The 72,089-nt window shown below is 40.4% G+C and overlaps 3 protein-coding genes across 3 annotated transcripts in view; all 3 read left to right on the plus strand.

The window, feature by feature from the left end:
* Positions 1-12,160: 12,160 nt before the first annotated feature.
* On the plus strand, positions 12,161-37,005 carry MDM1 (Mdm1 nuclear protein). The gene is made up of 15 exons (XM_044449928.1): positions 12,161-12,300; positions 14,780-14,894; positions 16,153-16,514; positions 17,273-17,407; positions 18,218-18,391; positions 21,335-21,456; positions 22,672-22,771; positions 25,222-25,260; positions 25,615-25,790; positions 27,192-27,473; positions 28,844-28,980; positions 29,093-29,226; positions 30,361-30,613; positions 32,538-32,606; positions 35,419-37,005. Exons 1-15 carry the CDS (start codon positions 12,283-12,285, stop codon positions 35,532-35,534), a joined length of 2,232 nt encoding a protein of 743 aa, XP_044305863.1. The 5' UTR covers positions 12,161-12,282; the 3' UTR covers positions 35,535-37,005.
* Positions 37,006-44,670: 7,665 nt separating this feature from the next.
* Positions 44,671-47,226, plus strand: IL22 (interleukin 22). Its single transcript, XM_044449861.1, has 5 exons — positions 44,671-44,823; positions 45,466-45,531; positions 45,639-45,779; positions 46,071-46,136; positions 47,101-47,226. The coding sequence occupies exons 1-5, from the start codon at positions 44,671-44,673 to the stop codon at positions 47,224-47,226; spliced, it is 552 nt and encodes a 183-aa protein (XP_044305796.1).
* Positions 47,227-69,189: 21,963 nt separating this feature from the next.
* The window catches only part of LOC123033301 (interferon gamma-like), a 5,023-nt gene continuing 2,123 nt past the window's right edge, over positions 69,190-72,089 (plus strand). Inside the window, exons 1-3 of the mRNA XM_044449862.1 lie at positions 69,190-69,309; positions 71,072-71,146; positions 71,597-71,782. Of these exons, the coding sequence (XP_044305797.1) occupies positions 69,190-69,309; positions 71,072-71,146; positions 71,597-71,782 (381 nt within the window). The remainder of the gene's footprint in view (positions 69,310-71,071; positions 71,147-71,596; positions 71,783-72,089) is intronic.

Here is a 72,089-nt window from a genome sequence, read left to right on the forward strand (position 1 = left end):
TTTGCATGTTAAGTCCCTGGTATTTTTGGTCAGAAGGATCTTACGAGCTCTGCCTTTGATCCTGAAGAGTCACTGCCATATGGAAAAATAGTCCGACCTGATATCAGGGTAGGTTCCTTTCAGGGTCACCACCAGAAAATTGCTGTTTGACTCCTAGGTTGTGACCCATTTCACTTTTGTCAATGGTGTCACTCTTGATTTTGGCTTCTTCTTTTTAGTGGCCAAGTCTGCCTTAAATGTCCTGCACTCTCTAAAGATCTGTAAAAAATTTATCAGTGATAACATTGTAATTGATAAAGATTAGATTTCACATACAAGGTCTCTTCAGAAAAGCAACAATAGGGTTTCCTCCTCAGTTCAGACACCTTTCCAGAATTGTAGTGAAATATTCTTGGCAGAGAAGTAAGTAAGATATTTTTAAAACCTCATTCTTATAAATATGTCTGCAAACTTATTGAATTTAAAAGTAAAAATGAAACAACTAATGATGTTCTATACAACAATGTTTTACTTGTAACTGAGAACCTAATAGTCAAACTGCACCTGTGTGCTCCATAATTGATTTACTGAGATGTTTTTCAACTAAAAGCTGCTATGTGTGGCTGTGTGTGAGAGAGAAAGAGAAGGAAAGACTATTTCTAGTGGTGATCAGGAAAGTAGTGTGGGTGGTAGTTGATGGTGTTTACTCTTTCCCATTATCCAAATCTAAATCTCTCCATTAACTTGCTATTTGCGGTGTGCAGAGCAAACAGCAGCTTGTTAACACATGGAAAGTGGTTCAAAAGGAAAGGGTTTGCTGCCTCCACTACAGCTACTATGTTGCTTCCCCAAATAAAATTGGATTTTAGGTGGTTTCTAAAATATTTCCGTGTATGTCCCAATCCAAATCCCCATTTAAAGCTGCCTGCTTTCCTGAGGGGAGGGGGAAAGGAAGGGTTGCCCTTCCTGAGCACCTAGAGGCATGCGATGAAGGACAAAATATGCAACTCATAGAATCTAATGGGGGGTTGATGCATAGGGGGTTCAGATCCTTGCAAAACCTGCTTTGGAGCTAAGATCACTTGTGCCTTTGGTTACATCTGATGCTCACACTTCAACTGATATAAACAAATAGAGGAAAAAAACTTACCTGCTGCATCTAAGGGGCAATCTTCTCTGCATGTTGCTCCCCAAGGCTTCCAACCCCCCTTGCAGCTGCAAACATCTGCAGTTGCACAATACTTGTGCACAATCCATTTAACATATAATGAAACTGGAGAGTAAAATGATCACATACAAGATCAACAAGAAGGACAATGAAAAAATCCAAACCAAATGATAAACTAGGTGAAATGAAAAGCCTTAGCAGCTCACCTATTGCCTAAAAATAAGGGTGAGGAAGGTGTGGCCCCCCAGAAATTGTTGATTTGCAGCTTCCATCAGTCCAAGACAACCTAACAAATGGTAAGGAATGGTGGGACTTGGTGCCCAACAATATGACTCCTTAAAAGAGAAGGAGTCAAACATCCACTGTACACCCGGCGTTTGGACAAAGAGCAAGGTTCCCAATATCGCATGCAGGCTGAGCAGTGGGTGGGTGTGGAAGTGTTGGACAATCTGGTGTGACTTACTGCAAAGCTGCCATTTGTAACAAAAACAGGGCACACGACATTTAGTATTAGAGGGAATAAATGTAGGCTACAGCTAGTTTAGAAGTCCCGATTAACTTTATGAGTGCTTTTATACACTGCCAAAGAAGCCAATGCTGTTTAACTACAATCACCCCTAAAGCTGGGTGCGTGAATGTAAGCAAGCAAATGCAGGGCATGGTTTGCTTCCATCTGGGAGACAGCAGTTGCTGCCTGTTGTAGGGGCAAAGAAGAAGATTAATCCACACGTTCCTTATTGCTTTAGGACTATTCTTAACAGTTTTATACTCACCTCCTCAAGACCTTTACACATGTATCAATTCTCCATATGTTCTTGGGGAAATAGTCACTAGACATTTGAATGAAATGGCCTGACCTCCAAAATTAGGCTTTCATAAGCATGGCTTGCCTGCTTTGCCTGAATTAAACTGCTTCCAGGAGGATAAATGTCTCAACAGAATGTTACATAGATACACATTTGTGTTTTGATTGCTGTTAAACATCTGCCTTCTTTATTTGCAGCACTGCCATAAGTGAAAGGTCTTGATGTTACAAATATCTACCATATGTTAAATGTTTTTCCTTTGAGTGCCTTCCTGTAGTAAGCCAAGCCCAGTCACTGATCCTGATTGATTTAGAGTTTATTGTAACTTCAGCCTTTCATTATCCTGATGCCTTCTGACTTAAACCTGTTTCCTTGGAACCGTGAATATAAAAATATTCACTTGGAGGCAAATCCCATGGATTTTAACACAACTCACTAGTAAGCTGCTTAGAATGGGCAATGAGAGGGTGATTGAAATTTTAAAAAGCCAGCAGGAATTCTCTGCAGTTCTGTGAATCTCAAGTACACTGGAATATAAAGCTCTGATTAGACTCTTTTGAGCTGTCAGGTGTAGGAATGACACATAATTAAGGTATATTGCTTAAAGGAGGAAAATCTAGAATCTAAGAACACAGTTGGAATCCCAGTAATGGATTGTTTGGGCCAGAGGTTCACAGCTTTGGGGGCTTAGGGGCAAATTTGAGATTTTTGAATTGTTATGGACATGACAAAATGGTTACTGTGGGAAGGCTGGTTAGTGACAAAATGGCTGTCTTGAAGGTGGGATGAGTCGCATCATTTGGGAGCACCGCTGCATATGCTCCGTGTGTTCTGCTTTTCTGGGAGAAAACGACAGCCAGAGTGGGGGAAGAGAAAACAGAGAGAAAAATAGAGGAAAGGCATGCACACATGCAGTATTTCCCCATGCCACCTCCATTTTTCTGCAGTGATTTCTCCATTTACTTGAAGAATTGAGAGAAAAGCTGCCCTGCCCCCCAAATGGTGGTTGTGGTGCAGGGAAGTCTATTCCCTTAGTATACACCCTGTTGCCTGAAGGTCCTTGGTGGGAAGCTGGCTTGCTTCACTCCAGCTGGGTTTTTTTTTTTAGCAGGGCACATTCCATCCCTCCCACCCATTCAAAGGAATGGAGAAATCACGCGGAAAAAGGAAACATAAACTGGAGGCAGCAGTAACCAGGTGGGCACTCAGCACTGGCATTGTGGGTGGAGAGGAACCACAGTGACGACCCCAGGCTAGGAAGTCTAAATCTTCAGTTTTGATTACTTCATTTCCAAGATTGGAATAATCTCTGTTGATAGTAGCATAGATATGCTTACCATAAAATACTATCTTTGGCATCCTTGATAGTTTCTCAAGATTTTTCTTGCCTTTAGTTTAATAAGGCAGAGAGTAATTGATCTGTTAAGTAGTACGATTTTTGCATCTCCTTCCTTGTTTTATTTTGGTAGCTTCTTCTGTTCTGAGATTTTAAAATAGTTAAGAGAAGTATGCTTTGTTAAAAGCAGAAAAAAATGTGTGGAACTAGATGTGATTTGTCCTGGGTGCATTAATTAATAACACTTTTAAATACAGGTGAGACTAAAATGTGGGCAGTGAAGCAACTGAGGGTCACCAATATGCAGACTTTCATATGTGGAATGATGCACACAAAGCAATTTTTGGGAAATTAATGGGTTATGGAACAGCTTTCACTGGAGCTGACCTTGTTAAAACACCATCCTTACATTCAGATTTATAATCATGGGTGGGCTTTGTGGAGCATGTATTTTAAAAGGCCTGCATGACATTAACCACCCAAGAGCATCGAATCTGGAAATACTTCTTGTGCATTACAGCCAGCAAATTTGTTTTATATTGAGCCAACACCTTACTGATTAAGAAAAACAAGAAGGAGCAGAGTTGTTTTCCATAGCACCTCAGGCATGGCTATCTTAAAGTGTTTTCACAGTGGAAAATAGTTTCCTTTGGGAAAGTAAAAATAATAATAAGCTCTTGCTACTAAGGCAACAACATTTCAACATAACTTCTAAGCATATTTTTAGAACTGGAGTTTAATTTACTTATTTGAACATGTTAAATCTACTTTTCAACTTAAATAAATTATCAAATGGAAATCAGTTATAAAAAAGTTTTAGAGAAAGCCATGTGTATAATTTACAATTTAGAAGAATGAAATAGTAGCTAACTTAAAAAAACAATAATAGCTCTTCTAAACAAGGCATTTGTTATGAGTTCATCATTCCTACTCCTTGATGTTTATCAGTTCTTTAAATAATGTTGTGACTATCCAATTTCACTTTTTTTTAAACAGCACTTTTGGCAGGAAAATGGAATATTATTTGCAAAAGGAAACATTTTTTCCACTAGGGCATTTGCTATTTCACTGTACCACAGCGCCATCTAGCCATTATCTAGTGGAAAAACTGGAAAGAAAACATTTTGTGCTTGGATCTCAATTTTGTAATGAAACTAAAAGTAAGTACAGTGGATTAACAGCCTTGTTTAGAAAAGCTCTAATCCCTAACAGTATCTCAGCCAACAGAAGAGTCAGTACGACATATCGTATCTAGTCTTTATTGGACCAAGTACTTTGATCTGGTGAATCCCAGGTGGGAGGGGGTTCCAAAAATGTAAGACCATCACGTTAGCCATTGAAGTTAGAAATTGCAGGTTCCATTCACTAAAGAAGAGAGGGGTATTTTGAACCTAAGCCACAAAAGCCTTTCAGGCCCAAACACAAACTGGTAACCAGTGGAATTCTTGCAGTATTGATGTTATGTGCTCCTAGCAGCTAATACTTGGAATTAATCTGGTTGCTACATTCTGGACCAACTGAAGTTTTCAAGCTATATTCTGGAGGTAGAGCCACATAAAGTATCCTGGTCAAGAAGTTGCTAAGCATGTATAACAGTGGCAAAGTCTCACCTAAGATGAGATGCCACTGAGGTATCAGTTAAAACCAACTGGCATAGATAATTCCCCAGTTTCCCTTGTTCTAGGAGTACTTCCAAAAGCAACTGTTTCTTCATCCTGTATCCCATTACCAACAACTGACAGTCAAGGATGAACATAACTTTCCTAATTCAGAGGGAAAGTATTACTAGAAATATATGATTTGTTTTAATGTAATCTGAGAATACTGATATATCTCCTTGCCTCCCTTTTAAAAAGGTAGCATGATTGATATGTAATTGTGTTGACTGAGGGAAAAACAACGTAATACTCTGCTTGATGGTAATCTATATAGTCAAGGTTCTTGCCAAGGCTGTTCACAATTATTAATACATAATCAGGCCTCTGTTGCAAGTTTTCAGTGTCAGAAAAAATATACTGCCTGAGTGGAAGCAAAAGGAATTTGGCATGGCATGGCATAGCACAGTGCGTAATGACTGCAAGATATGCAAGGCTGGAGAAACTAACCCTTTCCCATGTCCCCATCTAGCCAGGTCAGCCCTCTCATCCACAATTTACTCATAGAGGAGAGTGGTCTTATATTGGATTGACAAGTGGGACTGTGTTGACCAGAGTACCAGAAGTGTTAGCAACATGTCTGTCTGTAGCTGAAAAACTCACTAAGCTGTGGGCAAGTGAACAGTAGATTGTCAGAATCTGAGGACCAAGGTGCATAGACCTAAAAAGGGGAAAACACCAGAAAGGGGCAACTAGGTGGTTGACTTATTACCATCAAGACATGTCAAGGAATCTAATTGGTGCTCAGTAAGTTGAAATGGAACCTCAAGAACCAGAGAGTAAAATATCCAGCACAGGATACTAGTGAGGTAATCCAATATTTCACTGACTGTGCCAAACTGTGCCAAGTGATAAGGATCATCCCTATATTGTCGGCAAAGAACTTCAAATCTTGAATGTCTGTATTGCTTGAGCATCCAACACGATCGTTTGATATTACAACCAAAGGACACTGTTCAAGTTTGCTGTGCCTAAGGAGAATCCATTGAAAATACAATGGTTAGTTCTGAGTACTGGTATTTATTAATAGAAGATTCACATACACAGGTAGTGTTTGAAGTGAACATCAGAATAGGAAAACACCATGATGTCAGAGAGCTCTTATTCCTGTAATGACTCTGAAATAAATCAACGGATGAATTGTGTGAAGTCTCCCTTACTGTCATTGACAGAAAGTTTGCCCATGTACTTTACAGTGGGCCTCATTGTTTCTGTATCTAATTGCCCCTTTGCAGAAGCAGAAAATCTTTATTGTGGGGATGAAAATGTTGATACTTCTGACAGAGAAACTGAGCTAGAGAAAAGATCTCCTTATCTTAGGATGCAGGCCATGAGTGGAGCCAGCTGGAGCTGGGGGTCAGACTAGATGGCCCAAGAAGCTCCTTCTGACTTGCTCTGTTTCTGTGTTGCTATTGTGAGATTCCCAGAAAGGCATATAATTTAAACATAAGAAAACCATTTTAAGCTGTGGTTTGTACTTTATGCTTTCAGTATAATTGAAACTTGAAAAATAAAGTAAATCCCTTAAATTAAATAAAATAATAAAATAAAACCCTGATACAACTTTTTTGAACTTGCTGTTGGCCAGTTTTTAAGGTTGTTAACCAAATTTTCATGTTTTTGTATTTAAACTGTACAGTGAAGTGCAATGTATTGTATTGATGGCATGCCACCTACTGGCAGTTGCCCATATTTTGTCTATTATGCTAATTTAAATAGGTCAATGCCAGTTTCTCAGTCAGGACAAAGGCAAGATCATTTTAAGATTGGCAAGTTCCTGTGCAGTCATTTCAACAGGAATATCCAAGACCTACATGAAACTTGTGTAAGCATGATGTACTTCCATCACCTTTTATAGACTTGAAGATAACATTGGAGAAGAACCCAAATAGAAGAAAATTCTACTTTGCTCTAAATTTCAGACTATTTTAATGTGACAAGACCATTGCATTATATACTGCTTCATATGATAAGCATCAATACTTATTATGTTATTTTTCTTTCAATGTGCACAATAGTAATTATACTAGAACTGTCATGTATTTAAAGAAATCTTAATTGTGGAACTTTTACAGCATAACCCTATGCAAGCTACTCAGGAGATCCCACTTAAAATAATAAGGCTTGCTCCCAGGAAAGTGATATAGGATTGTATCCTAAACTGATTAGTTAGTAGATTAAGAGTGCAATCCCCTCTATGTTGAAACAGAAAAAAGTTCAACAGATCTGAGCATGCTCCAGCATACTGGGAGTTGTAGGGATTTTTCTGTCTAAATGTCCATAAAATTGTTATGGCCTAAGGAGGGGAGAGTCCACTATAAGCTATGGTGCCTGGAATGCTTTCCCAGGGACTTGGGAATGTTCTGTGTATTTGCATATGTTAAAAATACAGTTTAAACAGGAAGCTTTTTTGTCTTCAGTTGATGCATGTAACCCAGCAAGGCCTCCTCTTAGAAGAGGCATTCCTTCCATGCCTGGAAGAAGAGGGACTACCTTGCTTATTTGCATTTTGCAATAACTACTTGCATAAATGATATTTTGATGCTGCTGAATTATTGAGGGACTTATGTATTGCCAGTCTGATTAGGCTCCCTTTCAGTGCAAACAGGTTAACAACTTCTAAAGCAATTGATATAGCTAATTAACTGATCAAATGCTGCAATGCTAATATTGTAGTTCTACAGTTCTTCATATTCCACAAAATGGATTGCAGCCATGATATTAAACCTATAACGGCAATGACAAAATTAATAAAGAACCAGGGAAGATTGCCTTTTCTCAGGGGAGTGGTTGGAGCCCACATACTGGGGGTAGTGGGTGGGATCAAAACAGAACATGGATTGGCCTAAACTTCCCCAATATTTGCACGCCCAGCCCTCTCATGCATACATTTCTCCTTCCTTTGCACCACAATCATCCATGCCCTCTCACACTCACTGGGCACAAGTTGACAGCACTGCAGTCTCAACGGATAATTCTGACAAAATTGCATGTCCCATTGATTTGGCCAGTCACACATGCTGTTTGGACTACTGAAATGCACTTTTATGTGAGCATACCTTTGAAAACTATTTGGAAACTACAGCTGGCCCGGTATGCTGCAACCAAACTGTTGAATGGGGTCTCTTACAGGAGTTTTACTAGCTACTAGTCTGTTTTGGAGCACAATTTGAGAAGTCAGTCATGATCTATAAAACCCTTTATGACTTGGGATCTGTCCAATGACTGCCTTCTTCAATACAAGCCTGGTTGGGTTGTAAGATTTTCAAGAAGGGCCCCTCAATAAGGACTTCCTTCAGAGGCATCTTTGGCAGCAAACAAGGCCTTCTTGGTGGTTGCTTCCATGTTCTTGAACTCTATCAAGGTAGGTGAAGTTGCATATTTTCCCATCTTTCTGCTTGCAGGCAAAGACCATTTTATTGAAGCAGGCTTTTGGCATGTGTTGGGTGTGATTTTTACTGTTGTTTTTTAAATGGTTTTAATGTATTTTACTTTTTTAAGCACCTTGTGAGACATCTTGAATGCTATTTTCTTGGTTGAAAGGCAGGGTACAAATCAAACACACAAATAGCATTAACAGGGTTTGACTTCTAGGCTGTGTAGTGAGAAGGGGACTCCTTTCCTCACTGCAGTACAGACACAGTGTGTTTCACTCATGGACATGACTTGGCTTCTGTGCTGCATGCTCAGAGCAAGAGCCCACTTCTGCAGAAATACAGTACACGCCTTCTTGGCAGCTGCTACAGCTGAGGAGCAACAGAGGGAAATGATCTGTTGGGACCTCTCCCTGCCTGTGCTAGATCTTAAGGCGATTGTGATTTCTTGAGACAGGGGCTACCAAAGGAGTAGGGATTTAACTGGAGGAACAGTTGTTAATGAATCCTAAGTACTGTTGTTATCCCCCTTTTTCAAAAGCCATTTTATTCCTATGAGTAGTCCCTCTGAAATACAATCCCAATTATTTCAATGGATCTCCTCCACAGTAAGCCTGCATATCCAAGCTGATGATGATACGAACCTCCACCTGCAGACTAACAGAATGGAATCCAAACAAAGGTGTACTACTTGGTGAGAATGGGCCAAATGTTCATATTCTTGTGCATATATTTAATAGCATATATATTCCATGTCCTACAATTGTGCAGGGTTTAACTGAGACATGTTTCCTGGCTTGCTTCTTTCTTGCTAGAATGCTCCCACATGTATGAAGCATGCACTATGCACATTTTTTAAAATAAGTTTTGTTATTTTTCTACTAACAAAAAGAAACTAAAAATCATCAATCATCAAAAGCGTCAGACCTACTGGGTCAGCCCTCCCATACTTTTTATAGTAATCCATAAACATATTTAAGTCTATGCATAGTCCCGTTTCTCTAGCCAATAATAAAAGGAGTTCCAAGTTTGATAGAAGTCTGTATCCTCTTTCTCCTTCAGAGACAAAGTCAATCTGTCCATTTTGGCATAGTCCAAGATCTTTTTTAAAATCAGTTCGTCGGTAGGTGGTCCTTCACTCCTCCAATGTTTGGCAAATGCAATCCTCGCTGCAGTAGTTACATGTAGAATCAGATACATTGCTTGATTACCAACATCATCAGGTACAATGTCTAATAAGAAAACTTCAGGTTTAAATATTAGAGGTTTTTGTAACATTCCCTCAAGTCATTTGTGTATTTTAACCCAGTATTTTTTTTGCCTTATCACAGGTCCACCACATATGATAAAAGGTATCCGGTTTATGTTTGCATTTCCAACATCCATTTGACATGTTTGGAAACATCTTAGCTAATCTATTTGGCGACAGATACCATCTATAAAACATTTTATACAGATTTTATGAGGTTGCTAATGTTACTTTAATATTTCTTTCCCACAGCTTTTGCCATATCTTTAGCTCAATATTGTATCCAAACATGAACTATGCATTGTCAACAATACTCCAACAGTCTAAGAATTGAAGCCCCCCAATTTTTGTTACTATCAATGTGCGTAAACTTGACTTTTTTGTATTAAAAAGGTTAAACTTACATTATGAAGCACTCTATGAATAGGTCATGGGAGAACATGCAGGGCTGTGTGAATAGTACAATTTAATAACCAGACCCCTGACAGGTGCAATGATGACTTATTTACACTACAATCTGTGTATATACTTGACAAACAGCCACTTTCTGCAACCAGAAGCAAACATTAGGACAATAAACAGCATATAATCTATATTCTGCTCAGTTTCACTTCTCCTCTTGAGCCATTTGAAAAGCAGTCTACCACTTTCTTCTCTTGACCGAGGCATGCTGCACTCTAAATTTGTCAGATACATTATTAAACAGCAAATGATCACAATTCCTGAAAGTGTTTTTTGGTCACCTTTCATATTTCTTCAGTCATTGCAGTTTAACATTTATATTTATCTCTGTTCTTTTTGATTTGTTATCTGGATGACTGAACAGAGGCTACAAACTGAAAAATGTTACAAAAAGATGTGCAAAGGCCTGCTGTTTCTAGGAAGTAGTGGGGGAGCCTATTGGACTGAGAGAAGAGAAAGGACAGCCAACAAAGGTGAGAAAATCCACAAAAGTTACATATTTTTATTTTGACCAAAAACCTGATTCCCAGAAGTGTTGCAATCATATGGTCATTTAAGAGCAAGTCTCAATCAAATTAGATTTTCAGTAAATATGCAGAAGTCAGGCTGCAAGTATTCTTAGAATTACACCTGCAGATTGCAGTCCTATGCAGACTTACCTTGGAGTAGACCCCAGTAAGAAAAAGTCTTGGTTGCTTTGCTGGTTAGGAGTGGTGAGATACAGGGAAGGGTCCAATGGAAGCACACCACTATTACTGGTAACGGTACCAGTATTTGCATTGTCCTGGCGGAAACCAACATTTGTACAACATCAACGGTGCTCCTGGTAGTGCATTATTGGATCCTTGCCCAGGTTTAAATCCAGGTCAGCCATGAAGCATACTGGGTAATGTTGTACCAGTTACCATTTCTCAATCTAACCTACCCAAAGAAGTTTGTGTGTTTTTCCCCCCGATTTACATCCTGCCTTTTTCCTACAAAGGGCTCAAGGCAGCTTACATCATTCTCCTCCTCCATCTTATCCCCACAACAACAACCCTGTGAGGTAGGTTGGGCTGAGAGTCTGTGACTGGCCCAAAGTCACCCAGTTTGTTCCATGGCTAGAACCCAGATCACCTGAATCCTAGTCCCATACTCTTAACCACTACACCACACTGGCAAGTTGCTGTGGGGATAAAATCTTTACCACCATGAACTCTTTTGAGGCAGGGTGGAATAAATACAATAAATACTGTATCCAGTGGGATTTATTTTTATATACTCATGCAAAGGATTGTGCTGCAAATGTTACTTAATTTTTGTATGTTAATATATTTCTATACAGTCTTATAGCTGAAACTCCCTGGGCAGTTCACATTTATAACCATCAAACACAACTTAAGATATACTATAAAAGTTAAAAACTACAGTAGAAAATCAAATAAAAACTTAAGTAAAACCTAGTTGCAAGAAAAAAATTAAATACAGTAACATATTTGAAGCAGTGTATTATTTTTCTATGTCCCGTAAGAGCTAGGACATAGCAGGAAAAGCTTGAAACAGATGGGGGTAGAGAGGAAAGATAAAATATGCACTATGTTTCTATTCTCTACCTCCTCCTCCAAGCATCATAGTATGGCTTATATGGCGACCCCCAATTTCACAACAACCGTGAGAGGCAGGATAGGCTAACGACTGAGACTAGCACAAAGTCCATGCAATAAGTTTCGTGGCTGGGTAGGGATTTGATTTGAACCTGGGCACAAACATAGCTCCCCCCACCCCCCAACACGCACACAGCAATTCCGGCCAAATCTCCCTGCTGCAAGAACGATGCAGGGAGGATTAAAGTAATCCCTGCATTGAGGGAGGGAGGAGATTTTCTCCCCCCGCGTTGCTTCAGCCCGCCGGCAGATAGATAATGCCTCCAGCTGCAGTCAAGCCAACGGCTCAGAGACGCGCGCCCGCTTTTCCCGCAGCGGACTGAACAGCGGCCACGGCGAGGAGACACCAACAAGCGCGCAACTCACACGCCCCACGCAGCACGGGCCGAAGGCCCGCGGGCTCTGATTGGGTGGCTCTCCGCGCAGGCGTCTGAGGCGCCGAAGCCCGCAAGCCAAAGCAGGCCAGGCCCGGGGGTGAAGGCGGGGGTATTTTCGTCAAGGAAACGAGAGCGTTTACAGCTATCGCGTCCTCCTTACAACCCCAGCCCAGCCCCGTAACCGTCCAGGGAAACGTCAGTGCCCGGGTTCAGTTCCAGCCAGGCGGGGAGTCATGCCCGTGCGCTGGAAGGTGAGATGAAGCTGCCACCGCCTCTGCTTTATCCTCAGTCGGGACTTCTCCCATCAGAGGCATCTAGCTAGAACAAATGCTCGGCTTCCTCCCCCCCCCCCCGCCCGCGCCTTTGTCCGAGTACTTGGTACTGCCTGCTGTGGCTCCAGAAGTTTCAAGAGAAGAGCCCATTATCGTCGCCTGGGGTCCCGTTCCGCTTTGGGCAGCCAATCGGGTCCTGCTGCTGGCTGTCACTCAAGCGCTACGCCCGAGCCTAGGCAACGCAGAGGATGAGGGGCGTTAGGGGAGCCCCACAGGGAGTGGGATTCGGTCCAGTGTTTTTTTGGGGGGGCCCAGATTAGCATGTGGACACCAGTTGGGATGAGCTGGCATGGGAAATTGGGGGAGGGGGTGAGTAAAGCCCTACTATCGTTCGTCAGTGTGTGCAGGCAGAAATTCATCAGGCAGTGCTTTGCCAGGAAGGGGGATGAATGAATTAATAGTTCTTTTGGTTGAATATATTCATATTATGCAGTATTTGAAGACATTGGAGCTTGCCAGGGGAGAATGTAGCAATGCTGGGTAAGGAAGGACTTAGGCAATAGCATCTTAGCTGAGCAACTTGTGGAAGAAGGACATTTCTGTTTCCTGGGACACAATCCACTGGGAAATTATTGTATGCAGACCTCAGTGGAATGGATTGTGTGAGAGTAAGAGAGCTTCCTAGTGGCTTGTGCCTTGGTGAATATTTGTGCAGGTGGAGTAGGGTGAGGTGGAGGGATTGTGGGATTGCCACTGGATTTTTTTTCTTTTCCTTAGACAGTAAAGTATATTGGGTTGGGTGAGGTGCTAGTATTGCTGATAGTTATGAAATGTGCATGCTAAAGAAAAATTAAGATAGATACTCAAGACTGGCTGTGGTTAGGCAAATAATTACATAGGCTTCTAAATCAAAATCAAAGAGTGAAATCAAGTGGAAATGTGATATATTTTAGAAAGTAGTAGGGGAAAAATCTGTAGCCATCTCTGTTAAAATCCTACATAGGAGACATTTGCTGTGTTATGTAGGAATTGATTTGCATGCAGGTTTTACTTTATCTTTTTGATTATTTTATGCATGAGTTTTTTATTCCAGTTGGTAGTGGTCAGTTGTGGCTTCTCAGTGCATGTATTGGTGTAAGGCAATTGGATATGATCACCTGTGTGCAGGTTTCACATTTCCTACCTGGAAGTGTCTTGTTGGAATGTCATGTGATGTAATCCTCATTGTCTTAAAAGTTAAGGATAGCTTCTGTCAAAAGTATGATCTAAAGACTTGAATCCTGGAGTTCAGCTTCCTCTCCACTGCTAACTTATTGTGTGACCTTGGGCAAGTCTTCTGTTTTAGGTACATGCTAATATCGGAATAGAACTAGAGACCAGATTTTTACAGGAATTTTTAGAGAATCAGATTTTACTTCCGGAAAAAGAATGCTGTATTATAACATACAGATGTTAAAGTTCTTTGATCCAGAGAAAGATGCAAGAAGTCATCTTCCCAAACGTTCATGCTTGAAAATCATATATTTGCAAGATAACGGGAAGAGGGTAAAGGACTGAATCAGACTAGTATTCAGATTCCAAACAGGTCACAGTATTTAGAAGAGAGTATACTTGTCCAGGGCCTTGGAATAGATAGATTACATAGATAGACTTGTTGTGCAATCCCTTTGTTATATATAAAGCTCCTAACGTTCTAGCCCATCTTCACTATTGCTGTACACTGATTCCAGGTTACCATTTATATGTAGAAAAGTATGCCTTTGCAGTTAGGACAAAGCCTAGCTCTCTGACAGAGGGTAAATTGCTTTACAATAAAGATACCCCACAAAGAGTATGTACACATAGAGATCAAAGGACTCCTTGCATTAAACAAATTTCAACCTTGCTTGTCAGAATTATATGCCATTAGCTAGTATGCATAATAAAAAAACACTGTGCCAGGCAGGGTACAGATACAATACTTCTGGATTATATTATATCCCCTGAAAGGAAACAGCAGCTCTGTGAATGACCAAGGAGGTGGGAGGCAATTTACTATGGGGAAACACTGTATATGCAGGGAAGGTAAAAATGTGTCTGTCCTCTGCACTGCTTCTCATCAGATTAGTAGCCACCCTCATTCCTGCAGTTCCATTTAGCTTTTTCTCTTTCTTTTTTTAAAGTCCAGAGATCAGTCATGCATCTTCAGGTATAACATGCATTCTGTCTGCTAGCAGTATCCATGAAATAAATTTATTTTCAAAATATCTGTAATTCCCGTCAGTTAAAAATTTCAAGACAGTTTACAACAATTGGGCTTTTACTGCCCCCCACCCCACTTTTAAAGAGTGAATTAACAAACTGTTTTGAGATCTGTAAGAAGGGTTTTACAGTCTCAGAGCAGTTGTAAAGATAACTCCCCTGGGGACAGTGCTGAAATACGGTACCATTCACCATTGCACATTTTGTCTTGCTGTAGGGGTTGAGTGAGTACAAGAGGAACTTCAAATGGAGAAAATCAGATCCATCTAAGCTTTATAACCCTTCATATGAACACAAATGCCAGTGGGCTGGTCTTCGATCAGATGAACTTGGTAAGCCAGGCTAAATCTACTGCTACTCTTTGATATTGCAGTGCTTCAAGAAATAGCTATTTTAGTGGTTCGTTTTTATGTATGTATTATACTGAGCCAAATAATAAGGGTCAAATTCAGTTACTTTTTTTCATAGTCTTGGTGCAGGTTTTATATGGCAATAAGAGTATGATAAATACTTAGTTGCTGCTAATCTCAGTTAAAAGCAATACTTTTAGCAGTTAGGGAGTACAGAGTGGTATGATGAAGTTCAGATGGAAAGAAAGTGTGATAGACATGAAATAATATACACTGTTAGAAATGGGTGGATGGTAGAGCACTCCAGGATAGCAATCCTTTAGGTCTGTGCTCTGGATCGATTTTGAAAGGGTAACTTTCAATATGGAACAAACAGTATTCATGAACACTTGCAAAATGTGACCTGTATTATGTATTGGTTCTAAAGATGTGGTTAGTCCTCTACAACAATTAAATGCTTAGCCATCCTACTGAAGGATAAAGCCTTATTAGATGTGATGCAGCTTCTGCTGTGTGTATGACTCCATTATGTGTATGTTTAGGGTTCTGCTTTTAAGGCTGCAGTCCAGTGCATGTTTAGGCTGAAACAGTTCTGTAACTCCAAACTTGTCACAGTCAGCATTCCAGTTGTAGGACCTCTTCTGTCTAAATATGCATAGAATTGTGTTCTAAGTTTTATTCAGTCTAATGGAACTTACTTCCAAGTGGATGTAACAGAATTGTTCTCTAAGAAAACATGCTTGGTCAACACTAGCTGTTACTGCCCTCCATTTCCTTATTTATGTTTGGCAATAAAATGCTTTCCTCTGTGAGTTTCAACAATAAAAACAATTAATTGGTGTTCTTAGCAAATAAAGCAGGCATTTATATTATGAAATATCCATTTGCACCTTTGTTTTTTCCTGTATTTTTTTTTTCAATTTGTATCCTGCCTTTTTCCTACAAAGGGCTCAAGGCAGCTTACATCATTCTCCTCCTCCATCTTATCCCCACAACAACCACCCTGTGAGGTAGGGTGGGCTGAGAGTCTGTGACTGGCCCAAAGCCACCCAGTTGGCTCCATGGCGGAACGGGGACTCGAACCCAGATCCTCTGAGTCCCAGTCCCATGTTCTTAACCACTACACCACACTGGCTCTCAGTATTTAACTGCAGCCTAGAAAAAAATGTGCATTTTGAAAGTGAGACTGAGAATTTTGATTTTTAAACAATGCACATATTTAATATTGTATGTCTTACAGGAATCTCAAAAGAACCAAATTTTATTTCCAAGAGAAGAGTGCCTTATTACAATACACAGGTTTCAAAGTCCTTTGAGTGGAATGGGGACAATGATTCGGAGAAAGATGCATCATCAGAACTTGAATTTCACCAGCCCCCTGAGCAGCATAGAAAGGACAGCAAAGATGATATAAATCATGAAAATATTAAAACACCTGATGCACCCAGGCTTCCTGAGAAAACTCATTCCAATTCTGTAGGTTCTAGATCTGAATCAACTGTAACTCTTTCAGAAAGGAAGAAGTCACCACCCAAAACGTCAGTTCATGAAAATGGAATATTAGCTTCTACCAAAAAGGATGATGGAAAATCAGACAATGGGGTAGGAAACTACTACAGTTTCATTTGGTGATGCAAGGAAAAGTCAAGACAAATAATAATAGTAGTTCAACTGAATCCCTATATGTAATATAAAAAATAAACAGTTTCATTGATACTGTATGAGATTTTGTTATAGCTGTGCTGAAGCCCATGACAGACATTTCACCTAATGTTACAGCGGGTTTGGAGTGACAGAAGGACCTTGACTGCCATTGGTTGAGCTGCTTCGATTCTTAATAGATGCAAGGCAAGCAAAAGAGCCTGGGGAAGAATGGGAGAAAACAGGGACCAGGAAAGGAGCAGGTGTGGCCTTCTACAGGAGGAGTATTGGAAGAGTGAGTGGTCTAGATGAATTCAGAGGGGAGAAGACCAAAGGATGAGTGAAAAAGGGAATAATACTGTAATCATATACATGTTTGCTCATGCAGTTCAGTTCAGTAGGTATAAGTTAGCAGTATAGTATTCTAAGAGGTATACTTTGTGTTAAGAAGGCTGAAGTTTTATTTTGAAGGCTGAAGTATTGATTCGAAACAATCTGGTAATTGCCAGCTTACTGTTTTATAATTATGCAAGGTAAACTGTATGTTAAAGTCAAACTTCTAAATTAGCTAAAGTCAGAGATAATTATAGAGTGGGATGACATACCTTGCCTTCAAGTAAATATCCCTATTAATTTTAATTTTGTACTGCTTATTTAAGAATTAAATACTGTTTCATTTGATGAAAAATCCAGAGTTCAATGTCAATATCTTTTGACAGCTTGATAAAGTTCTACAGAGGAAAGCAGGCATGAACATTTCAAGATCAAGTAGCTTCCCCAGAAGCTCGGAGTATCAAAGGCAGTTTGTTTGGAAAACCCCTCAGAAACTATCCCCAGTACTTGCAGCAGACAAGGTAACCTTCAAGGGATGTAAAAGTAATTGCTTTTTTGAGGAATGGGTGTTACACATGAATGCTTACAAATAAGTCCAGCTAAATACAATTAAGGAATTAAACCTTTATAATGCAATTTTGGTTTAAGTGCAATCCTATGCAGGTGTTCCTGGAAGGAAGTCCCACTCTGTTAAGTGAACCTTACTGCCAGATGAGTCTGTATAAGTTTACAACATCAGTGTATTAAACTGTGCATAAAATACTATGCTGCTAGTATATCTGGAGGGTAATCATTCATAAGGTCACCAGAACGTTGGTGATAACTTTACGGTGCATAGCAGCAGCAGCAGCCCATCATATGAAAAAATGCATTTTCATTCCATTTAGGTACAATGTTTTTTGCATGGTGGATATACAGTTATCTTTTGAGGAGCACATCTTGGATTATATTCAGCTGTGTTGGTCCTGTAATGCCTGATTAAGGGAAAACTCCGGGGTGAACTCCACCATTGACTGGTACTAGCCTAAACAGATGTTTGTGCAATGAAACCAGTGCAAAAGAAAAACAGCAAGTTGCTGCCTGCGTTTGGCAGTGACACTTTTCCATGTTCCCCAAGTTCCATTGCATAAGTAAGGTTTACCTTAGCACAATGTTATTAGTCCTAGTGCTGGGACATCTTTGGATATGACATTTCGAAACTTCACTGAAATTCACAGGAAACCACTATTATATTCTACTAAATTAAACAGTGTTAGGTCCCACTGTTTAAATCCCCTGCAGGAATTTTTTTTAGCTATAACAACTAATAAGTAAACATCTCTGCACCAAAGTTTATCCACAGTGCAAGCCAGTCCATTCCTCCCTTTAAGTCTCCTGCTATTATTTCTGAAACTGAATATGAGAGGAGTTTCAAACCTTCATTTCCTGTGAAAGAATTGAAACAGAAATGTTTGGAAGAGAAAGGATGTCCTGAATCTGAACCTGTCAATATTTCTGGAGAAAAGGTAATTACAGTGTTATATTTAATTTTTAAATACGTGTTTATTTTTTTCAATTCATAGTTTTTGTATATGAAATGTTAACATGAACTCAAATTCTTGACCTGGTGTCTGTGATTGTGTGGGGGTGGGGAGGCTGTATTTAGTTTAAATAAGATTTTTAAAATGATGCGTCTTTTTATTAATCCATTGTGTCTTGACATGTTGTCTTGTTCATTCTCCTTTTAAGAAAACAGATGTGTGTAAAGCATTTCTGTTGTTAGAATGGTTCAGTCCAAACTTTACTCCAAATCCCATGTTAAGAAAATATAACTATGGAAACATTAAGAACACCACAAGCCAAACTCAGAAACCAAAAGATCACAGTGCAAAACAAACTGCCTTGGCATGATGTCTAAACTGAGAAATGGTTATGTCTGCTGCACTGCACAGAATGGATGTGAATTTGCAAACTAAGCAATGTGGTGGGGTATATTTTCCATCTTCTTGAGTGTCAGCACTGGGTGAAAAAGTTGGGAACAGTGGGATCAATGTGGGGAAATGAAGAGCTTGCTGTGAACGGGGAAAAAGACACCCTCATTTGCAAGAAAGATAGTTCACAGGTTTGCTTGGACTTAACTGATCACCTTTTTATGGCCATCATGTCAAAACAGTGTTTGTGTGTGTGGAGGAAACTATTTGGAGCCACTCTTTATTAATTTCCTGGGTTGGTACCTGAGTACTTTGACAACAGGTACCACCCTGGATATTCCTATTTTTTGGCCTATGGAATTGCATTCCTCTACAGTTGTGCAAGTCCAACTAAAATAATAATTTAAAAATTGCACAAAAATTAAAAAGCATTGTGAACTAGTAACAGTCCTGCCTATGTGCCTCTTGGGCACATTAGAGGGACTGTCATGATCTCCAGAAAAAATAGGGGTAGAACAAAAGGGAAAGAGATTGTGGGAAGCCAAAGAGGACTCTCAATTGCAGCAGGGAGAGGAGACAAAAGTGGCATTAGCTGCCAAGTCCACTATCTGGAGGATGAAGGAAAAGAAAGGGCAAAACAGTCCTTGGTGAGCCTGATTGTTTGTTGGACACATCATGGGTTGTTTGTGTAAAAACCAAACATGGCTTCTTGGCAGGGTGGGTTAATCTAGTGATTATACCCACTTGATATATGCCCTGTTTAGGTATTTGCATAGGAAAAAACTTTTTAAAAATTATGCTACAATGAAGATTTCACTAAGTCCCAAAACTATGCAGCAGTTCAATTTTATTTTAACTGTGACATGTCTTTTTTTAAAAAAATAACTTTGATAGAATTTGCATTTATTGCTGTAAAATCCTAAATACATTTACCTGCGTGTAAGCACCATTGAACATGGTAGGAATTACTTCTAAGTAAATATGCATAGCATTGTCTTGCAATAACCCAGTCCTATGGATATGTATGAGGAAGTGATTTAACTTGACTCAGCAGAATTTACTTTTCCATAGATACATTTAGGAATGTGTTATTAGTTACGATGTTGTGTGGATTTCCCCCTGTTACTATAGTTTTCTATGGAAAATTTTCCAGTTTTAGAAATGCATGGCTTCATGAAATGAATTTGTAATGTAATTAAAAGAATACAAATAAAATGTAAAATACCCTACATGCTTGGAATTATAGCCATGCAAAGATATGGGCTATTGTAGCAGTATATAAAACCATTAAATAAATAAATAAATAAATAAATAAATTTAGGCTAAATCTGGTGAAATCTCCTCTAGACTCTAATACGTGATACCAAACATATTTCTAAATCCCATTTGTGCAAAAAGGTTTGCACATATATACACATGTATAGGGGAAGAAAGAGAGAGAAGCAGGGAGAGGCACACAAAGAAGAAATGATAGAGATTTATTATACAGTACAGGATGGATGTATAATTGAAACATGGGCAAAATAACCTCATTGTGTGTCTGAATGAGAATCTGTGGTGGAGCAGCCACTGCACCCAAATCCCTTCTAATTTATTGGGCAGCTAAGGGATCAGATGTCTGCCAAATAGGCCCTTTTGTGGACCATGTTGAAGGACTAGATGGCAATCCCTGGTATACAGCCAGAATACCCTGTTTCATCCCCCATCACTGGTAGGACATGTATGCCTGCCAAACTTTCTACAAGTGGACTAACAGCAGGGTGTAAAAGCTGTTCCACCAACAGTCCTCCCTTTCCACTTCCTACAGATTCTCAGCTGACAAAGTTCCTGCTATAGGAACAAACCCTGAGGGCTTCCCTACATGAGGCATATAACCCGGTGGTTTACTAAGGTTTCTTCCTTTTTTTTCTTTTGTGGAAGTGTCCTTCACACAAGGTTTTCACACAAAGCCCTTTCCACCTGAGGTTTTCCTCTCCTTCTTTCTATATATTTCTAGTGCACAACATAAAGAGCTGCTGTGGAATAGATCAGAATTACAACAATCTATATATGAGGCTTCTGTATTGACTATTGGCATTATATAGGAAAATATTAGAGTCTCTGTGCTCTTGAAAAAAGCCACAAAAAAGGGGTTGGAAAAACTCAGGAGAGGCCTTAGAAAATGACAATATTATGGAAAGGCTCCAGAGACTTCTGTGTGAGGGATCATGTAAAGAAGCCCAAAGGGTGCTTTGTGGAATGTTTTTACCTGGTCAGGTATTTCTGCCAAATACTTTTGACTTTTGGAAAAATACTGATATATTTATAACCAGAGAAAAAAATAAAGTTCTGTTTACTAGACATGCCCAAGTAACATTCTAAATTGCATCTCCATGTACTAAGGATATTACAAAATCTCCTGATTCACAACTTTCCATGAAACCCACATCACTGGTTTAGAAATGTTCATGCCAAAGATCAGTATGCTAAAGAAATGTAGTTTATAACATCTTTTTTTAAAAAGTTAATAAAGCATTCATACAAGTATTTTTGCCTTAGAATGAAAGAAAGGAAACATTTTCGAAGACAATCGGTAATTCATCAAAGCAAAGCAAAGCGGAAACAAAAAAGAAACACTGCAAACAAAAACTTAAGCCACCCTGTTTGCATAGAAGCTTAAGGTGAGTAAAATACATTGCACTAAGTTCTCTCTGTGTTTTGAAATTCTATGTACAAGACACATCCTCCTAAAAAGCATTTATATCATCATCATATCATCATTATAGTCATTTTGGCTTTGGAAATATATTCAAGGATTATCTGCCCATCCCCTAAAATGTTTGCCCAACCTAAATGCTCCTCCTCCCCACCATACCAGCCCTTCTGGCTTCCTAGCACTCTGAAAGTGTGGCTTTCCAAAGTCAAGTCACTGCATGAGATCACAGCAGAGGTGAGATTTGAAACAGTGACTTTCCGGTTCATAACTTGCCCTCTTAGCAACTGCATTACGTCCACTCAGTATGCTAACCTCAGGACTGTTGAGTTGTGAAACAGAAATTCAGAGAATTCATTTAATCCAAAATTTTCCAGAATAAACTGGATTTATCTCCAAACTGTGAAAACAAGAGTTTTAATATTTTTGAAGAGTAGAGGATACTGGGTCTTTGATACACAAAGCTACCTGAAATATTTGGAAAATGTATAAACACCCAGGAGAGAGGCTGCTGGTTGATTATGCCCTTTGGAACTTGTTCCATGGTTTAAGTGAGCCAGAACTAACACTAGTTCATACATGGAACCTACATATATTGCCAAAGATCAGTTTTGAAATATATGAAGCACTGCAGCAACTCTCCAGACATTTTGCTGTTTGAGACAAGCCACCTAGTGGTGTCTTGACCCCTCCTCAAATCAAAGATTATCAAAGTGTATCAATACCAGCCAAGTTACTTTGCTCCCTACCTACCACTAAGTAGTAGTAGTGGTAGTAAGTTATTTAAATAGCCAATTTGCTACCTTATTAAAATATCCCAAAACAGCAGGTGCTGAGGCAGTGGCTTCATGCCACCTAATGCTAGGCTGTCATGAATAATAAAAGTGATTTATTTTAGAATGTGCTACATCCTGTTTGTTCTTCTGAGTTTGTTAAAATATATGAAGGTAACCATTATACATTTGAAATTAGTTGGTGGGCCTTCCTAGGGGGTGATTCAACTTCCTGATGGGCTTGAGGCTTACTATATCTCCTCCTAAAAATTAATCACTGTCCATGGTTTGTTTTTAATTCGTTCACATAATGGTTATTTCTCAATAAGGAAGCAGTAAAAATTCCTAGATAGTTACAAATTCATTTTTGTATTTTTGTATCTCTATCATGCTAACTTTTTTGTTCCTAGGAAAATTAACACGGAATACAGATCAAACTTCTTACCTCCAACTCAGTACATGTACAAAGATGGAGCTTGGTTGCGTATCAGGAGAAATATGCCTGATCAAGTGAGCATGTATTTAAATAGTTGGAATGCTATTCATTTGAAAGTTGTAGTGCTGTTGTACTATTTGAGAGGATTGTGTCTTTCAGATCCATGTTGTGGGAAGGTGGTTCAGTGTGGAATTACTTTACTCTTTATTGCTGCATACTTTATAAAATGAGGCCACAGAAGACTGACATATAGAACAAACAAACTTTGCTAAATATGGTACAATTCTTATTATAGCTACTGATAGCTGCTGTCTTTGGTTTCCAGTCTCGGCTGATGTTCCCCAGAACTGCTTCTCTTCATGCATCTGCTCCTGGAATGCTTTTGTTCTGCTATCATTGCAGTTTGAATAAAACAGAAGCTAAAAAGCAACAACTGCTGAATAGCATTCTCAATGGGGTTCCCTTCACCCTAGCAATTAACTCAAGGGTGACTGGGTTTCTCCAAAGGCTGACAATGTGGGAATCTTTGGTTATGATGCAGTCCCAGTGCAGTGACTACCTGAAAGCAAATTGTGTAAAAAACCATAAATAGTATTGCAAGTTTTTCCTTTAGTTCTAGTATAAATTCACATTAAATTAGATTTCTGAAAAATTAATTTGGGACAGTTCATAATCACAGTGGGGGCTTCTCAAGCCTGCTGGGATAAATGCTGCTTCCTGCTTCACAGAAGAATCTTGAGGGGTTCTTTGTGTTTCTCGGTAAGCATTTGCTGAATTCATTTGCTCCTGCTAAGGTGTCCACTCTTTCTGACCATATATTTCTTCTCCTAAAGTGTGTTGCTTTTCATTACTTTCTACATAGCTTTACAATAGCATATATTGTTAAAAGTTGCATATTTCCAAATATTTGTTTTAAAACAGAGTGATGTGCTGTCTATATTTTACTCTACTGCATTGGTATACAATTGATTGTATGTTTTAATTATGTCTTCATCTTGTATAGGGTCACATCTGATTGCGATTTTGCCATCCAACATAGGTTAGGGATTTACCATATTAAATAGAAATGCCTCTTCAGGTTTTTAAATGCTAGGAGGAAGCTTCATTTATTTGGATTTCTCTTGTAGGAGTGCATCTCTTTGCTCACTGCTAACCATGTGACATACAGGAAATTTCAGCAACTAATTAATTGATTAATTAAAATATTTATACCCTGCAAAAGCATCTCAGGGTGGCTTACAAAAGACAAAGCAAACAATCTGACAGATTAACAATAATTAAATAAATAGTTAAATATGCACATAAAAGCAGTAACATTTCACAAATGAAGGAAACAAAATCAAGAATAAGAGCAAAATCAAAAGCCAAAAACCAACAGTGAAGTTAAAACCTGATTAAAATTCCTAACATTTAAAATGATGGGCAAATAAAAAGGTTTTCACCTGGCGCTGAAAAGAATATAAAGTCTTTTAAGGGCAATCTTCACTTCCTGAATATATGTCACTGACTTGGCTGTTAATTTAGGGTACCTGTGAGCTAAAATTCCTGAATAGTTCAGACCTAATGAGAATTGAAAGATGTGTTGCAGCTGCATTGCCAATAGAGAAGATTCTTTGAGACACTTTATTTTACTCCCTCCGATCACCTGTACTGCACTTACATGTGCTGTACATGTCTCACCATAAGGTTTATACAGCATGTATGAATCCAATAGAAATCAGTGCTGCCCTCCTATCTTCAACAACATGCATTCACAATCATTTTCTGGTATTTCACTGACTGAGGCAGCAGAACCTGCTTCCACTCATCTCTGCATGGTAGTGCCTTAACAGGCACACTGGGAAGAGGCAATCAGGGCAATTGATTCCCGCTCTGTTACAGAGAAATGCCACAATGCCATCAAGTGGTCCAAGTGTATTATTGGAGTCTTTGTGATGTGCAGGTTTTGAGCATGTGGGGTCTTTTCAGTTATCATCTGTGGCAAGTCAGATTGGGCTGCAACTGCAGGTAATCATATACATAATTATAAAAATACATAAATCTAAATACATAAATCTAATATTTTTAGCATTGCACTTTAAACCTTATTTAACCTACTGCATATGTTTACCCACCAAGATTTCATTTTCTTAAGACTTGGTAAAATAGTGTAGAATAATAAAATATGGTAGATATTACTTATGAGTGCAAATTATTATCATGTCTTCCTATCTCTAATTATTAACACAATGCTAAGGTTTAGAATGCTTCGATACCACAGAAATTGGGGATCTGCTTGCAGTCACTAATGTCAGACTAAGTATTCAAACAGATGGATCGAAATGGAGTGTTTGATTAAATGTGCCCTATCTCAAAACAAGACTAAAGGAAATTAAGTTACATTTTTGTAATCTCAACTGTAGGAGGCAGAATAACACTGTAATCCCAATAGAAGAACAGTGATCATTACCTGATTTGAGTGAATGACATTTTCAATAACATTACTTCTCAGTAAATATTGTTTATTCTGTATTCCTCTCCTTAGGGGTCTCAAAGCACCCTAAATACCATGTGGTATATGGAGGTTGGTTGCATCTAAGTTCTTCCTGCTTGGAGCAATGATAGAATTGATGGCCCTTCAGAAGTAATGCAGTGTAGTACTATGCAGCTGCATAGCTCATGCACTTTTCATGCTTGCTGAATAATTTTATTGATACCTGTGCTTTGGCTGGACTGCTTGACACACATGCTTTCTTTTTAAAAATGTATTCATACGCTTTCGCCTTACATATATCGCTCCTTACAGCACTGGTGCAATATTACTCATTATGCATTGCCTGTGACATAATTGCTCTGTGTTATTCATTGTGGCTATTTACTGGCCAATAGCTTACACAAAAAAACAAACCCACCAATCCTGCCAATTCCTCATGACCAGGTGAAAGAACTTCGAGAGAAAGCAGAGGCGTACAGGCAAAGAATACGGGGAACTCACTTCTCCAGAGAGCATTTAAATCAGATTCTCTCAGACAACAACAGGCTTTGGGATGTGTCCTCAGATTCCAGTACAGAAGAAACCATAAGCAACAATGTCAAAGCTCTAGATTTAGCAGGGTAAGGGGTTCTGTATGGAAAATGAAAACTTGTGTTATAAATGTTCCTGCCTAAATGTTATCTGTTTAGTTAATATTTCCAATCTACTATTTGCTCTGTCTTGTTTTCAGCTAGGATTGCCCCCACAGTCATATATGACCTCTTTTTTACAGAGGGCAGCACTTTATTTGAAGAGCTATCCTGTCCCATTCCAGTTAAAAGATAAAGAACAATCTAATTATTGCCTGACCAGAGCACCTGGACAGCAGGTAGAATGGGCAGGCACACAAGTCACCTGGTCACAGTTTACAGAGAAAATTATTTATTTATTTATTTATATTACGATTTATATCCTGCCTTTTTCCTACAAAGGGCTCAAGGCAGCTTACATCATTCTCCTCCTCCATCTTATCCCCACAACAACAACCCTGTGAGGTAGGTTGGGCTGAGAGTCTGTGACTGGCCCAAAGTCACCCAGTTGGCTCCATGGCTGAGTGGGGACTGGAACCCAGATCCTCTGAGTCCCAGTCCCATGCTCTTAACCACTACACCACACTGGCTCTCTTTAAAAAAATACTATATTTTAAAATTATAACACAGTTTTAAAATTCCATCTATACATATATATTAACATTTTGCAAATGTTATATAAGTTTATATCCTCCTTTTTGGGTGATCAAAAGGAAAAACCAAATTCAAAGAGATATTGTACATTTGTTTTTTACAGTTTCTATTCCCACATTTCAGGTTAACAACCATGACAAGATAGGTTATATATGTAATAGCAAAAGTCAGCAAATACAATGATAAAACTCTAAATTGTTAAAATAATATCATAGCACAAAATGCCAGCATTGAAAATAACAGCCACGGAAATATATGCCAAAAAACAGTTCAATAAAAATATCAAAAGGATGCTAGAAATAAAAATGTACATGCTGCGTGGCATAAGAAGGACAAATATATTCAGCAATGGATAACAAATATATTCTTATAAGGATCCTCAGATATCTAAACCTCTGTGCTAGGCACTGTTTCTATTAAGTAATGTCAAACAAGCTTCTGTGAGCTTTTTGAGGTTTTGCAAATTTCCTTTGGAAGAGCCCTAAATTTCATAAGCATCTTGCCATGTGATGAGCCTACATGCAGTTTGCACTTTTCAAGCCCAAAGCCCCTTTGGCCACACAGAACTAGTTGTGCAGTTCTTTGGATAGTGCAGCATCTTTGGATATCAACTATATTTTACTAAACATAGCAGATTGACTGCAGGATGAACGATAAATGTGTTTGAAATATAAATCTGTCAAATTTGATTTGACATAGATGCCATTGACCATATATTTAAGTCAGTATGGTTCTGGAATCTAGATACATAAGGTGAAATCTTGAATTTAATTCCCTGCTTGATTCCTCTTCGTGCAGGATCCCTGAGAAAAATCTCTCTCCAAGTCCTCAGATATTGCCAAAGCCTGAATGGTCAGAGCAGTTCCAACAGAATAATACTGGGAAATTAGGCTTCTCAGATGCTGCTACTGTTCCAGTGAAACGAAAATTGGCATGGGGTGAACCAGGAAATGTTCAAGAACTGGAAGTCCATTCACCAGCATTAGGAGAAGGAGAAGAAAAAGAAAATAAACAGGAATCTGAAGAGGTTGAAGAACAAGACCAAAAGTATCAGAATACCAATGCTGACAATCAGCAAGAGTAAATATTTAGAAGTCTTTTCCTTTTTTCATACTCGTTGCTATTCAGTATGATAATTACATGCAGTGTCTTTTAAGTAGGGCAATGCTAGTTCCACTACGTAATGGGGAAATCTTATCAATTGATATGAATGAGGCTAGCATGTATTAGGTCAGGTAGCTTGAGCCATACTTTGTGTATTACTAATAAGTCACAGGATAAATTTCAAACAGAACTATTCATTTAGAAACTGCCAGGTGTCTCTAGTTTCCATTCTGGATTTGCATAAGCCATAGATTCCCGATTTAGAGAATTAGATGTAGTGACAACTAGGAAGTTTTTAATCAAGCAGAGCCTCCGCAAAGTGAGTAGTTTGGGTGGTGGGGTGGTGTCATACCCTGGTTTGATATTACATTTGAATACATTTGTTATTACAGTTGAGTGTCATACTCCAGGATTCATAAGTAGGTATTGTAAAGTTAAACATACGAAAAAGAGCCCTCCCCTCATGGCTGCCTATTGAGATTAATTTGATGTATATTTGAAATATTGCAAATTGCCCTATAAACCCTGGAGAAGGTCACCTTCCATTTTAACTGTTCCTTCTTATGATCTTCAGACATACTTAGGATAACAGCTGGAAAAATGTCTTAAGGTGCATGTCTTGGAACTGTAGGAGTGATCAGATATGGTTCTGAGATGTGCCTCGTGAAACTCTTCGAGGTACATTTCATATGAATGTACTGTGTTAACAAAACGTGGCTATTCTAAGATATGCCTAGCTGCTATAAGTGAAGAATGTTGCTAAGTCCAACACCTTGTGCTAGCTAACACGAAAAAGTAAGATTTGTGGTGATATTAAGATGGAGAGCTTTCTTAATACCAAAGAGAATAGGTAGTTTAGGCAGATTCCACAACTGACAGAAGTTGAATTTACACTGTACACCACAAGGTGTAGTTAATGATTTTACTTTTTTCTCCTGCCATTTTCCCTCTTGCAAAGAATCCAAGGTGACTTTGTTGATACTCCTTCTCTCCATTTTAGCTTCACAACAATCCTGTGAGGAAGATTTGATAATGGTAAAAGGAAAGAACCAATTCAGAAATCTACAGGCCCAGTAAATAATATTAGTTAATAGTTTAACTAAAAGAATGATTCTACAATATGAGAGGCATGAAATTCTAAAATAGGCATCTTCAAACAGTTGTAGGAAGCAAACCTCTTAGAATGTAAGTTTTTGTTGAGTAATAGCTTACCAGATCTCTTGTGATTCTTACTTTGCTTATGGCCAGCTAGGAAAGCCTACAGATTACTGGCAAGTATGCCCCTCCAATAAATAAGAAGCTGATTGCTTTTTATCGTATATCTTATGCTGTGCCATATTTTTCAGAGAAAATATGAATTCTCCAGGTGATAGGACAGATTCTCCAGTGCCCTCAAGGGAAGGTGGACGGCTTCCTACTCCAGAACTAAGAGCAATTGGTGGAGCCCAAAGAACACATCATGACCTTACAACACCAACTGCTGGTAAAAATTTAATAGTTGATTAAAAAGAAGAATTTCAACAACATGTACACCATGTATTTATTTATTGAAATTTAGAATGAACAATGATGTGTTGTGCTTTTTCTTATTTCAGGAGGTGCTGTTTTAGTATCACCACCTAAAGTCAAATCTTCATCTTCATTACAAATCAGGAAGGAGTTATCAGAAAAATACGGCTTGACCAATAATCAAGGCTCAAGAGAAGATTTGAAAAGAAAATTTAACAGGGTAAGACACAGCAATTATCAGAAAACAATGTATCAAGAGGTCCAGCTATTTTTATAGTAGTTGTTTTTTTTAAAATCTGTGTTTTAGATCCACAGAATAAAAATGGCTACTTACCTAGAGTTACCTTTTGAAGACAATAAAGAATTAACTCTGGAGAAATCATAGATGGTTTTTGTGTCATCTGTAATCGTTACAAAGCTCCTGTTTTACATTTCTGTTTGTCAGAATTTTGGGTACTGTACAGAATGTGTGGTAAGGGAGTGGTATGAACATAACTGATATTTCTGTTGGATCACTGCAGCAATCACTTCCTTCAATAGTGAACAAAAATAGCTGAAACGGGCATCTGACAACCAAGTATTACCGTGCTTCAGGGAAGCTCAAAGCATGCAGAAATACCCTCCCCACATCCTTGGGGCAATGGTTAGGGGAACCTGAACAGGCAAATTAAAAAGAAGAAGAAGTAGTCGGAGCATGCTCAGTAGGCATGGAATGTTGAGTGTTGGCAGTGGGAGGTGAATGGAATAGAATAAATAAAAGAGGGCATGATTGGAATCCTGAATAAATTAACGGTGCTACAGCAGTTCGTTGCGGATTCCACTTGTTATGTCCTTGTGACATTATTCTTATGGAGCTGATCTATGCATACTTTTGGAATGTAAGGGCAGGAGGGTGAATCACAGCAATATCCCCACTGCCCATTCATGCCGTGTAGCAGTCAAAAATGGCTATGACACTTATGGTAGAAAAGTGCTTGCAAGCCTCTATGTAAGAGATCAGTTGTCATGAGCTGCTACTGGATATATTTGCAAGTCAGGGTGGGGAAGCTATCTAAAGGCTAGCATGAATTGGACAAAGCTAAGAAACAGTTACTCTCTTTCACTTTTATGTATATACTAAACTGTTTTGAAGTGATCATATGGGAAAGTTGTCATTGTAAGTGGAACTCATTTAAAAGCAATCTGCTTTATATACCTGTAGCCAGATATAGCCAGCTAGCTCCAAAAGGGACTGTGGAAAGCTTTTGGAAGCAATATAGTACAAAGTGTCATGTGAACAACATTGACTCAATGAGTGTTCACTGTAAACAGAACATTCTTACAGCATACAATTTCTTTTCTGTGGGCATTTCAGGATGAAGGAGAAACTATATCTCTGGGTCATTCCTCAGCTGCTGGACTGAAAACCTTGGACCCTTTGCCCCTAAGGAAAGATCACTGGCCTAGTCAAAATACCACTGGTGTAAGAGATCATCCAACTTCAGTGCATTTGGAGAAGACAACAATTGTTCCTGGGTTAAAATCAGCTAAGGACCCTGCTTTGCCATATTGGAGTCCATTATGCCGCATTAAGGGAACTCTTAGAAATCCAGAGTTTCAACATAATGGTTGGTTTCATTTCTATATCCCCTTTATCCTCTTTTCTGATTTAAATAGAAGTTTATCCTTCTTGAAGACAGCAGCAACTGACACTTTAATTATAGACGATCTATACTTTGAAACATACCTTAGTATTTCTTATTCTACAATTTGACTTGACGTTGGGAAGCAACAGACTTTGGCAGAGTATCATTTGCTTAGACATGCAGAAATTTGCTTTTCAATTTGGGGTTGAAATGAAGGCAGTTACAAATCCTTGGGCACCAAATCTTGCCTGCCTGGCATCTGTGGTTCCTCGGGTGGCCACACCCTTTCTCCTAATCTCCAATTTCTTTTGTCTTTTCCTAACTTTTGTGAAGTTTTCCCCATCTGAAAAGTTGAAATGCCTTACTAACATGAAAAGTTGAAATGCCTTTCTGATTTACTAACAGAAACAGCTTTAAGCTAAACTATGGTGGTATTTTGACACTGTGCCTTTTGACTTCAGCCCTATGCAACACCAGAATGTGGCCCCCAGGAGGTCTCCCAAAGTAGTATTTGTTCCATGTGCTAAAAGAGATTTAATACCTTTGCTATAGGAGAAGTGTTCTTCAGTGGACAATTTATGACAGCATTCTCTTAAAATAGTTTATTCCAGGAAAATATTGTACAATATGCTTATTACTGTTACACAGAAACATAGATGCAGAATGAATCAGAAGGGGTCTCCTGGGCCATCTAGTCTGACCCCCAGCTCCAGCTGTCTCTACTCATGGCATGTCTACCATGTGCATGTCCAGCCTATCCTTAAACGCCCTCACCATTGGGACTTCAACCACCTCCTTTGGAAACCCATTCCATACCCTAGGAGTCCTAACCAGGGTTTGGAAGAACATACATTACATGTTACATACATTATATGTTACATAAGAACATAAAAAGCCATGCTGGATCAGACCAATGGTCCATTCAGCCTAGCATTTCATTCCTAGAGTGGCAAACCAGCTGCCCAAGAGTTGGGTACAACAGTTCCACCTGCCCAGGCTCCTCGGCACCTGGTGTACAGGCACATAACCAACAAGGCTAGTAGCCATTCTCCATGAATTTGTCCAGTCCTCTTTCAGAGCCATCCAAATTGGGGGCTGGCTTTTATTTATGTATTTTGAGCTTTTTTTAACCCCATACTTTACAGGAGTCTAAGGATGGTGATACAAACAAACAAAAGGCAGAATACAATAAGACATAAATCTGATAAAACCCAATATTAAAATCTCAATCAAATCTTAAAATACCAGGAAAATAAAATAGTTTTGGCCTGGCGATGAAATGAATAAAGGGTTGGTGCCAAGCACACCTCTTTGAGGAGCATGTTCCAAAGCCGGGGTGCCACCACAGAAAAGGCCCGTTCCCTGGTAGCCACTCTTCTGATCTTCTTGAAAGAGGGCTCCCAAAAAGGACCTCCAACCCGGGTCTTAGGGGGTGGGAAGGTGTTTAAGGAAGGAGATGCTCCTTCAGATACCCAGACCCTAAACCTAAAGCATTGCAGGTATAGCCACCAAAACTATGCGCCAGAGATTTGAGGAATATAAGAGGAATGCAACTGTTATATCTTTTTTTCAATTTCTTACCTAGTTATGCCTAACATAAGTAGGAGTTTGCCTTTCTCACCGCAACTGCTTACTGGGTCAATATTTTCATCAAGCTGTCACCGCAACCCCAAGATCTCTTTCTTGGTCAGTCACTGCTAGCCTAGATCCCATCAGCCTGTACTTGAAGTTAAGATTTTTTTGCCCCAACATTTTACTTCACACTTGCAAAGTGTACACTTAAACTTCTTCATCTCAATACTAATATAAGGAATTAATGCTTATGATTAATTTCCTGCTTTCCTTTCCTGAATTTAAGAATTGTTTAGGCTGGTAAAATGCAATGAAGGTATGCTGTTTCGTTTAGGTAATGTTGCAAGTCCTCAAAGGAGCTGGTTGCAGTTACCACTTCATGAAAAGAACTATAATCCTGAAGGTATTTTTCTCCTTTATCAGTGTTAAATATACCTGAAACATTTGGTTTCATACACTTTATATATGATAAGTGTAGCTGCTGTTTCATATTTGAATGATTATGTGATCTATCCTCCAGGACCCAGAAGTTGGAGAGGACAGAGCCATCTGGGTCTCCACAGAATTTAGAAAAGTTAATGAAATATAAAATTCCAATCAAAGAAAAAGTGGAAAAATAGGAGCCAGAGTTCAAAATCACATGTTGGAAGTAGTAAGCTGGTGCTTACTGACTTGGTTTAGACCACATCTACCCACCCTTGTTTGCTATTGTACGTGGGTTGACCTGTCATGCAAAGAGGGACTTCCTCACCAAGGGTGGCTGTTTGCAAGACATGACAACCAAGAGCTTTGCTGTGAGGCAGGAGGTGGGAGCTGGTGATCCACCTGGTGGTGCTACCCTATTCCTTAGGTAGCCCCACTGAGCTCCTCAGGCATCCCTGCCTCCTGCTGCCTCTGGAGCGGCAGATGGGAGTGCTTGAGCATCTCCCCCATCCTCCCCAAAAGCCTGTTTGCACTGTGAGGGCAAAGAGGATGTTATTCTTTGTTGTTCCCATAGGGCCAGTGGGGCTCCTGCCCTGATGTAGTAAAGAGTTCAGCTTCCAGCCTTCGCTGGGGTGATGCACAAGAGCTGTCTCCTGCATGTTACCCACCCAAGACTGGGAGTTGAGCTGATTGCACTGCAGGGACTCTCACAACTGTGGTGATCTGAAATACCTTATAATCATGGCTGGCAGAGGGGGGAGACTTGTTCCTTCTCACAGTGTCTCCTGGAGGGGGACATCGGAAAGAAGGAGAGGCATAGAAATGGTCTAAATAAATAAAAATAAATAGGAGGTAGGGCATGAAAACCACTCACCCACCCTGACTTATTATGGGTTGGCATGTCATGCAATCTCAACCTTTGACTAGACTGCTTAAATTGGGGAGCTGTGGGTGAGACCCAGTTGTGTTAACCACATAAGAGGAAATAATTGAAATGTAGTTTTCTTTCTGAATGTGATGGGGCAGGTCTGCATCTACAGTCATGGTTTCTTGCATGAAAATGAGGCAATAAAGCCAATTTTCATGGATTTTAATACCTCAAGGCTAACTGTGTAAATCTAATTAAAGATAGGCTCACAGTACCCCAGAGAACTAACCGGGAAGGGAAAAGTTTGCCACGTCTTGCCTGGATGTAATCAATGCATTTACAAAACTAATAGAAAGGGTTGTAGTTCTTCTGACAACTTCATCTTACAAGGAAAGCCTAGCTACCAGTTAAACATTTTAGCAACTTGCAGTAACTGCCATGACTGAAAAGTGTGTGGGCTGTGCAAGTTGCTCAGAAAGCAACCAATATTTACAGAAAGTACTTCAGTTTACTAAATCTTCAACAATAAGCTGCAGTTTCACTACATGTTTTGAGATGACAGATCAGTCACTGAACCACTCATCTGCTACTAAAACAACAAATCATTAGCACTGGGAAAACAAGTATTGGAAGATGCATTCGATGATTCCTGTTTATAATGCTCTGATTTACTGTGCAAGACTTCAGTGGTGAGACTTCACCACTGTGACAAGCCTTCAGTACTGTCAGTTTTTAGGAGCACCTCAAAGCACATTTGCCCTGGTAATTTGTAAGTGCATGTGCACTATAAGTTCTTACCATATCAGGACTAAGTTCTTTCAAAAACGGAAGGCGAATATTAAGACATACTACAAAACTAGCAAATATATTCATCCAGCTAATTTTTCTTTCATCATTCTTCTGATTCTTTTGATATGGTGCTGGAGGGTTCTCATTTGTAGTTATAGTAGACACAACCAGCTCTGCTATTGTGTTACTACAAAAACAATACCTTGTTGGGAATACTGGATTTTGGTCAAAGTGAAAATAACATGTACAACACAGGACATATGGATATACGATTCATGGATAAATGTATGTACAGCTGTTTGTGCAAGCAGCAGTGGGGTTAAATGACTCACAGTATGTGCAGCCTATCAATTATAAGGTAGTCAGGGAATTCAACCAGCTGAGAAGAACACTCACAGTGCTCAATGTAAATGTTTCATGCATCAAGAGTACACCCCATGACCCTTTGCAGTGTTCCGGGAGGTGCAGAGGTGTGCCTTTGAACCCATGCCTTCATTTACTGGAATAAATGTACAGAGTCTTGCATTATAGAATTCCCAGTAGTTTCACCCTTTTATGTATTCTGCGGTTTTTTTTAATGGTGTATCGTGTGCAAACTGTGTGTACTGTACAATATGGCCAAAGTGTGGCTCATGTTAACAATCAATTATAATAAAATGATCCTTGAAGCAGCCCTTTCAGTGGTCTGAACTTTGCATTCCTGTTCTAAAACACTTCTCACAAATGAACATCGTTATTTATTTCATTTCTATACCACCCCACAGCCAAAGCTCCTGGGGCAGTTTAGAAATGGAAATTAGCCAAGCTGTGTTTTAGACCTTTCTAAAATAAAGTAACTCTTTTTCAGTGCCACTAGAAAAAGACAAATTAGAATCTTTAAATGCTATACTGTTTAGGAAGCCCCTTAAAATGTTTGCCTTGCAAATGCAGTCTGTTTTGTTGGCTGTAATGCCTGCATACTTGTTTGCCTATATTAGGATGAATTAGTGAGAGTAGGAATTGATTGTCCTTTTTGTGGATAACTTGCTGTTGTCCCTTTGACCTTGAAGCTTCAAGGAAGTTTCCAAGCCTGTTTTGTTTCCATTGCATATTAACTGTGCAAATAATCAGTTGTCCTTTCATGTTCTGTTTCCAGATGATGACGACCGATTGTCTCAGCTATCTGTTCGATCTGCTGCTTCTAGTTCCCTTGCATCTCAGGTTCTCGAACGAGCTCAGAGGAGAAAAGAGAACTTCTGGAGCAAACTGTGATGCTGTTTGCTATATCTACAAACTATTATGTATTTGGGTATTTTTATGAACATTATTTTGAGGTGACTTCTGATTTTCTGCATCTATCACCTTGATAAAAGAAATGCTGGGTATTCATTGCTACCTTTGTGTATTGGATAGCATCTGGGAATGCACAGCCTATCTTGGGACTAAGTGCTATCTACCTCACTATAATGCAAAAGCATTCTAAAAAGCCATAGCTGAAAAATGTTTCTAATTCATATACAATATATGAGATTTTACAGTTTTAGCAGAGAAATGACATGAGACTACTATATTTTTGTCATATTTTTTACCACAAACTGTAGATTCAGCCATGGAATTAGAGTAAAAAGTAAAGGTTCAAAAGTCCTTAAAAAAGTTCTGAAAGTCTTAAAAAATGATTCAAATTGTCCAAAGTAAAGTAAGACTGGAGCAAGTACAGGTTGCTTTCAACCTTTAGGATTATTCAGTAATTATGTTAGCAAACTTTTAACATCTTCAAGGATATTTACATAATACTTCTACTGTCCATAAACTGAATTCATTCTCATTAATCCTTTTGCTCTAATGCTGTCTTTAGTCTACCACGCTGTTTCTTGGTTGATGTTTGCTTAATACACTTTTGACATGGTTTTGATCGCTTCGGTTACAGCAATAGTGGCATTGATTTGGCTCTCATCACACTGTCTTGGTGATGCTGTCTGTCATTGTATTTTACCATTTAAAATACAATGGCAGATGTTGCTGTTATCACCGAACTTCACAACCACTTGTTTGGCTGCTTATGGTTTACTGTGATGTTATACTCAAGGTTTATTTCAAAGTCACCCCCACTTCCTTTTACCCCTCCGCACTATAATGACCAATGCTATAATGAGCAATGATGACTGTAATGATTTAAGCCCATGGTTCTCTAGTTTTGAGCATCTTACAGGAGTTTGGTTAGCAAAACATGTGAGCAGCATCTGAAAGTCCTATCAAAGCATTCTGCCACATTTTGCAGAATAGTATGCTGTTGGCAATCTATTTTGTTTAAATCACACTTGTTTCCTCAAGGTAAATTTGAGTTTTGTGCATGTGATCATAGTTAGCTTTGTTAGAAATACTGGTATTGATGGCTGGGTCAGTTTTAATTTCATATACTTTTACTGTCATTGTATTTGCCTCCTCTTAAGACTCAGATGTGTTATCTTAATTGTCTCTTCTAGTTGCTGTGGCAGAACCTATAACATTACTGTAAGAAGATTGTTAAAACTAAGATAGATTGTAGTTTAGGGTAAAACACCCACGAGATGGTCCTTTGCTTCCCCTGAATACCTACAGAATTTTAACATTAAGCAAATGTGGTTTGTAAAGAAGTGATGGTATTTGTATTCATGGTTTTTAAATGTTGGATTTGTATGATGAAAAAATGAGTTTTGTATGTGTTTTAAAATAAAAGCCAGATTGTGTTTTTGTGTATAATAAATATCTAATTAGAAATAGCCCTATTTTAATTTTAACTGAGTAAATCTGTCTCAAGTCCATTATACAAGTCTTTCTACTCACAATTCCACCCCGTATTTAAATATGTTTTCTTCAGAATAATGTTGCAAAACATGTATTACTATAGTAACTTTTTGAGGCCAATCAAAAGATCACAAAAACCGTACAAGCCTTCAAGAGCAGTTCATTAGTCGAGATGTTAAAAAAGGCCAGTTTGATGTGCACTTGGTGGAGGGTGGAGGAAATTGGAAGAAAGGGGGGAAAACTGACTTGAAGTGAAGTCATTGTTCACTTCATTTGGCATCCCAAATGCCAAGATGAATTGGGGAGCAGGGGTCTGCAGCCATCCATATGACAGTTACAAAGTCCCCTTTTGAATTGCTGGGAACTATTTTTTTAAAATCCCCTATTTTGGAAATATAAAATATCACTGTTTACTTACACACATTCAAAATATGTATTTAGATGTGTATTTTGCTATATTAAAATTAGTCAGAATTGCACTGTACTTTCCAGGGAAGTCCCAGTTCTGGGGGAGGGTCCAATCCATTAGTTATCTGAGCAAAATTGACAGCACTGTGGATCCTAATGGTTCTTCCTAATGCAGCAAATGCACCCTGGTAGAACTGCAGATCCTGTTGGGCTGTTTTAATTTCCCTTCCAAAGGAGTCTCCCTCCACCAGATAGCCAAATATTCCTTCAGTGATGGCCATGGCTTTCTCTAGGGTGCTGGAGGGCTACTGAAAGACGGTTTTGGATAACTCAGATTTTAGCTGGCCTGCAACATTTTATTTTCTTTTTGGACTAGACTGCACTGTACTGAGGTTTGGTGGTTATTCTTGATGGTAGATACATTGCTGGCAGAACAGACGTGTGCACTCATATCCCCTGCCTTCTTTTGCCTGTCATGTGAACCAGTAATTTTCTGTCATACTTAGATGCTGATCCATAGCCTATTAAAATAATAGTTGAATCTCTCACTGATTTGAATGCCTCTGTTGATTTGCTGGGTTGGATCTCAAATCAGTGGACACCACTAAACTGTATTTACAAAACTACAGTCTAAACTAGTTTAACCGTACAGATGTCCCATTCTACCTTTATTACAGTCATCCCTATCTGGGACTTCAGTGCAGGGCTTTTTTAAAAGGAAAATTTGTAATTGCACAGTAGTAGGTGATGGTAACTCACATGTGTGGTATGCACCATTACACTCTACTTGTGCATTCTTGTGAGCATGCACATCCTTTGACCCTTGGTGTGCAATCCTAGCCCAGTGCCCATAACTTCCAAACATAGGTGGTTATGCTACACAGAGCAAGCGAGGCGGAGGCAATCTCGCTCCTCTCCTCTTGCTTTGAATATTTTGCTAGTTGGGCTTTTTTGGAGAAGAAGGGATGGAGGCTGGAGAGGCTGCGAATAGCTAGAATCCTGGCCTCACTAGTCTCCCCCCTCCCACCCCTTTTCCCCTCTCCCAAGTTGTCTTTTCAACCTTGGAGAGCACCAAGCATGTTTTTTTCATTAGAGCTGAGAATCTGACAGCACTCAGACACAGTAGTGTTAAATCAAGATTCACGCAAATTCGTATTTCTGCTAACACTTTCTAATAAGCACCTTTACAAAATCCAGTTCTGACAAGGAGCACACAACATTACAAAAGACAACTGACAATTCATAGAACATGGATGGAATAGGTTAAATGAAATTTGTGCCAATCTGCTATAAAGAGAAGAAAGTAATACCGCAGAGAAGGCAGTGTCAGCATGTCAGCAAAATTTTGCTCACTGTTGATTTACCTTGTATCTTCCTGCTTCTTATAGGCCATGAACAGCTGGATTGGGGAAGTCAGGAAATGGTAGCATTTCTTCCACAAGTCTTGAGAGTTACAAAATAACCTTTTGTCCTGGTAGCTTTCAGTGTGTCTACCAAGAACCCTTGACTGAAAAGTTCTGCTGCTTAGAGGACTGTCAGAGCAGGTCGCTGGGCTGGAGAGCTTAAGGAAATGCACATTCTCTTTTTGCCCAAAAAAGAATTTGCTAATGTCAGGGGCCAGGTTCTGATTTGTCCTTTGTAGAGACTATTTGCAGCATGCAGAAGGATTTGGGGAAAGCTGAGAAGTCACACTTCACAAGTTCCTCTTGTGGTCAGTATGGGACTCTCTTCATTACAATGAGAAATGTGAACAGAAGAGTTCTCTAGTCAGCTCAGTCATTTCCCTCCCTGAGTGCTGACTTGTTTTGGTGAAATGTTTATGCAAGCATCCCCAGGAACCTGTCTGAGTGTATGCTGAGCTGATACTTTTTGATGGAAATGTTTTGTGCAGTTCTGCCTGTACAGGCTCCCTGTTAAGAATGCCCATATTGATGGGATTTCCAACATGCTGCCCGTAGCACCAATGCACCTATGGACGCCTCTCCTGATGGTTATATTTTAAAATATATTTTTTAAACTGCAAGCTGGCATGCTGCAAAGTGAAGTTCTGCCTTCAAGCATCATCTTTATCTGGTTTCGGAACAGTGTTTTAGTATTTGGGAGCTCAGACTCCATCTCTTGTATTAGGTTCCTGGATAAGTGATTTTTAAAGCCTTATATACTGGAAAATGTGTGTGATCAACCACATCCACTATTGCAGTCATTCAGTGAATTGGCAGCCATTTTGTGAAAGTGCCCACAATGCACTGTCAATTGTGTCCACAGACCCTAAAAGGACCCCTGTCATATTGGATATTCTGGCATCTCTACCCTTATCATAAAGTTGACAGTTTCAAATGGCTTATCAGGAAAAAGGTCCCTATGTTCTAGAATAGTTTCTTTTTCTCTGAAAAAATGACTGGCAATATTCACCAAGGAAGAACATGTATGGCACCTTTTTGCATGCACTTTTCCATAATACAATTACACTCAAATCAACGTGTTTGAACACAGAGTCATAGAATAGAAGAGCTGGAAGTGGCCAAGCCATTGGGTCCAACCCCTGCTCAGTGCAGGACTACAAGTTAAACCATCCCGCTCAGATGACTGTCCAGATACATCTTGAATACCTCTAGTGTGGGAGAGCCCACAACTTCCCTGGGTAATTGTCGCCCTGTTCATTGTCATACTGTTCTAACAGTTGGGAAGGTCTTCCTGGTGTTCAGACTGAATCTGGTTTCTTGTACCTTGAGCTCATTATTCTGGGTTCTGTGCTCTGGGTAGATCAAGAAGAGATCCTGGCCTTCCTCTTTGTGACAACCTTTCAAGTACTTAAAAAGACCATTTTGGTGGCTAACCTACTTTGTATATGGAATTTTGGAGGTCCAAAAGCATAATTTTAACTGTTATGCATTTTAAAATATATTTGAAATTATAAATAATAGCAACAGCAACAATAATTCCATTTCTGGAGTTCACAAATTGACCAGTTAAGAGAATATGATTAACCAATGAAGGGTTGCAATCTGAGAGGGTGTGTGCTCAAGAATAGGTAATGTCATTGAAAAACCTTCATGTTGTCTATATTTTATTTATTTATAATGAGATTTATATCCTGCCTTTTTCCTACAAAGGGCTCAAGGCAGCTTACATCATCTCTCCTCCTCCATCTTATCCCCACAACAACAACCCTGTGAGGTAGGTTGGGCTGAGAGTCTGTGACTGGCCCAAAGTCACCCGGTTGGCTCCATGGCTGAGTGGGGACTAGAACCCAGATCCTCTGAGTCCCAGTCCCATGCTCTTAACCACTACCACTATTTTGAGTAAATATGTATCTAGAAAGTAACATCCAAGATGTGTAGATGATATTTGTGCTACCATATAACTTACCCATCAATAATATAAATCACTCTTAACCTTTGAGTAGAAATGAGTTTACGTATGTTCTTGAAGAAACAAACTAAGAAACTATTAGTCTGCATGGCAAAGTTGAAATCGAAGAGGAAGTGTTTTGTGGCTTCTGACAAGCCTACTATTCCTCCGCTTTGAATCCTCTCAATTTTATATGGGTCAGTTGTTGAAAATATAAAACCACTGTGACTGACTAGTCAATGAGGGAAACTCACTGTGGTTTGAAATGTCTCCCCAGAGCCTGTGAGTGGGAAAAAGCTAATTTCTAAAACATTTCTGGAAAGAAGTTGCCCACGAAACCCCTAAGTGGAGGTTGCCTATTGAGTAAATTTGAGGTTCAGTTAAGCTAGGTTCTTTCATTTCCCCCTTTTTTGAACAGATGGAAGCAAGTGGAAATCAATGTAATTGTTATAATTCTTCCCCAGTGAACTTCATTTTAAAATCAGCTAAAATGTGCAGAATCATAAAATTAAATGCAATAGGAAATCCTTTCCTTGGTTATCCTACTGGACTTCATATGAAACAGTTCATAGATCTTAATCATAAACACAAAGGTATGTATGTCAGGACACTGAAATAAAATAGATGCTTTCATACAGAAAAGGTCTGAATACCGGGTCATAATTCAGAAGGTGCTTCCTGGAGCGTCTCATCACAATGCAAAACAATAGTTCCATGTTGGATGACCATGTCACCATTACTTTAAAAATGGTTACGCGAATTGGCCCATGAATGATTACTAGTCCACTCTTCCATCTCTAGAGCAAGTATTAAGGATGAATCAAGTTGCCACATGTATTTAGGAAGCTCCAAGAGGTTCCAGATGTCATGAATAAGCACAAGATAAACTTTTTCTTGGTTTTCTTCATCGATATGACAGTCCCAATGAAATGAACTATGCCAGCTGCCTATGAATGAAAGGCCCTTCCAGTAGTTGCACTCCAGTTGTTGAAGCATGTCACCACCTAACATCTTAGAGCAGCCTTCCCCAACCTGGTGGACTTCAGAGGCATTTATACTGCAACTCCCAGAATTCCCACCCAATAGGGCCATTGACTGGGAATTCTGGATCTTGCGGTACAAACGTGTTTGGAAGGCACAAGGTTGGGGAAGGCTGTCTTAGAGCATCTCATCTTTTTAAAAGCTTTCATTCTGAAATCCAGTTAAGGGCCAAATAAAACATGCCACCTTTCTTACTATTAGCATGAATTGCCCACCTGATAGTCTGTTGTGACCAATTTGCATTACACTTTCCAGATAAAATCAAGCATACAGGCCAGTTATGGCCAGCTTAGATGCCATAGATGATGCAGGGACCATGGAGGTAACTTTAGTTCTTGCATGCCGAGTTATGATAGATGCTTTTCCATGTGTGCAGCACAAAGATGTGGACACCTGTGAGGGGAGAGATGGAACCTGCCACTTGCATGATGGGAACTTGCCCTTTCTGGCTTATAAAAGCAACTGTGGGGTGCTGATGGGCACTGACTGAATAGGTAAGTATAGCTGTGAAAGCCTCTTCATGGCAAGGTGTGATTCCATCTTGCCTAAAAGAAGCAGTAGTAACCCTTAAAAAAAACCCCTCCCTGAACCTCACTGCATTGGATAATTTTTGGCTTGTCTCCAGTATCCCGGTCTTAGGCAAACTGCTCAAGTGGTAGAGGCCTCTCACCTCCAGGGATTTCTGGATCAGAAGGATTACTAGACCTATTTCAATTGAGCTTCAGGCCTGATGGAGACTGCTTTGATTTTCTTAGTGGTTGACCTACAGCAGACACTAGACAGGAGGAGTCTCTCTGTTAGCTGGACCATGCAAAAGCTCTCATCACCACTGGCCATAGTATCCGTCAGAGATGGAAGTGCGAGGTGCTGTTATACAATGTCTCTGGTTCTCCTTGGAGAGGCAATCTCCAGAGGTGGTGCTGGGGTGTCACTCAGTGTTCCATCTCACTCCTGCTCGCTAGTCAACTCATACATAAAACCAATCAGAGAGATTGTCTGGAGTATCAGAACTTGGCACCACTGGTATGTTAATGATCTCCAGCTCTTTCTTTGCTATATGAATAAAATAAATGCTATTCAGGATCTAAACAGGTGCCTGATATCAGACAAGAACTGGATGAGGGCAACAAATCAAAGCAACATTCAGATAAAACAGAGGTGCTTTCAGTTTCCAAGAGGCAGATCAAGGAATAGGGATTCAACTTTTGCTGGATAGGATCACATGGGCATTGAAGACTTAGACTTGCAGTTTGGGTGCATTCTTGGACTCAGTCCTGAACCCTGATGCCCAGGTTTGGGCAGTGGTCAGGACTGCGCTTGCTAAACTAATGTAAGTATGGTAACTGTGTCCATCCCTGAAGATGCTGATCTGTGGCTTAGTTACATTCTGTTTAGGCTAATGCAACATGCTGTATGTGGGGCTGCTTTGAAAACTATTCAGATCTTTTGCTAGTCCAGAACGTCCTGTGCAGACTGTTGATTGTAGCTACTTACAGGAGCACGTGACTCTTACAATAGCTGTACTGGCTACCAAACTGTTTCCAGGCAGAATTCAAGTTATGACCTATAAAGAGCTTTATGAATTGGGACCAGGCTACCTGAAAAACTGCCTTCTTCTGTTTGAGCCTGCCCAGTTCTGAAGTTCTCCTTGAAAGGTTTTTCTTTTGAGATCAGTCCCTTCAGAGGAGCATTTGGTGGTGACCCATGAGAGGGCCTTTTCAGTGGCCGTTTCCTAGCAGAGAATTCCTTCTCAAGGAAGGCCAGGGCTGCTTCCTCTTGGCTCCGCTTCCATCACCTGGTAAAATCAGCTTTATTTAAAAAGGCCTTTAGCCTGTAAGTGGGTTTGTTCAGTAGGGTGCTGTTTTATGTAATTTAATGGCTTTTTAATTCTGTAATTGTTATGTTCTATTGTATTTTAATATGTCGTTTTATTGATTTAATCCATATTGAGTCTGTAAGCTGCATTGAGTGCCACTTTTTGGGTAGAAAAGCATGGCACAAATCAAACCAATGAACAAATAAATCAATAATGTAAAATCGTTTTTAAGTTTAAGTAGCAGTCTTAGAGGGCTGAAGTCAGGATGTGACTCTGATGAGCTAAGGTGGTGGCTTTAATCCAGATGAACTCACCTGCTATTTACACGTATAAACCTATTGAACAAAGTTACTAAGTGCTTTATTTGCTTGACACTTGGTTTGACCCTCAGTCATTATAGTAACACAAAGCAACAAAAACTCCCTTTTGACCCCAACTTTATCAATGAGACCATTTTATACGAAATTAAAGGTACAATGTCTCTTGTGGCTTGGATTTTTTTTTTTTTTTTTTTTTTTTGTGGCAGTGGTTAGAACATTCTCAGAAACGATGATGGAAAGAGAGTTAATGATGTCATTTTAACATTGCTAGGTATCTCCTGCACAATGGTGCAATCAGTATATATACAAGAGAACCCTCAGCTCCTGCACAACACAGCCAAAAACCACAGGTAAGTAATTATATGCTAGGTGCAAAAAAACCCAACCCCCCCATCCTTTTAAGATTATATGGGTGTGATCCTATGCTTGTTTAGACGATGAAAAGTCCTACAACTCCTGGTGTTATGGACAGGGGAATGCTGGGCATTGTAGGATATTTTTTCTGTCTAAACATGCACAGAATTGTCCACTAAGTGCATTATAATTGTGTTTGTCTTCATTGGATAATTTGCTTTCTCTCTTTCCCTAGAAGTTTCAGCAGCAGTGACTGTGACTTGGCTGGATGTATTGCCTTTCCTTTGGCATGATGAATCTGCTGCAGAATTGGACCAGGACCTTTCTAGTTGGGATGTTCTGCTATTGCTGCCTACCTCTCTCCTCCCTGGCAAGCCCTTTGCCATTGAAGGAAGCAACAGCTCTTTCTAATCACTCCTGCACACTCAGCAAAAACAACTTCCAAAGAACCTACATCATGAACCGCACAAAGACCTTGGCCAAACAGGTAAACCCCTTTTCCAGAGCACCACCCTGCAGTCTTAACCATCTGTTGTCTATGGTTATCTCTCCATATTCCATGTTTTTCCTCCCTGCCATTCTTCCTTTCTGAAAGGACAGTACTCTCTTATTTTGTGGCTTGAGACTCTACAATGTAGAGGCAGGTATGTTTATCAGTATAGTATCCTTCAAGTACATGCGGAGTTTTACGAAAACATAGCCCAGTATAACATATAGCATACTGTGACTATATAGCACTCAGTCTCATAACCCACAGGTTTAACACATTACCAACCACATAAACCACCCAGTTTTATCTTCTTCCTACAGACCTTGAAAATATGGAATTTCAAATGTGATATTTTGTTTGAAGTTAATCTTCTGATTTGTATTTTTCATCAAATCCACCAGGAAACTACTTGGACCTACTTACCTCGGTGGCCTCTGGACTCACCACCTCAACCCTTAAATTGTGTCTTTCTTTGTCCCCTTTTCTATAGCTCTACACAGTTCTTTAGAGTCTCTTCCAATTCTGTTGCAGAATTGGAAAGCTGTGAAGTCACAAGGACTAGATCTGCTGCAATGCAGAATTTGTTTAAAATCAGGGACTGATCTTCCTACTATGTGCTCATTCTGACTCTCTTTTTAGGCAAGGCTGTTTGATAAGGATACAGATAACAGATTCATCGGGGAGCATCTATACATCAATATAAACGTGAGATTCTACATTCCATATGCATTAATTCCGTTTTTATTCTCTCTGTATAACTTCCTGTTCTCTTGTTGTTCAGCTGATACAGTTTTATTTATCTTCTTGTGCAGAAGAATGATCGCTGCTACCTAATGAAGCGAGTAACAGATATTGTGGTGACAAATGCCCTCTCTGAGCTAAAAAACCAATCTGCCAGTGTCCAGGATGTGACAAATTTCTTGGTCCATTTGAATGTGGAACTACGCCACTGTGTAAGTGCCATATTTAGTTGTAGTCTTTAGTATTCATCCTTTGTTCCCAGCTTTGCTTAAATCCCATCTCTTTTTTTAATCTATCTTTTCCTCTGGAAGGGCTTTCAGTTTATCAAGATGGGCTACTACTTGATAATATATGTCTAGGAAAGGCCAAATCTCAAATCAGGTGGTGCTACAAAATAAAGAAACTCAAATCAAAGCATCCAAGCATTCTCAGGTGAAGTGCAAGTCAAGAGAAAGGTGTGAAATGAATGCCACATTTGTTACATGTTCTTCCATCCTTTTCAGAAACCACTGGGACATACAGAACACATTGAAAGCAACCTGAAAAAAATGAAAGACAAATTGAACCAGGTATGCTGATTTGTAAAAAAAATATTAATCAGAACAGTAAAAATTCTTTTCTCACACCAGAGATTTGATTCACTGACCTGAGTAGCACAATGTGACAGCCACCGTGGCTTAATTTACCCATGGGAGCTACTGTGCTTTGTGTGGAACAACCATGGGCACCATTTATGCCTGGGAGCTCCAGGAACCTGGTTTGCCCTCTTCTCTCTCACTGGCTCACCAGGTTCTTGGCAGAAATTCCTTCACATCCTCTGTCTAATCCTGTTAGTGAATAACGGTACAAATATAAATGAAGGGTTATTAGAAACTTGCATAGCTCCTTGGAAGACAAGACAAAATCAGCTGGACTGGACTGACAGTGTAATGGAGCTGAATGTACTCAGGTTTTTCACAGAAGTGAGCATTCCTGCATTGGACTTTTTGGTCTTCTTTCATCTCATGCCACGCAGTGTATGTGAGGTGCTAGAGTTATGTCATTTTACCAGTGAGGCTCACAGATGGAAACGTGATCAAAATAGCCAGGATGGCCATGCTTAAGTAGGAGTTGGTCTTATCCCTTATGCCTTCTATTTGGTGGATCACATGGCAGACTCATCTGTACAAAAGATGTACATTCTCAAAAATTAACCGCTAATTTTTCCTTACAGTGCATTAGGTGGATAGGCGGGGAATTTCTCCTGCTTGGGCATCTGGGAAATGGGGTGGAACCATTTGGAGAATTTCTCTTGCTCAGGCACCTTTAAAATGAGTGAGACCATCCACCTCATGCAAGCATATTCGATTATGCCTCTTCTAGCTCCCAATCAGCTCCATGGATCTTAGAGAGAACAGTTTGGTGAATATTTGTGATGTCATTTTACCACATTACTGCCTGTCTGTTATTTTATCTTTGCTCTCAGAAAACGCCTTTCTTGTAATCTGTAACCTTCATTCTACTCAAATCCTTGTTTTCACTTTGATTCTACAGTTGGGGGAGAACGGAAAGAACAAAGCAGTTGGTGAGCTCGATTTGCTGTTTGACTACCTGGAAAATGCGTGCACCAAAACACTCAAGAAACCACACAACAGGGAGAGGGGCCACAAGAAGCAGTGAACAGAGCGCTTCCAGCATGGATAGCGCATTCCTGGAGTGAGGCAGCTTTAGGCTGCGTTTCTTAAATCTGTCCAGAGAAGAACCAAATTAGCCTTTTTGGAAAATATTTTAGCATTTATTTTAGAAGTTGTTTTAGCATACAATACTATTTAATTATAATTTATTTAAATTTATATTATTGCAAGGCAGACATAATTTATATTTACAAAGTCTTATTTATAGCAATATTTTAGGATGGGTATATGATTTAACTTTAGGAATCCATGTACTGCGATAATGATGCATTGGCTGTTGAAACAGTGTCTACATTCTATTTATTATAATAAATATGTATTTTAAAATATTTCATAAATGTATGTATTCAATATTAATAATAAATAATAATAAAACAAGTTCTTCAATGGATATGTTTATTCACTGAAAATTATGCAAACCCTCATTTCATGACATGCAAATTCATTATGGGAAAATATTATATATTAATGCAACCACCTGGTCAAATGTTGCTGTAGAAACATCTGTAGAAATCCAACAACAAACAGAATCCCTTGGCTGCTATCCTACTTTGTGTCATGAAACAACTAGCAAGATAGCAGGCATGTGTAAGTGCTATTGACGAAACCGGGTTATTACCGAACAATTAGTAATCCATGGCATTGCTGGAGAACCTTCCCCTGCCCTATTGCTACACTTAACATGGGATTTGGAAAAAAGTTTCAGGCTGTCATTCTGCTCATTCTGAAAAACGCGTTCACTTGGCCGAAACGATGGATTGGTGTGTGGTGTAGCATAGATTGTTCCTTAGAACCACTGTAGTCATTCCAAAAGTTGCTTTAGAATATACCTATTCTCAACATCATTTGTTTAGCCTAGACTTGTGTGCAAAGGTGTCAGAGGGTGCATGCCCCATTTCTCCCCCCCCCTTTTTTTTTACTATTTTCCTATTGCATATACGAATAATCTACCTAAGAGCTTTGGAAGAGATACACCAGTGACCAAAATCTGTTCTGTAGAAGGAAGTGCAGCAATTGGTAGCTCCCTTACCAATTGTGGAAAACTAACATCATGCCAAGAGTAGCATGAGGTTACTGAATTCTGCTCCTCTCTGATTCAGGATCCATTTACACATCCCTTTCCTACCATGTGATGATTCTTCTAGCAGGATTTCCCAGCTGAATATACTATGGAATTATTTTGGATCAAATGTGGGCAGACTTCAGCCTTGTGAGAACTATTTTCTTGTTTAGCAGAACCCCAAGGTTCACAACCAAAGGCAGGTGCAAAATACTGAGCTGAGTCAATTATACATTGTGCAAATACCGACATCTGATTTACTCTAGAGTAGGGATTCTAACAACAAGAAGATGACATTCAATGTGGTTAGGTGGGCTGCATAAATGCTGGTATTGAAGGTAACTAATTAATATGTATATTCTATGATTCAAGGACATGGAGGATAAGAGGTGAGCTACCCATTATCAAAAGGCAACCCATGCCAGAGGTTGGATTTGATTTGATTTGATTTGATTTGATTTGATTTGATTTGATTTGATTTGATTTTCTTTGCTTTGCTTTGCTTTGCTTTGCTTTGCTTTGCTTTGCTTTGCTTTGCTTTGCTTTGCTTTTCTATTTGCTGTTGTGAAATAATGGGAATTCAGTGAGCCTGATCTATTGATCAGTGAGGCTGGCTACTGATTAAGCAGAGATCTACCAGCAGAACCCAAAAGACCTTCTGTCTGCCACTCTTTTAGAGCTAGGAATCTAGTGAAAGAAAAATATCTATGATGGATGCAATATGTTTAGAGCAGACCTTCCTGCTGAGCTTTCCCTCTCCCCCTTCTTGCTGTAACATGGAGGGGGAAACAAAATAAAGCTTTCTAAAAGGCATCTTCTCTGGATAACTTTGAAATGTCATTCAACATGAATTGAATGTCATGTTGCACAGGCACTGCTGACCAAGGTACAGAACAGGAATCCCACATCCTGCTGAGTAGGTGGCAACACAGGATGGAAACAGGATTTCTTCATTTGCAAGGCTATCAAATGACCCAAAATCTCTCCAGGCTCTGACATTTCTCAGTTCTGCTTCAGCTCCTGCAAAAGTTGAGACTATTTAGGGTTGATGAATATTATTAAAGGATTTAAGGTGCAATCCTATGAAAAAGTCCTACAACTGTAAGCAAAAGCCAGGCAGCATTCATGATGCAAAGAATGGGGGAAGTAGCATGTTCAAACCTCACTCAAATCAATGGAAATGAAATGTCCTATATTAGCATATTGGATTGGAGGTGAGGAAGTCCCATTTCAGAAGATTAGCGTTTCTGAAGGCCTCCGCTTTGCAGATGCTGAGAACCTGCCAGGGATACTTGCTTGGATCCTTAATTGGCACCAGTGAACATGTAAAAAATGCTGGTCCTTTACTGTTGATTGGTTGTTCCATAACAAGAACTGGTGTGGAAACTACCCTGGAGCACAATGTTCTCCTTTCTGACTGGATAGTTACAGTTCACTTTCAGACTCTTTCCTTCATGTTTGAGTGGTAGGTGTGGCTTAAGACCAAACCAGTTTAATTTAAAATGCTTGACCACCCAAACATTCCACCCTTGCAATTGATGGGTAATGTTTATTAGCACTGTTTAATTTATTTTATATTTATTCATCCAAACATTGTTGTCTCGCCTTTCTATTCAATAGCATATAATTATATTCCACTTAGAGAGCCTTTTTGGCTAATGGAGTGGGATATAAATTGAATGAATGAATGAATGCATGCATGCATGCAACAACAGCTCATCAAAACAGCAGCAAAGCATGATCGACAATTAACAATGTAAGCCCAAACCACACGTCATGCAAATGCAAAGCACTCCAGAAGATTAAAATGTTGGCCAGCTACCTAAAATATAACAGGGAGGAAACAAGGTGTACATTCAATCACGCTGCCTCCACCATCACTGAAAAAGACTTGCACAACATTGCCACTTCCTTCATATTAGACTGTGGGCACACAGAGCAAATTGCTTGCTTGTTTGTTTGTTTAGTTATTTAAAATATTTGTATGCCACCCAATTGTGCCATAGCACCTCTTAATGAAAAAGCGCGTAGGCTTCTGTGGGACATGTTTTCTCATTAATGTATCTATTGCATAGCTATGCCTTAGACATGTTGGTAAAATATTTCCAAGATGATATTTCTGTGGCTTGTTTTTCTTCCTTCCATTTATTGATCCATTTGACATGAAATCCTTTGAGTTCAACTTAGACTTCTGCTCAAAAAAGAAAATATTACTTGCTTTCAACTATCTATTATCATGACATGAGATGATAGTCTCATAATCTGAAGGTCCTGAGTTCATGCCTCAGAGAGGGCAACTTTATTCTTGACAGGCACATGGTGGGCATGTCGTGTGAACGGAGCCGGCTGGTGCCGGAGGTCAGACTAGATGGCCCAGGAGGTCCCTTCTGACTTGCTCTGTTTCTATGTTTCTATGAAATCAGTGAAGATAGTCCTGGATGTAATTCCTTTTATTTTCCCTAAATCTCAAACTTATTTTTACACATTTTTAAAGAGAAACCTCAGACTTATTTTTAAAAGAGTTATGTTAGCCAAATCTTCATTGGACAAAGCCTAAAGTGTGTCCTAAAGAAGTGGAGAGCCCCTCCTGAAGCATTTTAATTCTATTAGGATACATGACCACCAGGTAGGAGATAAAAAAAACCTATTTGTCATTTTGAGAATGCTCTGACAGCTTTATTTGCATAAATCCTTCTCTTCATTCATGCACTTATGCTGAAGAATTTGAAGACCAGCTGTTACAAAGCTATCTCAAAGGGGAAGAAATGTGTGCGCATTTGTGTGTGTGTTAAGGGACACAACATCTTCACAAAATGGTTGGGCAGCTAAGAAAGTGAACCAATGCAAAGAGTGCAGGCAGTTTTCAATACAGGAAGTGGTTCACCTTGGATTGAATACAGCAGTGTCATTCTGCTAGTGCAAATGAAATTGCCTTCTGAAGAATGCACAAAGGAGCATCTAACAGAAGCTCTACTTCACATTTGGTTGTGCAGCCAGTTGTGGATCTTAGGCTTATGAACAGCTTGGCCTTCTCAAAATTGAAACTACAGCCTGGATTTTCATCTTTTCTTACTGACTCAAGCTCTTCTTTCCAGTTGGCTTGGTCCCCCTAATTATGACTGATAGCTTTCAAAGCTCCTGCAGCCAGGCAATTCAGGCCAAACTGCAATTATATGGTTATTCATGGCCAGCTATCATCTTGATGGGCTATGAACTGAGCGTTAGCAGAACTGAAACAGTGGGCCATTGATTTAGAGCTACAAGCAGATTATCCAATTATATCCAGAAACACCTTCCTGACCAAAATTCAGAAGGGCTCTGTTCTTAGCTAGATTCAATGTCCTCGCAGCAGCTGTTACAGAAGGCAGATATCAAAAAATCCCTTTCAAACAAAGACTGTGTCCATGTGGGGAGAAATAATTGAATAGCTGGTACATATTATTCTTTATTGTCCTCTCTATGCAGGTGCTCGCTAGGAATTGATATTCCCACTCTTTTCTAAATATCCTGTTCATTCGGATCCTTTTTTAAATCTTAAGATGCTTTTATTTGATCAATCTGATTTTATTTCTTTGACCACAGCCAAGTATTGTTCAATAAAGTCTGCTGTAGGATCAACTCAAAATGTTAGAGTTATTTATTAGAATAATTTCATTTTCCTTATCTTAATTAACTGTAATTTTAGTATTTTCCTTATTTTAACTAATTTTGTATTTTATTTGCTGTTCAGTGACTGAACAAAGAATTGATTGATTGATTCATTGATTGAACAGAAAAGTGTCATGGAGGTTTGCTAGCACAGAAGTTTTCCTGCTAATAGTATATTGGATCTAGATGCTTATCTATGAATGCTGGCAAGGCCCAAGATAGTTGTACAAATTTATTCATGTCAATATATACACATTTATTCATGTCAATATATTTTTCAGTGCATTACTTTATCAATATGTTAAATATTGAGCATATTACCTTGTCAATCATAAGAAAACCCATAACTTTCTATTTATTTACAGTGGAAAGAATAATATGTGGAAATAATGAACCATCCATCATAAATGGCAAACTGTCACAACATTAGCTTGTTACCTCTGTGTTGTACTTCTGTATAAAATTAGCAGAGGCTTTTATTCTACACAGAAAATGGGTAATTTAAAGTCTGTAATGATAAGGGTTGATGTTCTTGAAGAAATCGCATTGATTGAACAGAATGTTTTGACAAGAGGAAAAATAGATTTCATTTCTTCATTGTAGCAGTAATGATAATGTCCTAGTTCTGTGTGATGTAAATTTGTGCAGTTCAATTGACTGGAACTAAAAATGTCAGCTTAGAACAGCAGAAATTTGGCAGAGGTTCACAAAGGCAAGTCAAATTGAGCACTTCTGCAATCTGACAGCAACACTGTACAGTTATCATGCAATTCTAAGTATGCTTAAATAGAAATAAAGTCTTAATATCCCCAGCTTTCTCTAGCCAGTGATGAACTTCTTAAAATTTAAATATACATAGTATCACATCCTTAGTTTACAATCCTGTACCATTTTAGCTTGGCATAAACTGTTACAGTGCAATCCTACAGTGGTCTATTCAGATGTAAGTCCCATTAAGTTCAACGGGCTTACTTCCAGGTAAATGGGTATAGAACTGCAGTCTTAAATCTCCAAATTTACAATACAGGTCCCTATTTGGATCTCAGTCACACACCCATATTTTGTCAATAGTTTCAGCTTTAGCTTCAGCTTAAGTGATGCTGCTGAAATTCAGTAATATTTGGATCACAAATCTACCCAGAGCGCATTATACCAGATTATATTTTGAGGTGAGCTCTTTTGCAAGTGCAAATGGTTTTCTGCCCACAACTGAAACTGATAGGATTACATTTCTGTAATTACTGACAGGATTACAAGATATTTGTTGTTGCTGGTGCCTGCAAGATCTGCGTTCCTCAGAGCAGGCACTCAGAAAGGCAGTGCTGTCTTGGGGATTAGATTGGTTCAGGTTCATTCCAGAATTTGAGAGGAAAACTTCACCTTCTGAAAGGTGAACGGGATAGCAGGTGGCAGAAAGGACAAGAAAAATGTCATTCAAGGGAATGAAGGGCACGGGCAGCATTTTGTTAGATATCATAGGGCTAAACTACCTGCGTCACTGGGCTCTTGGGCTCTGCCAGGGCTTTCATGGGCTTGCACCATGCGTGTGGGACTTTCTAGAGCAGCTCCGACGGCAAAGCAAGTTGCAGTCACCATTTTCCTGAAAGAGGCATCCTGGGCCTCTTTCATCTTTGTTTGAGTCCTCCTGCTTTCCCACCTCCCTTTCCTAAGGCGATTCTTCACTTTCCTTGGGAAGGGGTACTAGCTAGCAGAGCAAATAACAACGTGAGGATGAGATTCCTAATCTTTCCTGTTCATGAATTTCTGTTGAAAAATCTAGTTGGAATATGCATGCGAACATTACATTTTCTTTTGCATTTCTCTTTTGATGAGTCTGTAAAACCCAAAGTCTGTGTGCATTAGCACTGGCTATTGTATAAACTGTGCAAGAGGAAGCTGGTGTGGGTTTGATGCATCTCCAAGGGTTGCCACAAGGGGAAGATATCCCTCAAGTCAGTCTGGATGCCTTCCATGCCTGTGAGGCAAGAAAAATTGTTGCCTTTTTTTAACGTTTCTCCTGTTGTCACCTGCCTAGCCACTTGCATCTCAGAAAAAATATTCTTCACTGAAGAAAGGGGCATCCAGCTCTACCAGGTTCCATCACTGCAGACTTTTTGGAAGGCTCTGCAGACCCATTTACTCCGGCTTCCCTCTGTTTATGTTTTTTGACTATGTTGCCGGTTTCTTATTACTGGGTTTTTTTTATTACTGTTTGTGCCTGCTCTTTTATGACTGCATCAGTTTTTATTACATGAAATGGATTGGTGCAAGCTTCCTGCCCTGAAAGGAGACTTAAAATGTTTTAAATTAATAAATAGAACAGTAAATAGGTTTTTGGGGTATACCATACATTTTATATTTGTCGTGTACTTCATTATTTGTGCTGTGTGTTGATGTTGGCATTGTTTGCATATATGCAGGCTCCAAATAATACTAACCCCTCACCCCTAGGGATCTAGATAGTTTCCAGGCAGTGTTTCTCTGGAATCCACAACCTGAGTTGATGGCATTGTGTCACGATAAGGCTTGAATCTGTTGAGGTTCAGTCATAGTCTGGACATCCCAGTAGGTCCCAGCTTCTTACAGACTTGAAGGTATGGGGTTCAACTATACCCAGTCTCACTAATTTCCCCTTAAGAATTATTTCAAGTGTTGAGGACTGAAAAGAAGTACTAAAATAGTGGTGAAGGAAAGGGTGAAATATAAGCCAAGAGCTCTAATTTAAAAATACTTCTGTGGCTTATGTTTCTCTTACAGGTAGATGAACATTCTGGAATATTGCTGTCATGTGTGCTGTCTGTGTATCCTTTACAGAGGGTGGTCCTCTATTTGAAGTCATTCTTGGTTTGATGATGAGGATGCCCAGCCCATGTCCACTTTAAAGATTCAAACCATGGCAAGTGAGAGACACAGGAGGCCTTAAGGTGGCTCACTGACCATCCCTGGACAGCAGGCTGAGTAGGCACTTCTCCACTGTGATGAAATGTTTTATATTTCTATTGAAATCTTAGTATGTTCTGGCATATAAATCAACATATGCAAAAGTTATGCAGATTTATGCCTTCTTTTGCATTTTCTCTTTTTTTGGCAATCCCTAAGTGCTATTGCAAATTGGTTAGCTTTGCATGAGAAAACAGACGGTAACATGCAGCTCACCAAAGTTAGCATTACTTTTTAAAAATGAAAGTCTCTGATCAGAAGTAAGCCCTGTAGCTTTCAGTGGGATTTACTCTTACAGGAATGCAGCCTACAATTTGTGGACAAGCTGTCACCATGGTGAGAACCGCAGGACCATGTATTCCTTGCTTATTCCACTAGATGGCACCTTTGTATAGTCCTTGCAGATTTGTTTCTAACTTTCACAAGGCAACTTCTGGACAGACTGGATGAACTGGGCCCATCCTTCCTGCCCCCATTTCATACCAAGTGGAGGGCCAGTGATGGAGGAGGTGGTTGAATGCTTTTCTCATGTGTTTCACCCAAGTGTGTATTTGCTCCACATTGGAGAACAAATGCAGACCATAGAGCTGGCTTCTTTATTTTATATGCACAGCAGTATTGTTATAGTGTTATTGATTCCTGCTGTCTTATTATTGCTCCTAGGAATTGGGTTCTTTCACTTTACACTCTAAATGGTTAAATTCTGCATGGTGCGATTCCAGAGGTTTTATTTGCTGGGTCTGCATAAGTGTTTTGCTCTTCCCTCCTGTGAATTTCCTCTCCGGAAAATTCACCCTCTTTCCAACCGCTGTGAGAATTGCAGCTAAGCTCAGAAGGAAAAGGAATTCTGAGGGGCACAGCAGGCGGCTTCAGCGTCCCTGGTAAACAAACAGGGCTGGCCATTGTGTCACTGCAAGCCAGGCTCCACGGCACTGCTGTTTGCCATCACAAAGCTATTCTCGTGGGTTAGTGGGCTAGCAGACGTGGAAGGCACGCATGCATTAGTATGTTCCTGCAGTGATGGAGAGGAACTTTTTTTTCATCTCACCAATGGAAAAAGCAAATGCACACTGTATGTTTGCACCTATTCAGCGCCGAACTGATGATACGACTGGCAGGAGAATGCCAATTCAAGACAAGGCACAGAAAACACTTGCCCAGAGGGCCAGCATGCCTTACACACCTCTGCAGCATTCTTGGACAGACAGACAAATGGAATAAATATCATGACGTACGCCTAGTGGCTCGTCTCCAGTGCGGCAGGTCGTAACAGCCAGGCCCGTGAGGTGGGCTGAACCGCCTGCCTCAGGCAGGGGAGTGTGAGGAGCTGCGAACCCCATGCTCTCCCTCCCTTCTGGGAAGTGGCGTGAGGGGCACCACTGGATAGGCACATGTTTGGGGGCTTCTCCAGAGAACTCTGCTCGACCTGCTCTCTCACTGTGGCATGTTTTGACTGCGGGGGGAAATGGCTAGTGGGCTGTCCAAAGCAGCCACCCACTTTCCAGCCAGCTCTGTGCATTGCCTCAGGGCAAACACGAGGGCAGGCATGTTCTGAAGAGTTGCGTGGCTCTTTATTTATTTAAAACTTTTGTATGCCGTCACCACATGCCTCGGCATCTCGGGACAGCTCACAAACATACAATTTAAACAATAAAACATAACAAATCCCATAAAATTATATAAAAACAAAAACAAAAAAGTGATTGTTAACGATAAAATATTAATTTTTAAAATAGCAATTAAGTAAAAAGGTTTTAACCTGGCACCGAAGAGAATATAAACTCAGTGCCAGGCACACCTCTCCACGGAGTGCATTCCATAATCTGGGTGCCACTGCAGAGAAGGCCCTGCTCCAGGTAGTTGTTCTTTTTATCTCCTTTAAAGAGGGCTCCTGGAGCAAAGCCTCTCCCACAGATCTTAAGGGGCATGAGGGCATGTAAGGGAAGAGGCGCTCCTTCAGGTATCCTGGTCCCAAGCCGTTCAGGGCTTTATAGGTTAAAACCAGCACCTTGAATTGGTCCCAGACTTCAACTGGAAGCCAGTGTAGCTGGTAGAGGACCAGCATTATATGAGAATAATGTCCAGTCCCCGTCAGCAACCTGGCAGCTCTGTTCTGTACCAGCTGAAGTATCCAGAGCGTTTTCAAGGGCAGCCCCACGTACAGCGCATTACAGTAATCCAACCGGGAGGTTACCAGAGCATGAATCACTGCTGTTAGGCAGTGCTTGTCCAGGTAAGGGTGCAGCTGGTGGATCAGCAGAAGCTGCAGGAAAGCACTCCTTGCCACCGCCGCCACCTGGGATTCCAGTGACAGCTCTGGGTCAAGGAGCACTCCCAAGCTGCGGACACTGTCCTTTAGAGGGAGTGCTACCCTGTCCAGGACAAGGTCAAAGTCACCTGAAACTGCGATCCACCCACCAACAGGACTTCCGTCTTATCTGAACTGAGGCTCAGTTTATTGGCCCTCATCCAGCCCATTACCTTGGCGAGGCACTGGTTCAGCAAAGCCACCGCCTCACCTGGAGTAGATGTAAATGAGAGGAAGAGCTGGGTGCCATCAGCATACTGGTGACACCGCAGCCCAAACCTCCTAATGACCTCTCCCAGCAGTTTCATGTGGATGTTGAAAAGCATGGGGGACAAAATAGAGCCCTGCGGAACCCCATGACACAACTGCCACGGCGCAGAGCTATAGTCCCCCAGCAGCACCTTCTGGAGTCGGCCAGCCAGGTAGGAGTGGAACTACTGCCAAGCAGAGCCTCCTACTCCTAACCCGGCCAGCCTATCTAGAAAGATACCATGATCGATGGTATCGAAAGCCGCTGAGAGGTCCAGGAGAATCAAGAGGGATGCACTCCCCCTGTCCCTCTCCCTGCACAGGTCATCATACAGGGCGACCAAGGCAGATGCAGTGCCATAACCAGGTCTGAAACCAGACTGAAATGGGTCCAGATAATCCGTTTCATCCAAGAGTGCCTGGAGTTGTCCCACCACCACCTGCTCTAACACCTTGCCCAGGAATGGGATGTTGGCCACCGGTCTAAAATTGATGGCCAACTCTGGGTCCAGGGATGCCCTCTTCAGGATAGGCAGGATCACCACCTCCTTCAAGGGGATAGGGACCCGGCCCTCCCTCAGTGAGGCGTTGCCAACCTCCCTGATACAGGGACCAATCCTGTAGCTGGCTTCTTTAAGTAGCCAAGGGGGGCAAGTGTCTAAGAGACAGGTGGTAGGGCCTGGCATAGTTCTTGAGACCCAAATGCCTGGGTCCGGAGGGTTCTTTAGGGGCTTCTGGGATGGCCACCTGTGGAGATGCAGGGGCAGGGAGGCAGAGCTTCAGCAATGGTTGGCCTGCGAAGCGGCAGTGACATGCAGAGAGTCCCCCATCTTGGCAGCAGGGCAGCTTGTGGCAGCTGTGACAATAACGCCTTCAGGATGAGAATTGTCCTGGCTGCCTTTTAAGTAGCTCTGAACCTCCTGCTCCCAGTTTCTCCAGTTCTTTGCAAAGTTGCAAGAGATGATGATGGCGGTCATATTGCATTTATGTCCCACTTTTTCTCCTCTTGTGGGGAACTCAAGGCAGCTTACATAGTTCTCAACTCCATTTTTTATCTTCATGACAATCACCACCCTGTGAGGTGAGTTAGACTGAGTCACTCAGTGACCTTCCTGGTCAACTGGGGACTAGAGAATGGATTCCCCAAGTCCCCAGTCCAGCACTCTTACCCTAAACTGCATCATTTGTTTCTGCAAACTTTCAGTTTTGGCTGCTGCTGACTCAGTAGGAACCTAAGAATGATTCTGATACTACAGCCTATTCTTGTTTCTACGCAGGTCCAGGGGAAGATAGATACTTATGTCATTCAGCACTTATAAACATGATTTTCAGAATGAAGACTCAGGCAGTTGTGCAAACAAACAGAATAACATGTTCTATTTCAGGTGAAACCCAAGCAAGAGGAAGGCTCAGGGAGAGGGTAAAACAGTGAAAGAAACAACCAGTGAGATCAGGAAAGGCCCGGAAGTGGCCTACTTTACCCCTCTTAAAGGAATTGCAGAGACATTGTTTGTTCAGACACAGTAAAAGCAACACCTGGTGAAACCAAAGCTGAGTCAAAATTTGTAAGAAGATTTTTTCACCCCTGAAGAAACTCGTGAGAATTTTTGTTTTCTCCTTCCCTTAGCAAAAGAAGGCCATTTTGCACAATTTTCTCTGAAAAATTGTAGACCACTTTTTCTGGTGTCTGGAACTGTCCCCTACTCTGTCAAGCAAATGTCTGGAATTATGCTAGGTTTGGAACATTGTGGAAGATACAAATTGGCAGCCAGGCAAACAACAGAGCTGCTGCTGTTATTTTATTTTGTTTTATTATTTTATTAAAACATTTCTATGCCGCCCCATTCGCCGAAGCCTCGGGGCAGCTCACAACATAAACTTAAAATACAAGAAATAACAATATAAAATAAGTCGCCCTGGCCAAATAAAATAAGCAAATAATATTAACAATTAAAATGATGCTTAAATAAAAAGTTCTTCGCCTGGCGCCGAAAAACAAATAACGACGGCGCCAGGCGGACCTCTCTGGGGAGCGCATTCCATAGACTGGGCGCCACCGCAGAGAAAGCCCTCCTCCGGCTACCTACCTTCCTAATTTCTTTCACGGAGGGTTCCCAGAGAAGGGCCTCTCCCACTGATCTCAAGGGGTGGGCGGGCATATATGGATGTAAGCGCTCCTTCTGTTACATGCAGAGAAAGCAAACAAACAACTTTCTGAGGATAGAAACTCTGCTATGGCCACTGCTACTTGTGAGCCTCAACCTGGAGGAAACTTTTGGAGAATTTCTCCTTTCCCTGGTGAAATCCAATGCTAGTGCCCCCTCCCATCCCATCAGGAGAATTTTGATCCGTCTGTGCACAGCTCTGTATGAAACCCCTTCTCTGCTGCTTGGCAACCCTATCTGAAGAAGACGTTCCTTCTCCAGGGGAGACTCCAGGGCTGCATGCTTGCCTCCCTCAGCATGGCCCGCCTTTCTTTATGAACTGGCATATCCTGTGGCATTGGCCATGGGAGGACTTGAATGAGGGGACTTGGCATTGGCCATGGGAGGACTTGAATGAGGGGACTTGGCATTGGCCATGAGAGGACTTGAATGTCTCCCATTCCTGCCCCCCCCCCCCCCCCCCCCCCCCGTGTCTGGCTTAAATCCTGCCCCACTAGGAGCTGTCTAATGAGCCAAAGGTCAGGAGATTCAGGGTGGCAGGGGAGCTGTCCAACTGGGAGCACAGCAAAACTAGAAAACTGCTACCAGCACTGGTTATGTTTCTAGTGAGCAGCTTGATAGTAGAGGTGGCTGGCCCAGCAATGCTTCAGGGCACTGGACTGCAACCTATGGAAAGTGTGTGGATGTGTGGAGGGGCATGGCATGGAGGGAAGCTGCCAGTTGGCTCCCTTTGTGTGTCGGGCAACAGTGTGGGTGCGCACCAGAGTCCTCCCCATCTCCCGGCATGCCCAGACAGCAGGTAAACCCTTCACATATTTGAATGTGAGGATCTGTAAAGATCTCTGCAAGTGTATTCAACTATGAAAGCTAAACTCACTGCCCTAATACTGTACTGCATCTGTAATGAACAGTGCTTTAGGCTTATTGTCATTTGGTTTAGTGTGTGCAGAGTTAGTTGTTGTTGCTACTCATGGAATATTATGCAATACACACACACACACTTACCAGCAATTGCCAATTTGCCCTTCCTCTTCCTGATGATAGAACCCTGAGTTATAATCCTAATCCTAAGCCTAAACCTAACCCTGAGCTATTTTCCTGGCCTGTCATAAGGGCCTGATCCAGTTCCTATGGAACGCTGGATTTCTTCCTCACAAATAAGGGGTCAGGGATAATGGACTTCATGCTGCCAGATGGGCACCTCCTCCAGTTCCAGTCTTTTATCCAGATACACTGTCACCTTGGCTTGTAGGGGCCTGGGGGAGCCATTGTCATGGGCTAGAGCTGGGGATGAGACCATTCCAGCAGGGTCAGCTCCTTAACCTGTAGCCTCTTCCATGGATTGTCTTCTTCTGACTCCTCTGAAACCCTGGCAGTACCAGGAAGAATAAGCCAGCAAGAAAGGCACGGCATGCTTTGGCATGATTAGGCCTGAGTGGCCCTGCACGTGCTCACAGAACCAGGAACACCTTTGTGGGCACTTGCAGGAAATGCCTCTGGAGCAATTAAGCAGTGCAGCTGGAGGCCCTGAAGACCAGCAGAAAAGGCTTCCCTGCCCTGCTGCTCCTTGCCATGGCAACACAAGTTGTCCTGGGGACCCCTTGGCTCTGGCCCTTGCATCACTATGCCTCGCTCGTTTGTTCGTTCCTGCATCGCTCTGCCTTGCTCCAGTTTGTCCCTGCCTTGTTCAAGCCCTGCTTCAGTCGACTTGTTCCAGTTTTGTTCCTGCCTCGCTCCAGTCTGTGCCCTTTTCTGCTCTTTCCATCTTTCCCCCGAGTAGACCTTGCCTTGCTCCAGCCTGCTACAACCCTTGCAGCAATGTCTCTCTGGAAAACTGACCCTGGAACTGTGCTCTGACTCTCTCTGTGTGCGTGCAAAATCGGACTGCTCTTCCCCATGCCTTTGCCTGGGCCTGCTGGATTGCCCCTCGCCTCTGGCCCACAGTAAGCACTGGACTCAGCTGGAGCTTGTGCCCTGGACCCGGCGTTCTGCCCTTCTCTGCTGCTGCCCACAGCCCAGATCTCTCACATCCTGTCTTAAAATATTAGAGCATTCATATGTGCATTGGAAAGAAGAAAACAGAGGAAGGGGTTGTATACAGTGGCCCCTTCCTGTATGTGCTCTATATGACAGAAGGGATGGATCTGAACTATAATTTGATTACCTTCCATGGAATCAGTTCAGCCTCCAACCCACAAGATATGCAACTGAGCTTTAACAATTAAAGCTTTCCATAAGTCTTGTAAGAATTGTATCCTTCAATTTTTATGGATCATTGGGCAGTATCCAATGGGCTAATATCTCCATCAATTCTCTAGTGCTCCAAAGATGCTGTTGTGCAAGAGGTAGGTCCCACCAATTCTGTTATGTAAGGTAGACCCATCACCTGAGCAATGCATTTAGTATTTCCTAAAGGAATCTCCCAACTGGGGAGAAGGACTCATTTCTCTACAGAGACAGATCAGTGGAACATCCTTTTGCACACTCTAGGGACCTGCCCAGTTGCAGAAATTAGTGTTTTTGTTCATTTCCAGTCGCCTCTGAAAACATGCACTCTTTCAGTTTGCCATGTGTGGAGGGAAATTAGCCAGGCCCCAGGGAATTGGGAGGTGGCGTAACCACTCCACTGGATTCTGCCCTTAAAGCTTACAACTGCCTCACTGCATCCACAAAGAGTCTAAACTCAAGCTAATCAGGTTAAGCACATGTGAAGCCGCCAACTTGCAAAAGCTAGGCTGGTTTTGGTTGGCTCAGTCCCTGAATGGGAAACTGCTTGACAAACCCATTCATGTTGCTTTGAGTTCCATTATGGAAGAGAGATGGGAAAAGTTATGCAGAGTATAGATAAGCACCTAAGCAACAGGTATCTACTGTACATGCAAAAAACTAAAGCTTGCTGTTTAAGTAACATTAAAGTATAAGCTTTCATCAGCAACTTTTCTTTATTCCAAACAATCACTCAGTATCACCACAGTTCAGAATTGTTATGATGTGATTTCAAGGCTTTAAAAAATATGGTAAAACAGGGGCTATTCCTCAGATGATCCATTGAGGTCAGGATTCTTCTCTCACTTTTCAGTAATTTTTTTTTGATGATGTCAAAGGAAAAAGGGTTGTGTGTGTGTGTGTGTGTGTGTGTGTGTGGCCTGTCATGATGTAAGCGGTACTGTTGTCTGATGAGTAAGTGTTTTACTCGCTAAACAAGACACAGAAATGTAATGAAGGAAAGTAAGTTCACATGGGATTTCCGTTACTGACTACAGAAGAAGAGATGTGTGAATACCGAAAGCATCTTCTCTTTCTTTCCCTTTCCATTTTGAAAAGCCTTGACTGTCACAGCTGAAAATGACATCTTGCTTTGTGTGTGTGTGTGTGTATATTCTCACAATGCTATCAGTTATTTCCTCATTTCCTTACCCCAGAAAAGTAAGGGAAAATGCTCTGTCCTTCTCTGTCAGTCTAGGAAACTGTCAGTTCTTGATGAAACATCTGCTGTCATGAAACCTCCACTCTTTTTGCTTAAGGTTGTAGGGAATGAGTTAGTAACGATTTCCAGGTGAGACAGAAGTGTCATATAAGAAACCGCAAATAAAGGTGGTAAATTATGTACATTTTCATTTGTAACAAGCCTTGTTAACAAAGAGGAAACCCTTTTGTCTATCAGAAATCCCGGTGTGGTACGTCAGTAGGAAAGAAAGGGGATGGTTGTTCACGCTATGGAAGGAAGTACACTTTACATATGAGTTGGCAGAATGAATTCTTCCAACCGCAGATTCCAAATGCGCTAAAAGGAATGATAACTATAGCTTCAACCAAGAGCTGGAAATCAAAGAGGAGCTCTCAAAAAAGCCCCTGAGAAAAGTCTAGCTTGAGACTGGTTAAAGTCAAGGATGGTAGCCTAGTGCTTCCTAGATGTTTTGGATTATAATCCATCAACCTCAGCGAGCACAGCCAATGACCATAGATTATGAAGGCTGTAGTCCCAAACTTCTGGAGGGTGCAGAACCTGCCTTGGGCTATGGGAAGCTTGACAGAGACTTTGAATGCTAAAATCCTCATCCACAACCTCCATGGCGTACTTCGTATATGTTCAACAGCACCCTGAAATCTGATTCGATGAATAGTGGGACAAACTATATTAAATAAATGCAATCTACGAGATTAAGTAGGCTAAACTCATCACAAGGTTGAGTGAAGTGGCCACTTCAGGCAACAAAGTCTGGTTGCCATAAAAGAAAGAGTGCCATTTGTTAGATATCTTAGCTCAGGTGTCAAAGGATCTTGATCGGCACTGGGTGCAATATGCCTTGGTTTGGGGAACATGCTGTTGGCTGCTCTGCTTCAGGCAGCAAAACATCTTGGGGCAGCCCTGCTGGCAATCAGTTTACTTTTTCCCCACCTGTAAATTCCACAGACTTTGGGGCTTCTCCACATGGGTTATATCACACACTGCTTTACCGAGGCGTCTTCCGTTTTCTTTGTGGGAGGATTAGCGCGTCCTTTACACCATTTTTCTGGGTTTTTTCCCCTCTCTCCACCTTTTATATGTTCCTATATGTTCCATTGCACAACACAAGGCAGTGCTGTGGTTTAGAACAGACTTGCAAAAGTACTATAGGTTTCTGTAGTGAACAATGGCGCCACTCTTTATCTAGGAAAATATCCGCTCTTTCTCACTCTAAAACAATCACAGAAATGGCTGGAAAACTCAGGAGAGGCACTGAAGAGGATGACATTGTGTGAAGGCCCCGCAAGTTTCTGCATGTGCAGGATCACAAGCGTGTACGATAAATGCCTCACATAGTCAAGTCCTTAGTGTTGTTGACATGGGAGATGGACAGGGCTATTCTTTTGAAAATGGAATGCCTCAGTTGACAGAAGCCCCAATATGTCTGTAGTATTTTTTTCTGACTACAGTGCACCCTCCTCCCCCTCTGAGGTTTTTCTCATTTATTTCAGTGAAGATGGCAACCAAATGGACAAACTTGCCCATTTGGAAGCTGCAGGTTTGTCTCAGAACTTCCTGTGGCAAGTGTCTCTGATTGGTCCCATTATACATATCCAGTGCAGGTTATGTGGTTTGTATAGCTCCCTGCAAACAGGCAGAACTGAAAGTGTGAATGCTTCTTTTGCCCTGTGTGAACTGAGACAAAATCAGCTTATGACCCGCCACCACAAAAGCTCATGTTGCAACATAGGTGACTGTCAAAAACCTCAAGAAAAGTTGCTGATTGTCTAATGTGCAGTTAACATTCAAAAGTGAGCTGGAAATTCTTCGTAAAAGTCATTAGCAGACATGGTTTCAACTACTGTCAAAGTTGTTGATTAAGCAAAAGTGGGTTTTTTTCATCTAGTCTAGGTGATAAGTCTCAGTTTGCACCTGAGTTCTGTGGATAAAAAACTGGTTTGCTTAGTCAGTATAGCAGTAAATGGCAATCTGTATGAGGAAAGTCCAAGCAAAAGCTTTCCTGCAAACATGCATGGAAAACTATTTCCACTTCAAAGAGGTGAGGCAAGAAAGATTCTTTGTTGCCTCTTCAGATAATTTTGGCTGCTTTTTAAAATGGTATTTAAAATACCACCACCATCTATTATGACTTTATACAGATGCCATACATGTCATGCATCCAACATTGATTTCTGCAAAAGTATGCAAACCAGCTTTATATTCCTGCATAACAGGGTGTTAAGCCTCTTTCAGAGCAAAGTCTGAATTCCAATTTAGAGATGCTCTAAGGGGCTGCATATCCTGAAATAGAAATTGAAGGCTATCCACTGAACAATAGATTCCAGGGCCACTCTCTATTGCAATGATTTTAAGAAACCTGCAAGTAAAACTTTTGACATAAAGTATTTTGGGACCCCCTGCAGCTCTCTTTTCGGGCTGTGATGAAACAAATTTCTTGTACAGGAATATTGATAATGCATTTCTTGCCCTGCTTAAAACACGGCATATATACTTGGTGCCTGACATACACCATGTTAAGCAGGGATTGACAAGAGAACCTTGAAATATTCACTATTATATTGATGCAGAGTTCTTTTTGCTTGTTTCCCAACTGGCCACAAAGCCAGGCCTACAGATGCTGAGAATTGACCTTGGGACCTCCTGTGAGGGGCTGTTCCTTGCAGAGTTTTACACAACTTGTAGAAGCAAGGATCTCATGAGCTTAGTCACCACTGAGAGAGCTGGAGACAGGCAATCCTTTTTTCAGAGCTGCCATTATGGCTTGTGGTAAGGACACTGCAAATTTGCACAAGAAATGCAAATCTTAGTATAATCCATTTTCAGACCTGTGTAACTACCATGGCTCATCAAGAAAGAAATGTATATATGATTTCAAACAACTCAGTATTTATTTATTTATTTATTTATTAAAACATTTCTATGCCACCCCATTCGCCGAAGCCTCGGGGCGGCTCACAACATAAAGTTAAAATACAAAAAATAACAATAAAAATAAGTAACAATATAAAATAAGTAACAATATAAAATAAGTTGCCCTGGCCAGATAAAATAAGCAAATACTATTAACAATTAAAATGACGCTTAAATAAAAAGGTCTTCGCCTGGCGCCAAAAAACAAATAGCGATGGCACCAGGCGGACCTGTCTGGGGAGCGCATTCCATTGATTGCGCTCCCCATTGTATCAATATAATTTACAAAAGTAACAAGATGTAACTCAGCTTGGATCTTTGTGTCACCACTGCAATTTTTCCCAGCTCTGTCCATATTGCTGCTATACTACAAAATTAGTGCTGTCACTCGAAAGGAAATACGCAATTTCTGCAAGAGAACTCGTACTCTCAATGGTCAATAAAGGTGGGCAGACAAAGGGCTGATTAGAACATGATGGATGGGCAATGAAATCCTATGGGTTCTAGAGGGACACCTAGACAGCCATAGCATTTTAAAAATTCTGCCTACAAGATCAGGATCTTGCTCTGACCTTGTCACTGAGGATCCACACACACAAAGAGAACTGCTGGCTGCGGCACAAGGACAACCTCAGAGAAGGAGTTTAGTGGGTGCCCTGGGAGTTGGGGAGGGGAGGAGACTGATGCCGTCAAGGTACAACCCAAAGGAGGCACTTCAGCCTCCTTTCTTCCTTCTACAAAATGCTGCACTTAGACAGCCAATATATATAAATCATCTTCATTATCCCCAAAGTGCAACTAAAAGGAAATCATGAATGTTAAACTGGTTTGTAGTAACCTAATAGACACCTCCAAAATTTATTCATGCAGGGACAACAGTGGGGAAAAAGTGAATATCCACATTTTTCTAACATCGCACCTCCCGTTCTCTTAAACCCATTCAGCTTCATCCATCCTAATGGAATTTCTTAGAAATTTGTTGAGGGAAGAAGGATGATGGAGAAATCTGCAATGGATGTTAATGAGTTTGGATTTCTATAAATCTGACCTGTGGATTCCCCAGTGGACCCTTTTTTCCAATTTGCATGCATAAACCTGTGGATCAGTTTTGGGGTAGGGATGGGATTTGCAGTAATTCACATTACAGTAATGCACACTCGCACTAATGTGAATTGGCATGAGTAGATTGAAATTTTGGTTTAAAAACACCCGATTGCACTGAAGAGTGGGTGATGGAGTGAAACCCCTGGCAAGAGAGCCAGTGTGGTGTAGTGGTTAAGAGCATGGGACTGGGACTCAGAGGATCTGGGTTCTAGTCCCCACTCAGCCATGGAGCCAACTGGGTGACTTTGGGCCTGTCACAGACTCTCAGCCCAACCTACATCACGGAGTTGCTGTTGTGAGGATACAATTGTGGGGAAGAGAACTATGCAAACCACTTTGAGATTCTGGAATGAAAATAACTGGGATAGAAATGTACTAAATACATAATAAATAAATCTGCCAAACAAAACTCATACATTCCTACCTGAGATACATTTTAGAAATGATAGATTTCAAGAGAAAATGTTGGGAAAGTAAGAAGGGTGAATGAGATGGCTTGAAAATGGAATTACGGGAATGGAAAACAGTTCAGCACTTTAGCCATGCTGCATTTTATAGGAAAATATCATAGGTGTTTGATAATCCATTGAAAAAAGCATAGCAGGAAGATGTTCTGAAGTTACTGAATGGTCACTAAATGACAATGATCTAGTGATATGAGTAGATAGAAGATAAATGCATAGAAAGCAAATGCATATGTGGATATCTTAGCCGTTGCATTTTTAGCAACTGTACCTTAGTAGCCATTGTCCTGATGACTTGAGATATTTTGTGGCCAAAGGCAAGGAGCAAATGATGCCACTTACTCAAGAAAAGTGACACAGAAAATCTCACAAGCACTTCATTGACAGTGAATTATAGAATACTAATACATTTCAGGCTGTGATCTTAGATACACTTTCCTGAGAGTAAGGACCACAGGGTACAGGGGGGTCTTTCTTTTGAGTACCCATCTAGAGCAGCAGTGTAGAACTCATGTCCCAGTCTGGCCTCTGGGATTAGATAGATGACCTCGACGCCTTTCCCTTTGTCCTGCCATTTTCTTCCTCCCCACAAAAAATCATTTTGTGGTTTCTTGGCTTTTGTACAGATTTTCCCCATTTCAAAAAGTTGTGATAATTCTTCTAAGGGTTAGTTCTTGGCAATAACTAAGCCAGTTATTTATTGGGAGCCAGCATGATGTTGTGCTTGGGGTGCTGGCCTGAGATGTGGGAAATCCCGGTTCTAGTCCCCATTTGGCCATGAAGCTCACCGGGTAACTTTGGGCCAGTTACTCCCTCTCATCCTGGCCCACCTCACAGTATTGAGGTTGTGAGGATAAAGATGGAGTGGAGGAGAAATAGATAAGTTTCCTTGGATTCTTCACAGGAGGAAAAAGGATGGGATAGAAATGCCATGAAATAATAATAAGAGCTTTGGGCTAAAATGTGCTAGCATTTTGGGATCCACACATTTTCCCTTTGGCCTAGACTGCCACTAAAATGCCTCCACTGGAAGCTCCTTGGAAATAGGCCTTGGCCTTCAGGTTGAAAGAAAGTCAGAGGATACTAAAGACTACATGGTGAATATCTCATCAGATTTTCATGGGAAGTAAAACCTGCTGCTTAATGTGGCTGCTTCACACACTTCCTGTCTTGTTTATTCCCCACTGAGAAGTGCTAAAGTAGTTTCAGGGTACTGCGCAAGGGGTTTCCTTTAAAATGGGCAGGACTGAGCTGACATGGAAATTTCTTTCTCCCCACTTGATGTGGGCACACTTTCGAGGGATCCCAGAAGAGACGAAAGCTGGACATGTAGCAAGAGTAGTCATTACAAGGAGAGCCAATGCTTAAAGGAAACTTTAAAGGTTGAAACCTCACAAACCAAGCCTATTAATAAAAACCCGACACATCTGTTATCTCAACACCATCTTCTGAAATGTGTGAAAATTGCCCCATTCTGATTAGTTAAAAAAACGTACCCATCCTGCAGGTATAAATATCCCCGCTCAGAGAGGCTAAGATCAAACTTGCAAGTGCAACAGACAACCAAGTTAGGTCTGCAAGTCTGCTGTTCCAATCTACCGGGAAGCGGCATTTCTACCTAAGACGAGAGCAATGGTTTGGCAGATTTGTCTATTCGTCTTTTTGACTATCAGTTGTTCTGATGGACAGCACATCTCCAGTTCAACTTTTGAACATATACAAAGAGCTATAGAAAAGTTGGAGATTGACTTCGTAAGTATATCTTCAGATAATATTCTGACTTTCTTCTTTTCTCCATTTGCCTGTACTCTGCCATACCCAAGGATGTGGCTACTTCTCGGGCAGACAGCCTTAAGAGAGTTTATGATGCAACGTGTCATGATGTATATACTTGCTTTTCATTTTGCAACCATTTTATTGTATATAGCTTAGTGAATTTGGGCCGGATTGCACAGAGGTCAGTTCTATTGTCCATTGCCACAAAAGCCTAAGAACTTGTGGAATCCTCATATTACACAAGACAATTTTACCTATTAGTCAGACATGTAACAATACTTGTTCACATACATATGATGTGATTAGATGGGGAAAAAACAGATCTATGAATGATTTTGTTTATTATTAGTGTTTACAGGTGTAGGATGTTAGGCAGAGCTGGTCACTTGCTGGCCACCAGAACTATCTGAATGTTGTACACATTGAACCGGCACCTTTGTTATTGTTTCCATGACTAGCCCTACACCATTGCAGCTTGGTGGCTACTTTGTCACATTCCTGTTCTCCTTGAAGTCCTTTCACAGTGACAAGTTCAATATTACTAAATTCTGCATGGAATTTTATTTTTTGTGTATGGAAAGTTTGCTTTCAGTGGCATGGGTCAAGGAAATCCTTATTTTGGAATCATAGTCGTAGATGTCTCTCAGTTGTAGCCGGTGTTAAATGTCATTCATTTAAATGGGTCTACTGTAAGTAAGAAAGACTAACACTGGGTGCAACTTTCTTATGTGTTATACTGTGACAGGGTCATTTCTTACAGATTTATATCTGTGCTTCAAGCAGCTTTAGAAATCACAACAATGGTCGTTTGGGTATTAGTGAAAGAGTGTTGTTGTTGACAGTGATTCCTGCACTCATCTTTAATATTTGAGGGGGTATTTGCAGAGACAATAGGTGGGATATCCTTGCCCATGCAGACCACTGAATGTTCCAAGAATGCCACATGAGCTTCCTCAGTAAGCTGAGTTATCAGTCAAATTCAAGCAGTTTTCTCCTTCAACTGATAATGCCACTGATAGTATTTTAAGGAGAACTTGTGTAGGCAACTTAGAGGTGCAGCCTTAGCTGAAACATGATTGCTAGAGCAATTTGTCAATGTGTTTTTATAGCTCAGCATAATTCTTCAAGATGTATGTTTCCTGCCCAGTCCAGAACCAATGCATGTCCATTGTTGAGTGTTATTATTTTGAGTTTCTAATCGCTCTAAACCAAATGAAAGAACAACATTGACCAGAATGCACATGCAGTGTTCAAGTATCTCACTTCCTAAATGGAATTCAGGACCACACATAGAAGAGATAGGTTGGAAATAACACAGATAAGGATGTTGCTGGTGTCCATTTGCAGTGAATTGAAGCTTGTTAGTTTGATGAATTCCATAACATCTGGAATATTGGTAAAAGTAGATAATATTCCCAGGCAAAATTGTACATCGGTATTTGCTTCACTAATATTTTTGATGAAGATATATTGTTTGTTCCTTAGGATGGAAATGAAAGATAGTGGAGAATATGTATGTTTTCTCTAAGTCGACAGAACGTAGTTCCTGCCTAAATGGACAATAGCACTATAAGGTTAGCACTGCTTTGAAGTGAAACAGGCTGCATGGTTTTAGCCTAAGGGAAAATATTGCAGGTTTAGATCTGATTGAGGATCAAACTGCTTGATCTAGAATTTTCATTGCTGAGACTGAACTATATTTTACCGTGAGTTGAGACATTTGTATTTTGTATTACAGAATACCAGTCATTCTGATGTTGCCAGGGGTGAACCAGTTTTTATAGATAAACTGATGAGCAGCCGGTGGTCACAGGTAAGTTTCTCAATCTATTTGTTTGTTCTTTATGCAACTTTCTTCTGCCAAAATGAAATGTCCATCGCCAAATAGCAGTTGGTCATTCAAGGAAATGACAGACGTTTCTTGCAAAGTGGTATCATGCCCACATTCTCTTTCTAATTGAGACAACTTAATTCAATCTGAAAGGTGGCCATCTTATTATTTTTACTGACATAATTCTAGTAACATATCAAGAGAAATTCACAAAATCCCATTTCGGTTTCAGAACAGGTAGCAGGCATTGCTTGGCTTTTGCCAAATGGCTACCTCAAGATATAGCAACCCTAATGCCACCAATGGCCATGTGATGGTCTGAGAACTCCCCAGAGAAGCTGGAAGCCCTCAGCTTGAAATTCCCAATTTGCCGTTATCAGGAGAATGTCACTAATCCATTCTTCTTTTTTGTTGTTGTTGGTTTTCTTGCAGACCAAAGAAAGAAAAATCTTATTAGCCCAGATTATTTCCATGTACCACACAATGCTGAGCAATATAAGCAAATCACAGTCCTCAGAACACATCCGGGACTTAAAAGAAGCCCTAAAAGACTATGAAAGGAAATACAGTGAATACCTGGAGCAAGCCAAAGATCTAATTAAATTGTCAAAAGTTTCGGTAATAGTAAATTCTTTCTTTTGATTTATGTTATTTCATATAAGGATTAGAAGGTGTGTGTGATGTGGCTGAGATGATGCCTGTGAAGGAATGGGCTGTGGGGGTTATACACTGAAGTGGTGTAAACTGGCAGTGACCAACCAGGAAATAAATTTTGATACAAACCTTAATGGAAAAAACAACTCAGTTCAGTGGCAATGGAAAAAAAATGATTCTATATTAAGAATTATTCTTGTTGGTGAATTGCATTCTGGAGATATTAACCTCTCCCACCAATAAATCAATGTCTGGAGTCATGGATATTCCT

The sequence above is a fragment of the Varanus komodoensis genome, unplaced genomic scaffold (genome assembly GCF_004798865.1).
Source record: "Varanus komodoensis strain SLA01 unplaced genomic scaffold, ASM479886v1 scaffold61, whole genome shotgun sequence".
Lineage (NCBI taxonomy): Eukaryota > Metazoa > Chordata > Lepidosauria > Squamata > Varanidae > Varanus > Varanus komodoensis.

Bases quoted from the DNA above. Each gene is read 5' to 3' on its own strand.
- MDM1 (XM_044449928.1), top strand. The intron at 27,474-28,843 runs GTAAATATTTAG...CATATTTTTCAG, and splicing joins AATGCTGACAATCAGCAAGA to AGAAAATATGAATTCTCCAG. The intron at 30,614-32,537 runs GTTGGTTTCATT...TGTTTCGTTTAG, and splicing joins TCCAGAGTTTCAACATAATG to GTAATGTTGCAAGTCCTCAA.
- IL22 (XM_044449861.1), top strand. From the start codon at position 44,671: ATGTTCTGCTATTGCTGCCTACCTCTCTCCTCCCTGGCAAGCCCTTTG. The intron at 45,532-45,638 runs GTGAGATTCTAC...CTTCTTGTGCAG, and splicing joins ATCTATACATCAATATAAAC to AAGAATGATCGCTGCTACCT. The intron at 45,780-46,070 runs GTAAGTGCCATA...CATCCTTTTCAG, and splicing joins ATGTGGAACTACGCCACTGT to AAACCACTGGGACATACAGA.